This window comes from Sceloporus occidentalis, unplaced genomic scaffold (assembly GCF_023333645.1).
Source record: "Sceloporus occidentalis isolate IW3139 unplaced genomic scaffold, rSceOcc1.0.p SCAF_11, whole genome shotgun sequence".
Lineage (NCBI taxonomy): Eukaryota > Metazoa > Chordata > Lepidosauria > Squamata > Phrynosomatidae > Sceloporus > Sceloporus occidentalis.
The window spans coordinates 21,466,376-21,527,323 of record NW_028316991.1 but is presented as its reverse complement, the minus strand read 5'-3'; the positions used below and the strand labels follow the sequence as shown (position 1 = coordinate 21,527,323).

Here is a 60,948-nt window from a genome sequence, read left to right as displayed (position 1 = left end):
ATAATGGAATTGTCTCAATCTTGTATCTGACCAGAGGGACCCTCTTACTAATGGAAGCCTGGGACTTCATCAGCAACGCCATAAAGCAATCAGCTCAGTGTGGTGTATGAGAAATTACCCAAAATACCACAAGACTGACAACAATGGCGGCCTTCAGATAGATCCATTATCGGAGCCAAATGAAATTAAGCCCATGGTACAATACTGTATGAGTGTTTAATACCTAAAGTAGGACACATACACACAAACTCACACTACTCTGATCTGCCGAGGACTGCTCATTTTGGCTCACAATCAGTAAAAATCTGTAATTCCTGATAACAACTAATCACTTACAGAGACTGGACCACCGTTTGCAAGCAGGGAGTAACGAGTAGGTAGCTTATAACCCCCACACAATCATTAGGTGAGTAACTGATGTCTTCTAAAGAAGCCAATCCCCCCCACCTTAGCAGCACGAGATCTGGTAACATCAAAGCAACTGTTCCAAGGTAAATACAAGAATCAAGTAGTAAATGAAATTAAAAAATTAAAATGCTGAATCTGCTAAAATAATTTGAAAGAATAAATGTGATATGTCGGGGTTGAAGACAATAATACAGATGAAGGCTGTAGCAATAATAGTTTTAATAAAACCATTTTACATACAGTATCATATATATACACAACAGTGTAAGATCAAATTTACACACACTTGAATGTACAAGGGCCCTGCACTTAATGCGAAATTTACATTCCTGGCTATCGTCTAAATAAAGTGGCCAAGGTCATGAAACACTTTTTTTTTTTTATGGATGCGGGGTTTAGGAACACAGAAAACATGAACACAAGATGAATACACTTGAGTTGAATATTGGTGTTTTTTTAGGTTTTAGAATAAAACATCCTGTGGGGAAAAAAATATATTTTTATTAATATTATTAAAGCATTGAAGTCTGGTAGCCAAGAAGAAAAAAAATAAAATATATATATATACTTTTCATGAAACATTTTCAGATATTCAGTTCTGGCTGGGATTAAGATGCCTTAATAAAGACTAGATTTTCAATACTTTATTTCAAATATTCATAGGCGCGCATTTTATATACAAAGTAGCCAACTTTGCAAATACTTTTATTATTTGGGTCTGGAAATAAAACCTCCTTCCTAAAATGTGGAAGTTTAAATGAAGCCAACAAAAAATGTTATTTAAGCAGATAAGTAAAAGCGTGATCCAAAACAAAAACCCGAATGTTAATAATTCTTTGAATTTTACCAAATGTCTTAAAAAACAACACTTTAAAAATTCTTGGCACTTCATTTCTGACCGTAGGTTGCAGAATAGTTGAAACAAAGAATAAATCATCATGTTTTATACACGTACTGGTGTTAATTATTTTGTTAGATCGTAAAACTCCAAAGAATAAAACTAAGTTTTTGCTGCAAGGCATCGATAAATAAAATAGTGGAAATCCCACCCCTCCAAAAAAAAACTAAAAAAAAAAAGTGAACAAATACTGTATATATGTAAAAATAAAATAAAAATTAAAAAAAATTATGTAACAAAGAGGCACACACTGAATATTTAATGTTTTGGGGAAGGTTAACCCCTTAAGGACAATGGGCGGTTCCTAAACCCATTGAAAACAATGGGGCTGTCATTAAGGGGTTAAAACAAAAAAAGCTTTTGTTTTCCAATATATGTAACTGTATGTTATAGGTTACTTTATTCAAAATACAAATTTCAGGAATTGTCTTTTGAAAACATGCCTACCCCCCCCCCAATTTCTAATTATTTTACAATTAGAGTGTACGTGTTAAACCAGCACCATTTCTTTTTTTGCATTTCAATGCCGTGCCTTTGGTTATTGACAGTTTATTTGAGATAATTATATACCAATAGGGAAATTACAAGGAAAAGTACAAAAAAAAAAATCAATAAACAATCAAAACTCTATTTTCATGGCTAAAAGGTTAGTGGTTGCACGGTTAGAATGTCCGTCTTCCTCATACCTGCTGAGGTTGCTACATGCGCACATGAAAAGTGAGGATCCGTGCTGAATTACTGTGGGCAAATTAACAAACACATATATACACACACATCTATTTAAACACTGCAAAGTGGCTATAAAAACAAAAATATATATATATATATTTTTAAAGATCAGCCAGTATTTTGGGTGCACTGAAAGCACCGTAGCAGGGGATATTTCGGTTGCCTACAGTAGTCCATTTGGCACATTTATTTTCTATACCACATGCCTCCATATTAAAATATAGCAGTTTTATTTCAGCTGCATCGAGTCTACAATATTTATATATTTCTTTAAGTTTGTGTCCTTTTGTGCAGTAGAGACAATATGCATTTTTTGGTGCTTGCAGGTAAAATACTCAGGAATAAGCCGACTTCAGGAATACGGAGAACACTTTTTTTTGTTGCATCAATTGAATGAAAAAAGAAAAAAAAAAAATACCTTGTGTTGCCCGGCTTTTTTAAAAAGCTGGTAATCAGAATATAATTAATGTCACCTCTTTCTGTTTTATAAAACGTACTTATTTTTATTGGTTGAAAAAGAATTCTAGAAACATTAACAGGGTTTCTCTGCAGTGTCGCTTTAATATGGTTTCATTAGCATATGGTTTGTTACAAAGGGAAGCTGGTGTGTTCTGGAGAGAGTATCAGCGTCAGTAGATGTGTTTAGGGAGTTGCTTCAGGAATCGCGGCTGTCTTCTGTCAGGAGCGTGTGTACTTCTACCAGCTAAAAGGTCACGATCTACTAAACCTGGCTTCACCAAGTAACAGAGCCTCATATTCTCTTCAATGGTTTGAAGGATTTATTAATAATCCTTTCAAAGGATCAATGCTAATAATATATATATTATATATATATATATATATATATATACACATAAAACCTGTACATATGTTCTTTTCTTTGCATCCTAAGTAACAAAATATTGCTGCCAGTCTTCTTTTTTGTCATACGGAGCACAGGGTAGCTATTTGCTGCACTTTGCCCATGTCCACTAAAAGCTGTTTGATCCGTCTCTTAAGTTGGGGCAATCGCGCAAGGGGGTCTGGGGGCTCCAGTTCTCCTGTGAAATCCAGCCAGCTCTCTAGGACTTGGGAAGAGACAAATAAAAAAAAAAATATTAGAAGAAAAAAAAATATATATAATATTTCAATAAAATGAACAGATTTACAATAACGTGGGACTAAGGAAGCCAATAATTAATCATCAAGCGTATAGGTCCCTTAGGTCTGTGTGGCAAAATAGAATAAGTCGGTAAAACCTTAAATATAGATTTACATGTTACCCACTTTTTGGTCTCTTCTGATCTCACCAGTGCGTATCGTAGCTTTAATTACACTCTGTTACAAATGTCTCAATTTTCCTTCAAATAAGGGTAAAAAAATAATAAGATTAAAAAGAAAACCCAATTTGAGTTACTTTCTTGTGTCCTGAACCTGCAGTATTTTAGTAGGAGGTAACAAAATTGATATTGGCACATTGTAAGCTTGCGAGCAGGGCTCTCTCCACCTAATGTATCGGTTTGTCTTAGTCTGTCAATTCTCGTCTCGTCATACCCCTTGAATATATGTATTGTAAGAAGCGCTGCATACATTGTTGGCGCTATATAAATAAAAGATAATAATAATAATGAAATTGTAAAGTAAGAGCACTGAAACAGCTTCTGCTGGCGTCAAGAGTTTTCGGAACCCAACAACAGGTTACATGATTGGATAATGTTGCCGTACCATCGACTTCCTTTTCGATGAGGTCCATCCTGCTGGTCACTTCGTTTTGGACATTCTCTACGTGGGTCAGGAGATTTAGCTGCCATTGTAGATGAGGCTCCATCTGCTCTTCTGTCCCAATTTTCTCGTGGATTGGATTCTCTTCCACTGGATTCTAAGACAAAAGACAAAATATATAATAAAAAAAGTACAAGGGCAGTGTTAGGCATAATACAAGGAGAACTTATGGACAGAAAATCATTTAAAGTTCTATCGTAAGCCACCAATCACTTAAGCTTTTCTTAAAAAAAGTGAAAATATATGTCACTTGTAGGCATCCTGAAAATCTCTGAGGAGTCCAGTTCGTTAAGAAATCTTTGTCTAACAGATTAGAAGTATCACAGAAACCCGATGATAGCTGTCTTATGTTTTCCAACACAAAAAACGTACTTGAACATTGGTATTTCACCTATATTCTAGACATTTGAGATGCTCCTTCAATATATTTAAGGTATAGCTGAGTGCATGCCATGTACTTTACTGTACAAGAACAGAAATCATTAGTCCTTATTCATACACTTTATATAAAAATGAAGTATGACACTGGAAATGAAGGTTTGAAGGGATGAAGTCTACTCTGTCCACTAACTAGTTGCTTTGTACAGTAATAATGAAGCCATACAGTAATTCGGCTCACCTGCTCGTTCCTCCGAACCATGCTTGCTGGATCCAATGCGCTTTTCCTACTGACCGTCTGTGGTTCATGTTTCCCAGTCTCGACGCACATGCCATCGTCGTCGTCTGAGACGGCGGCGTTGTTTAACAACCTGCATCCGCTTTCGTAGGCCTGGGGTTTCTGGTAACTGTGCTCACTTGTTATGTACGTGTCTTCTGTCTTACCAGGGACATTAGGAGGAGCTTTGGTTTTCACACATGGTCTCTCGGATGGATTCACAGAGTCGCCCGAAGGCAGTGCTCGCTTGTCCACTTCTTTTGGCATCCCTGAACGCGCCCACAGAGGAAGGTCTGCGTGGTCTTTGTTCCTTCAAATTGCAGAAAAACAGCATTAAAAATAAATAAAAAGGTGTAAGTAGGAACTCATGGGGTTCACATGTCTGTCCATAATCAGTTGGTGGACCGTCATAATTGTATTATAATCAAGTGCTGTGTAAGCAAAATAAATAGTATGGCTAAGCTGAAATAGTAAAGGTCTATATAGCTATTTAAAAGATCTGAAACAAGAAGCATCCCCCCTAAAGCATCTCTTAGCTTATCAAGCATTCAGATTTTTTTTAACGCACACTTTAGTAAATAAATTACTAACTGGAAATAACGGCTTACTTTAAAATGCCGATCTTGAGCTGAAGTCCGTGCAGAATTTCCATCACCCCGTACACATCGGCTAGTAGATGGTGAGTGGATACAATCTTTTTGGCGTTAATATAAGAGTAGTTTTCGTTTATAAAGGACAGACCACACAAGTGGCCCTTATTAAACCAATCTTTATCATATCTGTACTTTGCGCTCCACCTCTGACCTGTAAAAGGTAAACCAGTACATTAACAACAATGGAGCAGACCCTGGTGTAATAAGTAAAATAAACTGGCTGGGCGAACCCTTCCCAATTGTAGTGTGAGAGGTCGGCATCCGTTCCAAGCCGGAAAACGAACTAAAGCTGAGGAAAACCTCAGATGACCAGAATCACACGTGCCAGGGTTTAAATCCATTCCAAGAGTCCTCCTTCATTCATTCATGAGTAAGAGCTAAGGCTCGAGATGCCTACTTCTATACTATTTCCCCAAACTTAGCATGGAGTTATTACACAATAAATGGAATTAATGAAGGTCTCGTGGATTTGATTTAAACACTGGGAAGTGTGAGTAAAAACGGATGCTTACACACACTTTGAAATCCGGTTTGGACTACATCACCCATAGTGCTTACCGGTTTGCAGCTAGTGTGCCAGATATTGGCCAGCTCTGTGTTCCATTCTCATTAAAAATATATATACCGTATTTCCCCATGAGTAAATTAATATGTGTGTGTGATATAGAATGGATGTGTAAGTAGTGGGGGGGCAGGGCACAGGGAGGCTGAAAGTGATGTGCATGTACTGGCTGCCTGGGCATGATATGAGTGTGATTGATGTTAGCTGCTAGCAATTGTTAGCAATCACACTCCTGTCATGCTCAGGCAGCCAGTACATGCTGGACTCTGGGCATGATAGGAGCGTTCTGTTCATGAACCTTTATTGGAAGCTCTCGATTGTTTCTGGGATAGGATCACCCTCCTATCACGCCCAGGTTGCGGCATGTACTGATTACTTGAGCATGATAGGAGTGTAATTGCCAACACCAATCACACTCATATCATGCCCAGGCAGCCAGTACAATAACTTTATGCAATACAAATTTGGGGCGTCTTATACATGGGAGCATCTTATACATGGGGGAATACGGTATATCATAGCGCACCACCTTCTGTGTTGCAAGGTATGACATCTTAACACTTTGTGTCATTGATTTCTAAAAAAACATGACGGCTGTCCCTTTAATTCACTTATTTTGCAATTTTAACATTGTATTTTACAGATCTGCCAATTAACATATCAGCCTCAGCCCCCTAATGAAAGTCCTGTCATTCTCTTGCCAGAAAGACAAGAGTTTAAGCACTAAGAGGACCTTTAAGATACCTGCTCATGGTAAGTACACATAACGCAGCTTCATTCTGCAGTCTGTGCTCACCTGGTGGGTTGCTGCAGACATAGCAGATATACTGCTCGGGGATACTGTCTTCCACAAGGCCCATACACGCACTGTGTTGCCAGCACAGACACTCTTCACACTGAAATACCACAGAATTCAGCATCAGTATACACCATGGAAGCGAAAAGATGGAAAACACATTGACAAAACCTGGTTTTATCTCATTTTGTTCCAATAAACTCCCTTTATCTGCAGACCTGGAGGCCGCCATCGTTGTCAGTCATGTGATATTTTGGGTGACTTTCCCGGCTCAAACACCACACTGAGCTGATGTTTTACGGCAATGCTAATGAAGTCCATTCCTTCATAGACTTTCATTAGTCCATCTGGGATTAAGACTGAGTCATTCTATTGTTTCCCACAGGCAGTATGATAAGGAGTCGGGGTGTTTGTCTAGTAGATTGAGGATCAGATAACTCATACAAATGGCTACTACGCAGCTGCCTGAAAACATCATATTATTGGGCAAAAACTAAAGCTCCAGAACATTTTTGAAAACTACCAATAAACAAATGCAGACATTCCCCTTTAAAGCATCATATATTGATACACAAAGATAGTTTCTGGGCTACATTCTGAAGAGAATTCTTCAGGGAACAATAAAAAAAACCCCAAAACCAAATATAAAACTTTGTGTGACATCAACAATATGATGCATTAGTACTTATATTACTACAAGAGAGAATGAACATTCAAAACCCAAACTCGTGTCCCTCACCTGAATCATGAAACCATTCTCCTCATCCATTTCACAAATACATCTCACAATTTCATTGATGGCTTCTTCCTCATCCTGAGAGTCGCCAAAATTAATCGAATCAAAGTCCTGATGGTACTCATCGCCGCTAAGGATCAAACTTTCGGTTGAAGAGTCGCCTAGAAACTCCATGTCGGAAAGATCTAGACAAATCAGGAACAGTAATAGGTTAGAGAAACCTGCCTTTTACTCACCCATCATGTTCCCTTCTGATCACTAAAGCTCTTAAACTGGCAAATACAGCTCCCACTGTGTTGCCATGGTTACTTACGTCCCACAACTAACGCACGTTATAGAGGGACAGGTTTACTAAACACAATTCATTCATCACAACAACATCTGAGAAGTCCACCCGTAAACCCTGCGACTTGTAAAGCTCTAGAAGGGCGAGTCCATCAGGAGCCGTCTTGTGTCCTCAAACCAAACGGACGACTCGAGACAAATCCAGAGCTTAAAGCCTTATGTAAAGAGGCGACATGACACCTTTAAGTAGGGCTGAGCTCGTCCTGTTTAACGCATAGTAAATATGGGGAGATTTCTTGAATTGGGTAATGCTTAATGAAGCCAAGGAAGCTCCCGCTGCTTTAGTGAATAAACTGGTTGGTATATTCTTAGTGTAGAAAAAAGACGTAGAATCACACTTACTTTCTCCAGTCAAATCGATGGACAGGATGGCGCAGGGGAATTGAAACGAGCTATTTTTTACAGTTAGCGGATTCCGCAGAGATAAAGCGCCAGAGGACGACCGCGTCGACGGAGAGGTCCCATGATCCAGAAAGTCCAATGAGCTGTCTTCGTAATCTGAATAGTCTACAAGCCACATAAAGAAAGGATATTTGCAAAAGTTAATCAAAAAAGATCATCCCTGCATTATTTATTTTGGTGGATTAACCCTTTAGCATTTAATCCATGCTACCAAGCTGACCGGAGGGGAGTATTGGATGCAGGGAGAAGCACTCGGCCAGACACATCTCCTGCAAGGCATTTAGCTAAGGGGTGCGGAAAAGGACAAATGCATATGGAGCGCTTGCGCAGAACCCCCCTACGTGTTTGGTCCCTTGAAATGTTCATGTTATCCGGTTACACACAGCTATCATGTGTGTTAAAGATCATGTGATGACCTGAGAGTCCCTTTAAGGCTATGAACATGTGTGCAAATTTCTACCAGAGCGCATCTAATGAAATACCCTGGGTTGTCTGTTATACACAAATTATATATATATATATGCACACTTTCGATAATTTTTTTTTTTTTATGATTTTTTATTTTTACAGCGTTTTGTATGTTCTTGCAACGTTGCAGGTATTTTTAAAGTTCTATCGGTGGGTACAAAATTTACTGATAGAGTCTGATTAAGTGAATGGGGAGATTTAGTAAGCCGTGAAAGACTGGAGAAGGTATTACTTTGGTCTGTTATTGCATGGAGCTCACAGCACTTAGAAATGGAACTCTTTAAGCTCATCTGAGCACAGAGAAGGAAATGGGCCACATTGGGCCCTCTATTTTATTTCTGTTGGTCCAAATTGTTGTGTCCCAGTTACCCATTGCACAGCACTGACGAATATGATGGTGCTATACGAACCAAGAAAATTGAGGGTCGATACAAATAACATTCTGCTCTATTCTCAAGCCAGACACGTACGAGAAAGCCAACAACTTATGAAAACATTACCATGCTGTCTGCTCTTCTTTTTTTTCTTCTTCTTCTTTTTTTGCTTGGCTTTGGAGTGGTCTTTCTCTTTTCGATCTTTATCCCGTTCTTTCTTCTTCCCTAGGAATAAATCGGACGCTTTCATTTTTGCTCCCAGTAAAAATAAAAGTAGCTATTCTTATTTAATAAAGTCTTAGCGCCAGATAAAGACATTACAATATGGTTTACTTTACAACATAGGTAGTGTTCCTAGAGTGACCTTAGAATGTATGCCACGTTGCCTTGCGGTTAATTCTAGTACAGCAATCAGGTGTTAGGGGGGATAAATATACTTGCGCTTCCCAAAGACACTTGCCTAAACACCCCCCCCAAAAAAACCCCACCACAACACAAAAAGTGAACTCCACTTCTCAGGAATTTCTTTCCATACCCAAAGATGATGTTTTCTCTTCCTTTATTTTCTTTTCTGGTTTTACAACTCCTGTTAATTATAAAGAACAATAAAAAAGAAACAGTAAATCTTTTAGCACAGAGATATCATGGCTCCCAAACACTACACCAGCTACTGTTAATACCACATGTGCTCGATTATAAGACGACCCCCCCCAAAATGTGAACATTAATTTAGGAAAAAAAGAAAAAGCCTGAATATAAGAATACTCTATAGGAAAAAAGGTTTATCAGTAAATATGAATTCACATGTAAACAATTTTTTTATATTTAATAAAAACTATGATTGACAAACTTATTTTTGTTTTGATTTCCATCTTGCCCCCAGTTATGCACATCTGCCCCCCAGATATACCTTATACCCTCCTATACACCACCCCGCCTCTCTGATATGCCTTTTAACCCCCTATATGCCACTCTGCCTCCAGAAATCCCTTATATCCCCCATATGCCACTCTTACCACCTCCCCCAGACTTATTTTTTGTCTCTACCTCACATGGCTTTATTATCCCGTTGAGCACAACACTGAAGGGCATGCTAGACTTTATACTTTACTAAGAACCCAACTTCTAAGCAGTTTTATTTCGAAGGGTAATACACCCAGTGCAGCCAGCATGGCCCCTGTTGGGGTGGTACAGCACAGAAACATGGAATTTGCCAGCAGATAAGACCCATTCGACCCGCTTCTCCTGCTGTAAAGACTCAAAGCTTAATCAGTCATTGGTCGCGTGTTTAGATGCCTTCACTGTAGGCTTTACCACTTCCGCGGGGAGGCTGTTCCACTTACCTGCCACCCCCGGAAGCTGGGTTGTTATGCGAGATGGCACCCTGCCGGTGCGTAATGAAAAGCATGCACAACAAAACAGTGAACGGAAGCTGGGCCAAGCGAGCACCAATGTGAGAAGCTGGGAAAGCATACAGATTGCTAGGACTGGGCGAGAAACACACTGCCATCGGCAGCTGCTGGTCGGGAGTCACAAACAGCAGAGAAAGGAAAAAAAAAAGCAAGGTAGTTTACCAACTTCTGAATGCTTGTCCTTCTCATTGACTTTCTGTATTATTTTTTCCTGAACATTATCAGAGAGTCTGTCTATTCCTAATACAGGAGGCAACGTCTCTGTCCCTTCTGAACTTAAAGAAACAGAAGATTTCTTCTTTTTACTCCCCTTGGCCATCTTCTGGCTGTTTGGCAGCGCCATGTCCACGGGTAAGGCATGGGTCAATGGAGCTGTAACGAGAAGGCAAAGAAGCCATTAACACATTACAGGAAATCGTGTTAAGATAACTAGTTCTTTTTTATTTTTTTATTTCAATACAATCAATGTTAAATCAATTGTTAGTTTGTATTAAAAAAAAAAAAAAAAAGTAATCAATCTGTATGATTTTTGTTTTTGCCACATCCAAAACCGTTGAAGCAGCACACTCCCTCAAAACATTTTTTTTTTTTTGGAACACAAAAAAAAATAAATCAAAAAAATATCAGATACGACCCAGAAAAAAATAAATAAAAAATATTGTTTCATCATAAGCATCCACATAACAGATAAAGAAACCCAAACGATTTACATTAGGAATTACATCATTTCTTGTTTCTAATGGTGTAACTCGGTCCTGGAGAAGCACACAGATTTGTACCTGAAGAAGCAATGCCCTGTGATTTGGGGCGGGTGATCTCCAGAAATACTCCATGGGGATACTTTGACGCACTTGCTACTCAAAAGACTGCCTGGATTGGCAGGGTCTATGAAGCCCGAGGTACCCCCCACATACTCCCCATGCTCCTAATGGTTTTCACTTTGCCTGGTATAAGAACACCGCAGCGATCGCTTGTATTCCTCCTCCGCTCCGGCATATCCAGGCAACAGCCGACTGCAGTCATCGCCCCTCCTCACCATTTGCTATGAAGCTCAGTTGGAATAAGAGCTATGATTTTAAACGGTCACCGACAAATCATAAAAGGACATTATGTTTCCCTTCGATAACCATTTGTTTGGAAATCTTTGCATTACACGGAATATATCTGCTGCGAAACTACAACTCCCATCACTCCCTAGTTTGATCCAACAAGATAACGCGTGAGGATAGGGCTAGCCAGGCTTCATGGGGGTTTTCACAATAACAGATAGCGGGCCGACGTGGCTCTGAAAGAGGTTCAGTGGAACCCCAGCGCTAAGAAATCGCCGCACAGCCCTTTCCACACGGACTTCGTGTATGAAGTCAGAAATGCCTTTCGAACGTCCCTTTGGAGCCTCGGGTGCTCCGACTTCAATCTGATGGCAAAGATCAAAAGCTTAGCAGAGCTAGCCCAAATCACACAAACTGCCCCCAAAAAATAAAGGCCTTATTACCGACATCACGTAGCCAGCCTGTACCATGAATAAACCTACGTGGGGGAAACCGGTCATTATTTAGTAGACCTCCCATTTTACTCCATGAAGGCCCTGCGTCTGATATGTTTAAGAATAAACGATTGCAGCGCTGTACAAACACAGCCCTAAACAATTTTGTGACTTTCGTCATACGCTTTCATATGGTTGACCCTTTAAAAGCACTCTTGGCACATGAAACATGTGGGGGGGGGCAGCAGTGACATCACTACAGGGGAAGAATGGGCACATTTACAATACCAATGGAACTGTGGGTGTTGGAAGAGCAAAGTAAACTTGTCAGACACATAACGAGTTAACCATCTGGCCACCAATCACTTGTTGCTAAGCTATTTGTTTCCAAGCAGCCAATAAGATTTCTGGGAGCTGCGCGTCTCATAATTCCATGAACACCCTAGCAACCGGCAGGTAAGGACATTACTTTCTTTCTCTGCATGGGGGTGGGGGGGGGATTAATAATAATAAATACACAGGAAAATAATATAATATATTAAATGAGGGAGGGGGGCAACATGAAATACTATATTTGAATGTATATCAAAATAAATTCAGCTAAGGGATCACAACTAATGAATTGGCAGCGAGACGTGTTACAGCAGGGCACATTTATAAGGCCCTAAAGAGGAACTTGTCCCATACTTTCACGTCCTTTTGTTATTTCTCTATTGTTGTAAAGAATATATAAATGTCATATGGTGCTGTGGAAAAAGTATTTGCACTGATTTCTTCTATTTTTGCACACTTGCCACATTTAAATATTTCAACTCATTTTAAAAAATAGGACAACAAAAACACAAAATTAACTTTTTAAACGTAGAGAGAACCCCCCCCCCCAAAAAAACCCACTATCCAACCCTACCTGGAAAAAAATATTGCCCCCTTAGTTTATAAGTCAACAAATTAACCAAATGTAATTGATCATCAGGGTAAATTTCAGTAGAAACAGGCCAAAAGGTCTCAAAAAGCAGAGCATGATACCGCGATCTAAAGAAATTCAAGAACAGACGAGAAACAGTCATTAATATCTATCAGTCTGGAAAGGGTTACAGAGACATTTCTACGGCTCTGGGGCACCAGCGAGCCGCAGTTATCTACAAATAGAGAAGACGTGGAACAGGGGAGACCCTTCCGAGGGGGAACCAAAATTCCTCCAAGAGCGAATTGACGAGTCATCCAGGAGGTCACAAAAGAATCCAGACCAACATGTAAAGAGCTGTAAAAAACTCACTCGCCTTGCTTCAGGTCACTGTTAAGATGAGAAAGAGACTGCGCAAAAATGGCATCCATGGGAGAGCCGCAAAACAAATACCACTTTTGGGATAATATTCTATGAACTGATGAGCCAGAAGCAGAACCTTATGGAAGACATGGGTCCCGTTTCATCTGGCATAAAACCAACACAGCATTCCACAATAAGAACATCATACCAAGAGTCACACACGGCGGTGCTGCTCGCGGGATGGTCTGGGGCTGTTTTGCTGCTTCAGGATCCGGGCGATTTGCCATAATTGACGGAACCATAAAGTCCGTAATGGTTGAAAACTAACAGGAATCACAGGGGAAGAAACTGCTCCAATGCCAGAAGCACATGGGTTGTAGCGGCCTAATGGAAGGAAAGAGGGTGTCCCATGACTTATTTCTCCTGTTCCTTTGGCCTTGTACTATAGAAGCGACTGAGGATGTCATCATACCCCGAGGATGACTTCATATCCTGGAATATTTAACAGCCTCAAGGATGAGAAGGAGACAGATCTCCTTGCTACCTTCTTATCCAAGGAGTCGCAGCCAGTCCCACAGCGAGCTAACCAGCAGCCTAATGGATGCAACCCTCACGCAATGAATGTTACTGTCTGGAAGAAGACAAAATGACCACTTACAGCGCTCACCTTGCTACGGAAGCATTAAGTAACTACATTTAATTTGTGAGACCTGAGACAAGAGTCAAACTGGGTACCAAAGCAAAACCACAGCTTATGGTTTTTTTTTTTACCTGCAGACGTTGAAGCCGTTCTGCCGTCAGCTATGGCTTTGGAAGAATAGGTTATCGTTTGTATGTTTTCCTTCTCTTTACTGGGACAGTCGACGGGGACTGAGGGTTCTGGGATTAAAGGTACTGGACGTTCCGCGCCGTGACTTAGGTCAAGAGGTTCAGGCTTCTCTGGAGACGTATAGGCAACAGCGGGTACTAAACAAGCAAAACAGGAGAAACATTACAACGTCACGTTCAGGAGACCAGACACAGAAGACATTTAACTATTTATGCAGCAAGGTTAGGTCAACTAACCAGGGTTTCCTCCGAACCAAAAGGTCAGTCCCTGCTTAACTAAAATCAACAAAATAACCAGATATTTACAAACTTCTAAGTACACTCATTGGGTGCAACAGTTTTTATCTCTAAAATTTTAAATAAAATTCTGTCTATAAACAAACCTTTAAGTATGTTTTTTTCCCCTTAAATAGTTAAAATACAGAGATTAATAATATCGTGAATAATCATGTAAACATGATTGTTTTGAGCTTCTAAGGAGATTGAATACAGGCCGTGGGTGTTGGGTCTATGGTGTACAGTTAAAACATTAGCAGGATTCTTGTTTATGGGGGGGGGTAACTTCTAGCTGTAACATAATTGCAAAATGGTTTTCTAACCATCAATTAGCCTTTTAAACTTAAACTTGGATCAGCGAACACAACGTGCCATTGGAAACACAGGAGTGATGGGAGTGATAGAGGGCCTCTGTACGCCTATGAAGAGATTCCATTAAAAATCAGCAGTTTCCAGCTACAATAGTCATTTACAGCATTAACCCCGTGTACGCTGGATTTCGGATCCATTTCATGTTATTTTAATGGACAAAACGTGCCTTTCTTTCAAAAAACGAATTCCCAAGTGACCCTAAACTTTTGAACTGTTAATGCGCGATGCAGCTAGCCATTAGGGTTTGGGTTTATAAGGTGAAACTAGTCGATAGAATATTAATGTGGTCACTGCACAATATCCAATTGCATCGAGCTCACATCTGGAAGTATTTGGGTTAAGCGGAGACTCCTCCATGTGCCAGACAGGAAGCTCATTTACCTACCCTTGGCTACTGTTACGTCTTGCTCCGGATAGATCTGCATTCCTTTCCCATCACTCGGCGAAGAACAAGGGATCTCGAGACGTTGGGATCTTCTTCGGCGATGATTACGCCCAACAGATCTAGAGAGATTATCGAGGGGCGGCGTACCTATAAAAGAAGATCTTTCAATGATTAAAAAAAAAAAAAAAAAGCGCAGCACGCGATTGGCTAAAACGTTAAACCCTTATAGAACGCAAGGGATCGAGTATGAGGAGACAAAATACCTTTTAATGTGTAAATAAACGCAGAACTAGTTGTGTAATTCAGAACCCGTGTAGGTAAAAATCACATTGAACCACCCCCCCCCGGCCTACATTACATTAGATATGGAACCATTCCAAGGTAACTAAATTGTCGTTAAAGTTAAATAAAACTGGCAGGATATGGCACTCGGACTGAAGTTGATGTTTTCTAGTAAAACCAGCAAATTACATTCAGACAGATCTTCATTAGGTCGGTGATACTATGGCAACGGGGCCGATTGGAAGTAATATAGTAGGTCTAATGAGCCTGGAAGAACCAAGCGACCCCATTATACATTGATCATTCATTATTATCGCTTGAAAAGTCCTCGTTATACATTATTATTATTATACTTGATTGAAATGGTTCAAAGGTTTTTAGATAGGGACCCACTTACCAGCATTGGAGTATTAATGTTACTACCAACACCACTTAATCCTAGCTGGTCGCTCAACTCTAATACGAATGTGTCTAACAGATTAAGGGGGAAAAGTGGAGTACTAGAATTAAGAATAAGATGTTGAACTAAAAAGGCATAACGTTTAAAATGTATTAATCAAATTATCTTTAAAAACTAGTTAAATTAATTCTAGGATTTCAGCCCACAAAAAAGAAAATTTGTTTTCCAAGATAATTAATCAATCTTCTTACAGACATCGCATAAAAAGAAAGAAAAAAAGAAAAGAAAAAGAATGGTTCGCGTTGATTGGTTAATCAGTTTCTCACTCTCGCTAAAATTATTTTTTGATTGGTGTTAAATCCAGGAAGATTGGAGCGGGAAGGGTGAATATCCAGAAAGTCAGAACACGTGTTTACAAGATTATGAATATTTTGCTGAGCCATTCGTAAAATCACATAAAATACAGAACATTGTATGAAGTGTAACCCCCCCCTCCCCCGACAGAAGATAGGATCTCAAATTGTGTCGTTCTGAAATTAATTTGGATTTGTTTTGGGTTTCATTTTGGTAATATTACAGATTATAATACATATCTCAAAGCCTCACTATATCTACTGATCAGAGGAGAAATAAAACTGGGCACAAGCGTCCGATCCTCGCCTTGCATTAAGTCTGGAGACACACGGGGTATGGGGGTTTTTTTACACCCTGGGACGTCTCCAGGTTCGCGTCTGTCTTTCTTGCTGCGAGCCTTCCCTGACGAGGGCAGCGCTGTCGGGAACAGCGTGGGTTTCAGTGTGATGCCAGAACGGCACATGTCAGCTTCATTGTGTTTCTGACTCTGAGGTTTGGGAGAAATCGCCTGAATGAAAGAAAATAATTTTATTGGCATTATTCCGCTTTTCTGCAAAAAAACAAAAAAAAAACAGAACATGATTTCCTTTGAAGCACACAGATTAAATTTAAGGGGGTCAACATGGTTCATGTCAGGACACTTAAATTCGGATCTTAAAGAAAAGACCCCCGTTTGTATTTGTATAGTGTATTGGTACAGGAATGGTAAAACAATGAATGTAACCATCTGAGAAGGAAGGGTCATCAATTTGAACTCTGAATTAAATCGCTGGAACATAAAAAAAAATATTTCTATATTAAATATTCACAATTTAAACAGTTGAAAATGCACATTACATATATATATATAGATGCACAAAGTGGATGCTGTATTTCAGTGGTAAATCTATCAGTGAAATAATCAAATTTTGAACTAACGAAACAAAAAATCCTAATAGTAAGGGTTGGTGTTGTTGGAAATCCATCAATAATGCCGTAGTAGCTAATAAAAGAAGAAAAAAATGCATTCTGGCTTTTTAAGGACAATTTGGCGGTATGAAGTAGCAACGGCTAAAAGAAAGGAGTTCAGGCATCCTGGCACTAAAATTAAATGCAGATACATATGGTGCACACGTTCCGTACACATGCCGACATGCTTTTATATTCTGAATGTCCACAGATACTTGTAGTCTATATGTTCGTGATGTATACTATTACTTTAACTAAAAAAAAATTAGTAGTGGAACACCAAAATTTAAAGGGGGGGATTTTTTTTTTTATATTTAGAATATGCTGATCTTTTTAGGTTTTTTTTTTTGTACAATGAATTGCCTAAAAAGATCAGCATATTCTAAATATTTAAAAAAAAAATAAAATATGCCTTTGTTTAAAAAAAAAAAAAAATCCATTTTTTTTTTCCATTTAAATGAGAATATAGAAATATATAATAAAATAGAATTTTATGTTATAATCACATTCTAAATATGGAAAGTTGGCCAAACCTCTGAATTATAGGTAACTATACTGATAACAAAGTAATATAAGTTGAAATGGTACAGCATTTTATAAAAAAAAATAAAAAAAAAATCCCCCAAGTATTTCACCCCGAAAAAACTCTGGTGTATTATGCGCGTGAGTGATCTAGATCTTCAGTACAGATAAGTTTGGAAACTTGGCACGTAACTTTCTGGCCTCCTCCAAGTAAGACATTCTTCAATACACAGCACAGCAAGTCTGTTCCCATTCCATGACTTCCAGCCGGCCATAAAGTTTATCGATTTCCCAAGGAAACATCCGGCACGTTGATTATCGACTTTCTTAAGTATCGTCAAAAACGAATGCACTCGCGAGACGGATTTAAAGCTATAAGCTCACAAAAATTATAGCCACAACTCTTATATAAATTCATTTTATTGCACGTTTTCACACTAGTGAAAGGCATCAACTACAACAACGCAATCGCTGCTTACATTTTCAGTTCCATTATTGTTTCAGACAGAAAAACAGAACCAAAAGTAATTTTTTTTCCTTACGTCAGACGACACTCACAAAAAATATCCACCAGTTAACCACATATGCAGGTTATCTCCCTCCAACCCCCCCAATAAAAAAAACAACACAGAATGCACATTGAGTGACCCTGTTTACAGTATGTTACAAATTTGTATTAAATGGGAAACAATAACCACAATAGAATAGTGATTGCGGTCTCTAAAAAGGAATTTAAAAAATGTGATTTTTAAAATTAGTTTTTTCTCCATCCCATCACAAAATGTATTAACTTCATTTTTTTTTTTTTTTTTTTTTTTTAAATAATAAAAAAAATGAACGAGTCGTAACGGAGTCAGCGGCAAAGTGATTTCTCGCAGGAACCCGTGTCCCGTTTTTCAAAATAAAAATAGGAAAAGTGCAGTTTTGTTTAAAAATCAGTAAAAAGCGATAGAAATGGCTTGAGTCGTTGGTTTGTACACATTGTGTTTGGATTACTGGCCCACAGGTTTCTCTGTAAAGCACGAAAGCCGTGTCAAGTCCTTCCACGACTTGAAAGCTGAGGTTTGTGTTGTAAAGTTTGTTTTTTTTTGTAAGAAACAAATTTTTTTTAATTTTTTATTTTTATTTTTTAGCCCTACACGAGTTCCCATGTAAAACAATCACAATACTAATCAGCACATACAGAAACATTACATATGGCTCAAACGGCACAGCAGGATTGGGATCCCCTGCCGGTAGATACCCGATGTTTCTTTTTTTTTTTTTTTCTTCCGCAAATTTGTTTTAAAAACTCACATAAAACGTCTCCGCTTATACAGTCAGGAAACCAAAAATATAGGGGCGGGGACACACGGAAAAATCCCAGGGTTAGCAGACGGAGAGCACCTTGTAAGAGAGGCAAAACAAAAAAACGAGGCAAAATGTTGGGATTCTAGCAGATGTAATAACCTAAAGGAACCCAGTGATATAAAAACGACACAGTCCCAACAGAACGATTTCCCAAATATACACCGTGCAAGAATAGAATAACGGAAAACGGGAATGGGCATGGACTCTAGTTTATACAGGAGACCATATAATATGTTCATGTAAACATCAGTATATGTCACTGGCATGACACGAAAAAAAAAACACTGGATGTCCTGAACGCTTGTGTGATTTTACATTGTCCCCAAATAAAAACGCATCAACTGCGAAGACTCCATCCTCTATATCAGATAGATTGACAAATACCGGGGAGCAGAAATCACTCCCCAGTGCCCAGGAGGTGCTCTGCCAGGTACCCAATAACCAAGGCGGCCAGCGAGGTCACGTAACCGGCCTCATGTGACCCCATGATAGGGAGGCAGCGGTAGCTGGAGACAGGTCTCTGAGGTAAGAGGGATGGGGGTGTGGTGTGTGTAATTTAGTGTTAGAGCCAGTGTGCGTGTGTATGGTGTTAGAGTCAGTGTGTGTGTGTATGTATGTACAGTGTTAGAGTTAATGTGTATGTGTGTGTAAATGTATGTTTGATAGCGAGCGCATAAGTGTGGTGGAAATGTGTGACTAAGGTGTTCGTGTGTTACTGTATGGTGTTAGAGTGTTAAATTTAACACATGCTTATTATAAGTTAACTTTTTAATTTATTTACCAATTTATTAAATAGCTGATATATACCGTATTTGCTCGATTATAAGACGACCCCCCAAAATCTGAATATTAACTTAGGAAAAAAAGAAAAAGCCTGAATATAAGACGACCCTAAAGGAAAAAAGTTTTACCAGTAAATGTTAATTCATGTAAACTATTTTTTTTAATAAAAGCTATGATTGAGAAAAATATTTTTTTTGTTTTTATTTCTTGTATTTTCCAACCTGTCCCCCAGTTACGCACATCTGCCCCCAGGCTTGCCACTCCAATATGGCACTGTGGCCCATGATATGCCTTTTAACCCTCTATATGCCACTGTGCCCCATGGTATGCCTTTTGACCCCCTATGTGCCACTCTGCCTCCAGAAATGCCTTATACCCCTATATCCCATTCTGGCATTTAGGGGGTTAAAATGCATATTATGGGGCAGAGTGGCATATAGGGAGGTATAAGGCATTTCAGGAGGCAGAGTGGCATTAAGGGAGTTAAAAGGCATTGTACAGAGCACTCTGCCTCCAGAAATGCCTTATACCACTATATGCCACTCTGCCATTTAGGGGGTTAAAAGGCATATTATGGGGCAGAGTGGCATATAGGGAGGTATAAGGCATTTCAGGAGGCAGAGTGCTCTATTAAATGCCCCCTTAACGCCACTCCAGAAATGCCCTATGCCCCCATTTAACACACACACACACCCTATACCCCCATTTAACTAACTAACACACACACACACTCTCTCCCCCCCCCTTCCCCCCTCTCTTACCGGTGCTTCCAGCCGGGGCAGCGGGTTGACGTCGCCTTCTGCTGCAGCCAGAAGGAGGTGTGGCTAGCAGCGGGGGTTTGTATGCGTCCGTCGCGTATACTTTCCCCGGCTGTCAGAGATCAGAGTTCCCCGCACCGGTGCGGGGAACTCTGATCTCTGACAGTCGGGGAAGGTCTATGCGACGGACGCAGACAACCCCCGCTGCTAGCCACACCTCCTTCCGGCTGCAGCGGACGTTGTCTACGCGGATTGCGTAGACGTCAACCCGCTGTCCCGGCAACACAGCAGGAAGCACCGGTAAGTGTGTATGATGGGGGGGGGGGGGGGGGAGTCGGGTGAGACAGGAGGATCCAGGTCCCCTGCAGCGGTGCGGGGGATCTGGATCTTAGTCTCCTAATCAGACCTCTATTTGAGGTCTGATTAGAAGACGACCCCGATTAGAAGACGAGGGGTATTTTTCAGAGCATTTGCTCTGAAAAAAACCTCGTCTTATAATCGAGCAAATACGGTATATATATATGCCAAATATTGAATCTCGTGATCAATATTTAATGAAAAAACATATGATAGGACATATTTAATATATATAATTTATTTATAGGGACATAGGATGTTGGAGCATCAATTTGAAGAGAGAGGGGAGATGTGAGCAAAATATTAAAATATGAAAGTAAGCATGAATGTGGGAAAGGAAAAAAAATGTCCCACACTTTTGAAGCTGGGCTCCTGAACCCAAACCAAATTTGTCAATCCCTGGCAGAGGCCATCCTAGTCATGCCAGTGTGCTCTTTGAGGGTAGAAGAGGAAAAGGTACTTCATATACACTATACATCACATACATACAAAACATCCTACCTACTTAAGCACAATGCAGACCATTGTAGGAAATCATCTGTATAGGACTATGTCTTCTTCGCATTACAGAGCACCTAATTCAGGTTCCTACTGCTCCTGTATGAATCCCAGACGCAACCAAGCTCTAGAATTAGTAAGACTGGAGTATGTCGAACATTGTTTGTCCAACAATTAAACATGGAAAGAGCTATATTTCGATAAGTAGCTTGACCCTAAAGATCAAGGATTTAAATTAGTTGTTGGATCTTGGGCAATGATTTGGCCATCTATATACCAGCGAGCTTCTGCCGGTGGAAGAGAAGGCCGTGTATAATGTATAATTAAAATCAGTGAGATTTCTTCAGTCTCCTCATAAATTGAACTTTACTTAATACAGGACCAGCTCAGTTTTTCTTTGCTGGAGAAACCTGCTAGCATTGGTCCTTCATAGTGAATAGCGAAGCGAAGGAGTTAAAGCACAACTCTCCAGTTGCAATAGTTTTATACAGTAGGATGTAAAAAGTTCCGCTGGCCATTGGGTTTGCTCCCAATGCCAGCACTAAACATGTCTACCTTCTAAGTGGTGCAAAATAAAAGGTATTGAGAACCACTGTATACGATACTTTCATACCAAACCCGGTGGGCTAAAATGAGTCTAGCCGTGTACAATGCCCTTTGCCTTGAAAGCGAGGGGCATTGGGAGCGACACCTCAGCAACCTATAGCATCAATCTGTTGATCAAATACAGACGTTATGGTCTATCGGTGGAGTCCACATCCCCACCAAGACTAATAATTTAGAGACTGTCTGTCGTTACTTCCGCAACAGGTCTAGTTTTAGAGACCATTTTACCAGAGGAAAGACTGTTACTAATTTGTATTATGTAGAAGCCATAAGAGGAAAGGAGTTTTAAGCGTGAATCTGATGAAGGGAAAAAACAGTTTTTTTCCCCCTGAGCTAGCCACAGAATAAATAAGATTTAAATTGTGTTCTTCTACACAGTGATTTATTCTGGCACAGGCTTGGGGCGGCTGCTCAATGGACCTTTAACAGGGGAGATCTTTGATCTTCTCAACCGGCTCAATTACACTACGGAGGCCGTGCCGGCTCACCACAGCCTCATAGTCTGGATCCTTTAAGAAACTGAGCGCCTGGATGAGGTCATATCCCTGCGCTGTGTCTTAAAGGCACGGCGTGGCTTTTAAGGCAGTACCGACTCAGACGAGGAGGGGGCAGCTGGGGACACTGTCCTAGAGCAGGGCAGAGGGGTAAATGCATCGCTGCTCCTACGTATTCTGATAAATATAGAATCATAGAAAGTGCTGTCAGAGAAGACCCATTCCGCCCCATCTAGTCTGCCTGTTTCTCCAGATATAAATACTGTATTAACCTCTACCATTTTCTTGGGGGCAGTTTCGTTTATTTACCTCCCTCTCGGTAATGTATATCGTCCATACATCAAAACGACCCTCTAAACTAAACAAAGAGTTAAAAGGAACAGATAAGTAATTCTTCCATCTCTGCCTAGACTGAATCAAACAGAACTCCCCCTCCACCAGAGTCGCAATGTAGAGCAAAGGGATGATAGAATTGGGTGCTTGGCTTGGCCACCTTAGACTTGATGCCGTGTTAGCCTGCTTAATAAGCAGCAGGGATCAGAATGAGTGCGTGTGCACGTGCATGTGCATGTGCATGTCCACCTTCATGCCGACACGGTCAGTACCCTGAATTTACAAAGCTTGTTGTATCCTACATTGTGCAGGTAGGTTTACTGAAGTCTATTCTGTAAGTTCTGTACAGCAGCACGCGTCTTCTAGAGATATGTGAAAGTTATTAGTACATTAAACAATTTTTAATATTGTTAATAGGGATTTCAATGAATCCGACCCCGGAAAGGGGAGAGCTTGGAGACGTCCAGGCTCCATATGGGAGCATAAGCCATAAATTAAAGTCTGGCATCCCGCATTCACTAAGATCTGTCACAGATAAGAGGACAGAGCAATTATCCAAATAAATCACACCACCACCCCAATAAACCAGCATCTTACCCACGCTACACAGAATTCACTGGACACACCGGTTACTCTACAATGCAAACCTAAAGAGATCAAACACGTTTTTGCCTTTGCATGATGTCAGACACGTTGGGTTTTAAAAATCCAATTCAATCATTTTTCACATTCACATTTCAAGCATAAAAGGTATAGGATGGAGAGCACAGATAAAGGTGACAGTGTTAAACAGACTCATAAAGGCCTGCTCAGAAGAGCTTACAATCTAATTTTGGTGCCAAGAGCATATCACAATAAAAACTTGTCAAAGTTCACAAGAGGACACTCACCGACAATGGGTTTTTCCCCCAGACCCTGAAGCTACTCATCAAAAGAAGCCGTTTGCTTAAAACATATTATACCTCTGATATTCTCATTGTTTTATTATTAGTAGTATTATACTAATATGGGTTTAACCCCCGAGTCCCTGCCACAGTGAGTTTGACAGCATGATCCCAATGGGTTAAAAAAAACCCCCAGATAATGTCAAAACTCATCAACAGGCACTACAATGGTAAGAAACTAGCTGGAGGATTACAGGATGAGTAACCTGCCTCCATGTTGCTGGAGACTAAATCCACTCCGTGTTTTCCCACTGCTGGTCCATGGCGTGTACCAAGTTCCAGCAGCTTGGAAAACCAGGAGCGGATTCCAGTCCCGACAAGATGGAGGGCGGTCGGCAACAGCAAAAGTGTAAACCAGGCTTACGACATCTGCAGCTTGAAAGCTTTGCACCAGAATCAGGCACTGACTTTAGGGATCTGCGATTAGGTGGAGTAAGTTACAGCCCTGTCCAGGGTCCCTGCTGAGATCTTGCAAAAGAATCACACCCCATTTCATACCTCCTCCTGCCTCGATGCCTTTTCAGTGGGGTGTTCCTTCTTTTCTGTGTCATCCAACACAACTGCTTTAGATGCCAACAAACCTTAAACAGAAGAAAAAAAAGAGGCAACTACGTAAAGAGGAAAAAAAAAAAAAAGAAAAAGCCTCCAGGCTAAAAGGACATTTGAATTCAGTTTTAAATAAAAATATAGGACCATCACATAAAATTTATAAAGCACCATAATACTTCAGAAGCTCTGTTCGAGAGAGTAGAAATTTTTATTAAAAAGCGACAATACTCAAATTATATGTAAATTATGAAAATTAAAAGGGACAATACTTAATTAAATGATAAATTGTATAGCATAATTAAAAAAGCATTAAGACAAATTAAGATATGGAGTACAGAAGAAGATGGTTCTAAATAAACCAGTATTTGGGAACACATTTAAAGATGAATACAAAAAAAAATAAAAATAAAATGGTCTCACAGTTAAACCAGTCTATAAAGTTAAGCAATTATTTAGAATGCTAATAAAGCCAAGTTAAAGAGGAAATGGTTAAAACAAGTATGAAGTGAGAAAACGGGTTCTTATCTGCTGACTGTTTCAATCATTATATAGGTTTAGGGAAAAACATACCAGCTTATTGTATTAACCTTTAAATGTGTCTTAAGAGTCCAATCGGACCCGTTCATATCAAAGCTGCGCAACTCTGGCCCTCAAGGGCCCCAAACAGGCCACACATTTTGGATACCCCAGCTGAAACATCTCAATTCAAAGTCAGTCCGGGATACACAGAATTCCTGTTTGTTGCCCCCGAAGGCTAGAGTTGTTTCAAGCGCTTTAATTGGAAAAGCCATATATTGCAGGGATGCACTGAGGCATTGAGAATGGCATTAAACACGAAGCACTACGTCTGAAGACGGAACCAAGTGCCTGGGTTCTGTCATTTCGGAAGTATTAAAATACAGAAATTATTTTTAATACAAATTTAATATTGCTTAATTCCATGGCTAGTACTCAACTAGTAGCGGTAAAAGCCCTTTTATTCTTATTTATTTTCTACTATAAACTGCAAGGACGTCTTGAATTTGTAGATTTAACCCTTAATATGCCGTTTGCGGGTTTTTTGTTTTTTTTTTAAATTAACTATGTATCTGCTGGTAATGCAAGTTTATATTTTAAGAGAATGAGTCAACATAAATTCTAGATGCCTGGAGCTGATGGCATCAAATATCCTAACAAAGTAACGGAAAGCCTATAGGATTAAATGTACATACGGTGTTCGTAAAGCGTGACCAAGTATCCGTAATAGGGGCACTCAGTCATGGTTGTAATACTTGCTGTGTTCCAGCCACAAAATAAAGTTCTAAGATTCAATTCACGAATGCTTTAAGATATTATACTTTTTATAGCACTTTCTTGCTCTGTAACTAGAATTTTCCGGGGATTTTTCTCCTCTCGGGAGACGCTCCTGACTCTCCTTGCAACAGCATCTACATACAACATATATATTATTATTGCTTATTGTTTTATATAGCACCATCTAATTCCATAGTGCTGTACTACATATAAGCATGCAGAGAGAAGCACTTGAAAGTAATGCGCTCTTAATGCTTTAAACTACGTGTAGGTGCCGTTGTACCGGAGGCAGAACGCAGTGACAGACCAGGCCGGATGGATTTCCCGTTACCTGTAATTTTGTTCAGACGGGCCCGCTTTGCTTGGAAAGAACTTGCTTGACTAATTTTCCTCTTTAATAAAATTTCATCGTCTTGCTGCTGTTGAGGAGTCATTGGAACTTCATCCACCGCAATTTCTAGTTTGAACAAAAAAAAATAAATAAAAAAAAAAATAATTATATATCATATATAAAATTAAATTCACAAAACTGAATCACATCAGTTTGACGATTTAGTCAACAACAATTTGGATTTCTCTACTTCCACTAATAAAGCACGCATTCTGCACATGCTCAGTAGCGCCCCAATCACAGGTAATCACGTTAGCGGAAAAATGATACGAGTATAAGTAGAATGCATAGGATTGGCTGCTGATACTCCCACTTCCTGGTTCCAGCAGAGGCAGCTGGGGAGGAGGAAAACCAGAAAAAAAGTCTAATTTTCATTCTCCAACAAGTAAAGAACACCTGCACCAATATCCACTGAAATCCCTTCAAAATGAACTCCAGTATGCATTAAAAACTGACTTTTGGAGACCTTACTGTCCCTTTAGGAGTGATATAAATTGCCTCTGTTGTGAGCCGCTCTATCATGTTTTACTAGGCTTGCCCCAAGATACTGTACAGGTATTTACAGGGATGCTAATATCCCCGGTACTAGACAATCATGTGCAAGTAGAACTGATAAAGGGGTTATATCAACAGTGGGATCGTGGGAAAGAATTGTGCATTAAAAACGCCCTGGCTAGGTCTTTGATGGTTGTCAGGGCAACAAAACGGAACTTTGAATAACTTGATCGCTAACCATTAAATAAAGAGAAAAATTCCGTAACCGATATATTTAAGCAGACCCAGAGCTGTGTGTATCGGATAGTACAATTATTTCAAAGGGCTATAATCCACAGACCATGCACGTGGCAGCAGCTACCTGAACCAAAGAGATGGGAGAAGGATTTTATACCGAGGTTTCTACTGGAGGTTGGTTCTTCCTCGTGGAAAAGGTCGATGGATTTACTTGGGTAAGGCTCTTCTTTCTTGGATGACATTCTACTCCACTTTCTTTCCTCCTTGTCTTTATTGCTGTTTGCGCTTGTCCTGGGTTTGTTGGCAGGTTTATTCTTCGCAGCAGCCGCTGCAGCTTTTACCAGCGCTATCCAATCCTTAAAAAAAAACCATGTATGTAGAACTAAACAACATTTCTCACCAAGGTTAACTATTTGGGCAAAAAAAATAAAATGCATTCTTTGTTAGGATAAGTGGTCATAACGTAAAAAAACAAAACAAACAAAAAAAACAGGGTCAGAGACTAAGACATAATAGCAAGGAAGTTTTACTTTGCTGAGAGACTGCTAGATAAGTAGAACAGCCTCCCAGCAGAAGTGGTATCAGAGTGAGGGGAAGTTAAACATGCATGATATCAACGTTTGACTCCTGAATCTAAGACGAGACAAACGACTGATTAAGGTCCAAGTCTTTCACGGCAAAATAAAATGATGCTTCTTATCTGCCATGAAATTCTGTCATACACACAGATATCTGTGTGAATGTATGTGTGTGAATGTATGTGTGTGAATGTATATATATGCTTGCCTTTCCGCATCAATACTAACCCAGCAAAGTCAAGCTTAAAACCGATTTTGGAATATTTTGCCCGTTGTATCGAACATTTACCACCTTATGGTTTTCGTTGTCGCATTAACGGGGTTATGCATCGGAATGAATTTCATGGACATGTCAGCCAGCAAGACTTATGAATTGCGCCCCTTGTCTTTTCTTACCTGGCCTTTTGCATCTTCCGGCATGTATTTGATGTGCGTTTTTTTCAGGCACCTTATGACTCCGTCGTAAAACTGCACAGTGTACGTTCCTGAAAGGGACCGATGCACGAACACTGAATAAATAATACACAGGTGGTACGGAGGAGACATGTCATGGGTTAAACACCGATGGTTTTATGTATAATTGTTAACTAAATTAAGATTGTTAATCACTTTAACGTGAAAATGTTAACCGTCCTCAATACACAATGCGAAACACATATGACCTAAAAAGTCAAATCAACCATGTATATATAGCCAGCAAGTCGCCTTACAACTAAAAAAAGAGTTGATTATTTGCACTGCTGTCCTGGTAAAAAGAAACCTTTTTTTTTTCTTTACCAAATGTTCTCTTTTTAAGGCTCACCAATTACCGTTCTGACACATGGTGGCCTTAAAAGTCATCACTATGTTGTTTTAAAAAATCTTGTAGTCGTACTGTCATACGCACCTTGTCTACCATCATCACCACCGATAAGAGGAAATACCAGTTGTACAGCGTTACTGCGTACGACCCGACTGGTTTTGCTACGTCTGTATAGTAATTCTGCTGTCTGTGATTGGATTTAAACTATTGAAAACATAGCATTTCATCTTCTATGGGTTTTTATGCTTACGTGTGATTCCGTCACCTAAAATAGGCTTTCAGAGTTTCTGTGGAATATTGTGCCCCCCCAACTGTCCCGCTTTGTGCAGGACAGTCCTAACTTTGCCACTTTATCCTCTGAGCTCCGTGGGACAGCCGTATTTGGGACCAATCTCATGCATAATTGTGCCATCTACCCCCGACACCACTGGTGCTTGGGTGGAAGCGCATTTCCTCCCCGAGACGTGTTGGATGGATATATATATCTATATGTTGTATATTGTTCTTCTTCTTCTCTCTTTTGTTGAATCACACTTTTCAACCCCAAATATGCAGAGCTTGAAAACTGAACAGCTTAGGGGCTCTATTCACTTAGACTGAAGCTGGCCAAAGTGAACCCAAAAGGGTATCGTTTGGGCACAGACTAGATGGGCTACAAAAAAAACCAAAAAACTTTTTATAGGCTGACAAATTCTGTTTCTATAGGAACTGCATAAAATTTAAGAGCAAGAAACATAAAGCTCAGACTTTTCCCAGGAAATGAAACGACCGAGCAGACACAAACCTTCATTGTTTATAGCCTCTATCTTAGCAGGATAATACCGGCAGTCAGTCCAACGAGCCAGCACCTCCTCTCCTTCCTTGAAATCCTGTTCCCCAAAAAAAAGATTCAAAAAAATATATATATATATATTGAAACCGATTAATAAATAATAATACATACATAATAATAAATACATAAATATCTACGTATATGGCAAAGTTTGATTCATTTTGCGGCATTACCGATACCATTAAAAACAATACATGGATGTAGATGGTGTCGCCTATTGACCTTTTAATCTCTATTTGTAAAAAGTCAGGTATCAACAAATTGTTGGTTTATTGACCTCGATAAAAAAAAATGATTTTCAGCAAAAAAAAAAAAGTTTATTAAATAGATAAATATTAATAACAGTCTGTTCCCAAGAACATTTATACTGGCGCCCCAGGTAATCTTCAGCTATTTCTGGGTTCATAATTCAACATGTTGAGAAAGCAAGGAGATGAAATGGTCGAAGTGGACCACAGACCATACGAGCAGATACCGAGGTATCTCAGGAGGAACTTGACCCGAACCTGTTCCAGTGAGGATCGCCCTGCTCTGACACAGGTGAGTTTACTCAATCCCGTGATCATTCGTATCACAAAGTGTGTGCAAGTAGCATCAGTTTAGCCACAAAGTTATACAAATGTATCATTATGTATCTCCTCCCAAGAAATACAATTTGAATATAACCGTGTAAAAGTGTAATTGGAAGAAAAACAAAACAAAAAAACAAACAAAAACACTTTATCGAATTATAGACTGACGAAGAAACTAATGATATCGCACTTAGAAACCCAGAGATGTGAATGGCGTCAAGTCCTTTTTAACATAGCAGCCGGTGTTCTGGGTCAGCGGATGTAAGCAGTATATAAGATTGTAAATATGCTATATAATCAAAATGCCGACTAAACGTCCTCTCCTGCTTGCCTAAGAAGTTAATATCTAAAAGAAAAAAAGCTTAATTATACTAGGAAAATGTTTGTTAGCAACCAGGTGACCTCATTTATTATGCAAGATCCATTAAATTTACATACAGGAACTGCTAATGACTTTAATCCAAAGACGTTCCACCAGCCAATGGGTTTCTTTAGACACCATAGCGGTCTTGCGCATCCCAACTGAGGACTTTGCTCACACGCTAAGTAATAACTGATTTGGTAACAGACTCACATATATTTCTTCGTCTTCATTCGGGGCTTCTTTCCTTAACGCAGGCTTCTCTAAAGGACGGATCCGGGTGCTGTCCCAGGGTATCCACTCATCGTAACGACTACTCCACCGCTCAAAATGGATTAGTATTTTCCCTTCTTCATAATCAATCTTCTCTATCTTTGATGGATACCTGCATTCAAAAACCACAGAGACGATTAGAACGCACATTCAGCCATCGCGTGGGTCCAACATTCAAAACATAAAACATTATTCGCTGACCGGGGAGAACGGTTTTAAGGATAAAACATACTATAATAAAACACTTAAAGGTGCTGTTCCATCTACTCAGCTGAATTTACCATTTTAATAACTAAATGCATTATAAGTAACATAATTCTTCATTTATGATTTCTGCTGTGGATTTTTCACACAAAGTTGGGTACTACCAGGCCCCTGCCATAGAAACCAAAGGTTAGATCAGTGCTCTTTTAACAAACATTTAAGAGAGAGAAAAAATGGTTTTGTTTGCATGTCTATTTATCAAGCGCTTTTTAAAATGTATTTATTTTAAACCACATTAAGGATCACGGCTAAAAACACTTTTTGATTACTGGAATTACCCTGAAAACCACCAAAAAAATATTACTTGTAAAACATGACCAGAGATATTACCAGGAACAAAAGAAAGGCACAGAGTCAGTGTTTTGCGTAGAAGGATGTTTAAATTAATTGCATTAAGCGCCGGGCTTTCTGGACCGAACCATTACAGCGACTTCATGGAAGCAGAAACTTAGAACCGTTCCACAGTCCTTCATTTTAATAGAGGGTCACATAATTCATTTTGTAGGACCAAAGAAAATCTGTCACGTTAATGAGCAATTTCTACTAATGAATTACTTCTAAAGATTAAAGTGTATTTAGCCACCGGTTCTAGCTAAAGAAGCGGACGAGTTAATTGTTAGGCCACGCTGCACGTTTATTTGAAATAAGCAATCATGTAAAAAGAGTAAATGTCTTTAGATGTCTTTACATTTACAGGAGGACTAATTTCTCTACAATCTATAAGAAGTAGAGCAATGTTTGACATCTCCCTGGTCTGCTGCTCCTAACCTCTATACTGTGCCCAATAGTTACTGCGCTTCAGTCTGTCACAAGGAAAACATCATCAATTAGCCTTATAAATGTAAACTTGGATCAGCGAACACCACGTGCCATTGGAACACAGGAGTGATGGGAGTGATAAAGGGCCATTGGAACACAGGAGTGATGGGAGTGATAAAGGGCCATTGGAACACAGGAGTGATGGGAGTGATAAAGGGCCATTGGAACACCGGAGTGATGGGAGTGATAAAGGGCCTCTGTACGCCTATGAAGAGATTCCATTAAAAATGCTACAATAGTCACTTACAACATTAACCCCGTCTGCCCTGTATTCCGGATCCATTCCATGGCATCTTAATAGACAAAATGTGCTTTTCCTTTTAAAAACCAGACAAACCAGTCACCCTAGATGTTTGAACAGTATATATATATATATATATATATATATATATATATATTCTTTCCATCAAGAAAAAACAAATACAATACAGTACTGTGGCGGTTGTAGTCTACGAAAGCTGCGACGGAACACACACATGGAACACAATGCACACGGATCATGTATAACTCAATGATCAAAACACCCAGTGCATGGGATAGCAGGGAGTGGGAATTATTATTTTTCTATCACACGGTGACGGGATATATGGGTTTCGGACTGCGCCGCCTTAGTGTTAGGGTTGCCTCATTTTTACGTTAAATAGAAATGACCTGCAGACCCGAGATTTGGCGAAAGCAACGTTAAAATCCAGGTACAAGTAGATTTTTGTGATCTTGCTTCTAGGTTTGGTGAAGCTGAGCTGTCGTGGCTAACCTAAAACCCATTATTGGACCCAGCACTGAATACTATGTTATCAGTCTAATGTCCCAGCTTTAGGTTATTCATAATGTATATTTCTGAGCTATGACAGTACATCGGACATCCTCCGAAGGCATAGCTAAGAAATATGATGCAAGGATTGCTTAATTTCCTTAGATCATTCAGTAAAAGTTGGACTGGAAGTTCAAGTACGATGGTGTAACTCGGCTTGCATGACTGGAAGAGTAACTGGTGATAATCACATAACATCTTAGGACAAGGCAGCAGTTAAAAATGTGATGTAGCACCCCCCACGAGTTGATGTTTTAGCTCAAACTTCACTAAGAAAATAAAAAATGTAGTCCAGGGTAACAAGTTGGGGGGGAATTAGGAACGCAGCAACCCAAGAATAAAGCGAGGATGAGATAGGGGTAGACTCGCGGTATTAATGAGCTTCGCCTATAGTGTTATGAGGCATATGCTCAGAAACGAAAACGGTGTTTTCTCCAGTTTTCTAGCGTTTCTCCTACGGGATGCATGTAATATAGCTGCATTCTAACATGGTTAACAGAAGGCCAAAACTAGTCATGCTAACTGTCCTGCGTCGTCATCGCGGAACTCTACTGGCCTAATATAAAAAGTGGAAAGGTATGAGCAGACCTAGAGCGTAAATAAAAATAACAGCATAAACGAAAGGAAAAAAGCGAGAGAAAGAGGTAGTACAAAATAAAACAAAAAAAACCAAGGAAACATATTATTGATACCAAATGTTTGGTCCTTTTTAGGCGTATATTGAATTCCAATACCAAAATTGTATTAATGAGCAATGAAAGTGAAAATATAATTGCTTTTTAAACTTCTGCTGAAAATCTAATGACCATTATTAACCCCTTAAGGACAATGGGCGGTGCCAAAACCCATTGAAAACCATGCATTTTGAGCCCGTACATGTACAGGCTTTGTCATTAAGGGGTTAATTTTCTTTTGGATATTCAGGATAATAGCCACATGTTTACTGCTAAATGCAAGTACTTAAATAAAAATGACCCTTGCTATTTGTTGTTGCTGCTGTTTCAGTCTGCTGTCTCGGTCTTAGGTATTTGTGATAGTAGCTTTATAGATAAAATGCAGAGTTGCAGATGATCTTTAGCACTACAGATTCACGTACATTCGGCTAAAAGAATGCATATAGAGCTTAGAAGGTAGGTTACGTCTTGTGCCGAGTAGGATTCTTATAAGGGGGGGCATTAACATTAAACATCCTGGCTGTGCTTCTGGAGTAAGTCTGAACTGAAAAATATCAATCAGATGGGTTTAAAATGAAAGAAAACAGATGTGACAGCTGGTTCTCAGTGCTGGTTCAGTTGCGCTTTTGTCTTAGGACAGAAGCATGAAATCCAGTAGTATGTAAACGGTTTATTTAATGTGACACGTAAAAAAAAAATTAATTGATTAACATGAATACCATTTCTGTAAGTAATCTTGTGCTTCCAACCGTGCGCCAATCTCAAAAGCAATTCCAGGGCGATTCGGAGGCTTCTTACTCATCGTAGCCCCTTTCTCTAGGATTCAACTTCCTAGGGCATAAAAACACAAGTATTTACATGTTTGTAATGTAGGGAACACAATAAACATGACACATAATGGTAACATTTTGAGGAGCATGTGCTCTACCAGCTCATTAATAAAAATGCACACAAAAAAAAAAAAGGGTCAGAATAAACCTTTCATCACAAATGTTCTAGATGTTATTGGAAAGGTTTTCGCCTCCAGACAAGGACGCTCAATGGACGGAAACCTCTTTTGCACTGAAATCACGGTGTGCCGGGTACTCATCTGAGTGTTTACAGAGCCTACTGCACACTCCTTTCCAAGGTCGCTCGGTCACGGCGTTCTATGTAGACGTAGCAGCGGTCTGAGCCCTTTTCTAGCCCAGACATCCACGGCCCACAAATTCAGCAGTCTTCACGTTGCAATACAAGCCTTTGGTCAACATCGTTTTGGGGGAGGGGGGGTCACTCGCCACACAATAACTATGAATAGCTGCTCCCAACCGACCAATAAACATCCAAGCGGGACCAAAGGCCGGTAGAGCCAACGCTAAAGCAGCCTTTTTGGATTCCCCCAAATACAGACACTTACTCGTGGAAGATGAGTCGCCCCCTAGAATCACAAATTACAGAAGGCTGAACTTGTAACAGCGCAGATCAGACAGCCTCCCTTAACGTTCCAGGATATTACCAGGTGTAACTATTGTATTTTATGAATGGGCAGAGGTTGCCTGCCAGACACCTTGGGAATAGGTTCTTGCTGTCATCATTATCCTTGGTGACAGTTATATCACGATATATTCACCGTTTAATACTTTAAGACTCTCTGCTTGGAGAGAAGCACTGGCACCTGCAAATTAACCCTTTGCTTATTGCCTTGTATTTAATATTGATGTTACTTGTTTTGTGTCAAAGTACTTAATGATCCCAGTAAACAATCGGAGCTCAGACTGGACATATATACTTAACAGCCATCAATGGTTCTATACATAGAGATATAGGAAGCACTGAAGGGTATGGAAGTGCGTTATAAGTGAGTTAGTGCCGGGGCTGGACTTCCCAAACTAACACAGAGAGACCCCCAACTCATCCTCCCAGTCCAGATGCCAGAGACCCCTCCCTTCTGCGCTCATCGCCCGAGTTGCCCCAGCCTCTCCAGTAAAGGCCACAGATAAATGTGCCCCTGCGGCCCTGTCATATCTTATTACCAGTTCAAGCCAACTGCGGACCCGTGCTGTCCCTAGCAAAACCTGCACTTTTCCCACGTCTCCCGTTACAGGCTCCGTGTCCCGTTTCTCGCTCGCAAAGCCCCTTCTACTTGTTCTCACCCCGGCTCTGCTGTGCTCCCGACACCGGGACTGCTTGCTCCCCGCAGGGTACTCTTTGGTCCCCAGTCTCGGTTCGGGGGGGACGGCTTAATCTCCAGAGAACCTCATCCTTCCAGGAGCGCCTCAGTCTTACCCCCGTAGCTCCCAGAGATCCCTCTGACCACCCGCTAGCCAATCACATACTGAAACGTCACTGCGCGGGGACCCAAAACTTCCGGGTTAGCGAGTCAAATACAGACACACATCGCCGTCGCCTAGGTGAGTGTCACGTGACTTCCTGATGACACAGCCCCGCCCACATAGGGGCGGAATGTCGGTCATGTGACGCATTACGTATGGTGGGGAAGTTTTATAGGCGGCTTGTACCAGTCGGGGCGAGTAACGGTCTGTGGAGGCTCGCGGACTGTGTGCAATTCCTGCGCTTGTGGGGTTTCAAAAAAGTTTTCGTGATTCAAAATATACGGATTTAGATTTAACAGGCCTGGCTTTAGGCTGATTTCTAAACTGTAACTGGGGTCTGACCCGGGAAATCTATCGGGTTACTTCACGGTGCTGACGCCTTCGTTCTCAGTAGTAAATATTACGGAATATGCACTATAGAATAGTTTTGTGAGAGAAACTCCGCAGTTCTGCCTTAAACGCCACTCGAAGGGTAGCAGTGCTATGGAATATGCTGGCGCTATGAAAAGCAATCGATTTGTGAGGCGAACATTGTGTACTTCAGAAAGGGAGGTTACTAACGAGAAGTTAACCCTTCCTCTACCCTAATGCCATGCCTAGAATATCCCCTGAATCTTTAAAAGGGAGAATATCGTATGGACTCAGCTAAACCAATTTCAGAATACAATGATGCTATATAAGTCAATAAAATGTGAGGTAAACAGTAACTACCCCCCAAAGGGGTAAAACTAAGATGAAGTAGTTCCTTGTTGCTCTATCCAAAGCTTGTTTCTAAGTTGTTGGGGCTTCTGCTGTCTAAAATTAAGTTTAGACATACTAGAAAAGACTTAAAGGCAGGTGTTTAATCTTCTGAAAGCCAATATATGAGAACTTTATAACCTGAAGGCTAGCCTGCTACGTTACCCCACTGCGAAAAATGACAATAAAACAAACTGCAGATTTGAAAACAGAATTTTGTATAAATGTAATTTTTTAAATTGCAAATAAATGACCGAGAAATGTGAGGAAAATTGTAGGGAAGATAATTCTGTGAAAAATGAGGCATCGAAAATAGTGCTAAAAACGCAAAAAAATTCACGGTAAAAAATTCAACAAAATCAAATCACTGCAGTGCAAAGCATGAAACTTAACCCCCAAATAATAGTCTCAACGTTATTAGTTATTCGCACACAATGAAGAATTCCCCGACTCTTAGAGATGCTAAACTAATTACAGAATATGGTGGTGCTATATAAATCTACAATCTGTGCGGTATAATGGTAATTACCCCAAAAAGGGGTATATCCAAGCTGTTTCAATTACCGATACTATTCCCTTAGATTGTAAACTCACGACTGGGGCCCTCAAAAGCCAGGACCTTTAGGTAAAAGCACCATACGGCTAGCTGGTAGCTTATGGGCAGGCTTCTCAACTCCTGATGTCTGTATAGATTAGTGTATATTTGTAAAATTTTGTACAGTGCTGAGTAATTTGTTGGTGCTTAATAAATAATAATGAAGTAGTTTCTTGTTGTTTATGCCGTGCTTGGCATATTTTCACGAAAATAAGTCCTTATTAGGAACCGATTGCTACGATGCTAGTTTTAAAAAGAAAATAAGATGTAGAGGCTTGTGTTTTAATGTTAAGAGTCTACTTTTTTACTCATTATACTTAAGCTTCAAATGATGTACAAAAACACTAGCCTGCAGAAACAGAATTGTGCAAAACATATTTAACTATGTATTAAGTTATAAATTTCAAATGGACAATGACCCTGTGGGACAGACTATAGGCCTGTTGTTGGATTGCATGGAACACGGAATAGGTCCCTAGAATATGGGACTTTTCCGGGCAATATTAAAGGGAAACTCACCGGGACTGACACCCGTAATACATAATGAAATCATGAAATGTTCACCTCCCCTTGAAACTTTAGCATGCACACTGGAATAGTAGCTGTATACATAATAGGCATAAATAAAAAGTATAAGGTCCCAAACCCCATTACCATTTGTCCCCTTGGAGTGAGTTAAGGGATCTTAAAGTGAGTTCTTTCCCTCGTAAACCCAGAGTGAAAGTGTCCCCTGTGTAACTTTCACAATGCTTGGAAAGTTTATACTGCCTAAAAATTAGCCTTCATTTGTGCTTCATAGCATCGCCCACTGATGCAGTTATTCTACTGTAGGGGGTAGACCTCCCTGAATGTTAGTAAGTTCGTCTATTTTATTAAGCCTTTCATATGAATGGTCAGGTCTATCAGAGCACACGTTTTGAGAGAAATGGGGAAAAAACCGTTCAAAATTAAAAAATCTATCGCTATTCATTACTGCAGGCAACATAGAGGTGGCTAGTGTGTAGGTTTTACTCCTTATCAGGAAGTTCAAAACGAAAAATCTATTACTATTCATTATTGCCGGGAAAAAATATTGGTGGTCAAGAATATGAAAAGAATATAATGCAAAGTACGTTTTTTTTTTTGGAGGGGGGGCACATTTTTATACCCTTCTGGACTTTTGGTAACAATGTTTTCACTACCTGTAAAATGTGTTGTTTTTTTTTAAGAATTGTATCTTGTAAAAGTCTGAACAATAGCTTGTCACAAACATCTATTCCTGGGCCTGTTTCTAATGACATGGTGAGGGTGATTGCCATTGGCATGTAAAATTGTGCTGCCAGCAATTTACTTATGAAACCGTTACTATGGATTTATTGTCTAATACAATTCTTAAGGATAACTCAAGAAAGGTAATAGTCTAACATTGTACCTCATGTGAACCATCAAGTCATTAATGTTAATATATGAAAAAAATGCGATCAAGCCTTTGGCTACTGATATTAGAGAGAATCAAGTTAGAGGGTTTGAGAATTAACTCACTGGAATGTAAGATTTGCTTACACGCGGACGATGTCTTTATGTTCCTAGAACAACCCAAGTCCAAGAAGATATGAGGTATATAAAAACTAATTTTGCCTCGGCTAAGGAAGATATATTTTTTACCTTTATTAAAATCTCTGAGAGACTGGGAAAGAAGAGATCTTTTGGACTGGCTGGATAAACACTGTTAGGATGATGTTACCCAAGTGGAATTACCTGTTCCAAATGATACCTATGCAAGTCCCCAAAGTGTGGCTGCGCATGATCCCGACGGCTACCAATTAGTGATGGGAAGTTCGGATCATTAAAGTGAATCGGATCATTTCGATTCGTTCACTGAAATGATCCGATTCATGATCCGAATCTTCGGGTAATTCAGTGTGACTCACAGGAGTTACTGTTTTCCAGTAACTCCGTCCAGGCACATTAACGATTGGCCCCGCCCCTTTCATTATGAATCCTCCCCCCTGCCTCCAGTGATGTCAATGAAGGCAGAGAGTCGTTCAAAGATTCGGATCTTACAGTGATCTTTGAACGACTCTGCCTTCATTGGGATTCAAATCAGTCAGATAATATTACCATACTGTTATAAATAATACATTAATAATCACTGCCCCCAGGATTTACATTCCCCTTTACCTGCAACTGCACCTTAAGCTAACTTTATTAAATTAATTAAATTAACCCTAAACACCCCATCAACCATGTCTGCCCCTAAATTAACACTAAAGACCCCATTAAGCATAACTGCCCCCAATTAACCCTAAACACCTCATTAAGCATAACTGCCCCCAAATTAACCCTAAACACCCCATTAAGCATAACTGCCCCCAATTAACCCTAAACACCTCATTAAGCATAACTACCCCTAAATTAACACTAAAGACCCCATTAAGCATAACTGCCCCTAAATTAACCCCAAACACCCCATTAAGCATAACTGCCCCTAAATTAACACTAAAGACCCCATCAACCATACCAATTTATTAGGTAATTTATCTGGAGTACATGCAATTAATTTAGGGGCAGTTATGGTTAATGGAGTATTTAGGGTTAATTTCAGGGGCCGTTATGGTTAATGGGATCTTTACGGTTAATTTCAGGGGCCGTTATGGTTGATGGGGTATAAGGGTTAATTTTATGCTGATGACTGTGGGTTAATTTAATTAATTTAATAAAGTTAACTGTAGGTGCAGTTATAGGTAAAGGGGGGCAAACTCAGGAGAATCTAAATCCTGGGGGCAGTGTGAACATTATTAATGTATTTATTTATAAAAGTATGGTATCAGTAATATTCTCTGAATGATTCGAATCTCTGTAAGATTCGGATCCTTGTAAGATTCGAATCATTTGAATCTTCGGATCATTCGACTCTTCGGATCATTCGAATCTTTGAACGACTCTCTGACTCTGAGTCATCGTTCCTCTGTGAATTAATGAGCTGTAACCTGACCCCAGAGTCTGTGTCTGAGTGCTCTGCAGATGATTCACGCTAGGATTAGGTTACAGCTGCATGATTCACACACTGAACCGCTACAAATGAATCGTTCAGTCTACTGAACCGATTCATCCGGATCACTAAAAAGAATCGGATCAAATGAACGATTCGTTCATGATCCGGACATCACTACTACCAATAAGTTTATCTGGCAGTGAAAGAAACCAAGGATAAGCTTGACTCTCCTATCTATGAAAACCAGAGAAAGGGGTCTTGGGGTTCCAAGTATAATTGAGTATCACAATGCATGCTTGCACATGTAATGGCTTCCCAGACAAAGGAAGCAAGGAAAGAATTATGGTTTCGGAGGGAAAAATTATTGGATGTGCAGACTTGGCATCCCTACTATGGCTTATACGAGGTGGGAGCAGGGATTGGGCTGGTAAAGATGGATCTCTGGTGTTGAGTATTTTGGGGGCATGGGATAAGGCCAGGAAAAGGCTGGGTATATATAATAGGATGTGATTTTCTCCCATTGGAAGTAATTCAATTTAATATAGATAATTTGAATTTAAAGCCCTGGAAATTCAAACTATACAAGATTTTTTTTTGTTGACACGGAACTTAAGCCTTTTCTCCAGTTGCAGGAAGAATTTTTACTCCCTTCTAAAGAGATGTTTTCCTATTTAAGCATTAAATGGTTTCTGTCGAAATACCAATTATTGAGTGAGGGTGAAGGGCTGAAACAACTCAAAACCGTACATAGTATGGGAAATACTAAGGGAATGATTACTAGATGCTTGGCCTGTATAAGAAATGACAATGGCCATATGCCTTTTCGGGTGATCGAGACTTGGGGGAGCTAAAGAGGACTTATTTTTTTTTTATTTTTTTTTGAAAATTGGATTGCAGATTTGTTTGGGTCAGCCATCTCCAGACTCATCCCGAGGTGTGTAAATGTTTGCACTGTAATTTGAGTTGTTTATTTGTATTTTATGCAACAATATGTTTGAAATATTGATATAAAAAAACAGACCACCGGCAAATCATCAATATAACCAAAATAAACTTTTTTTTAAAGGAATTAGATTCCATAAATATAATGTTATTGCCAAAAGGCCCATATACAAATTTGCATTCCCCATGGCAGTCCAACAGATTTGCAGGTAAATTCACTTCCTCAAACGTAAACTACATCAGTCAGTAAAAGGTCTATGACTAAAACCAAAAATTGTGCTAGTGTGCAATTACTAGACTTGTGCATTCATATTTGGAAGAACATGAAAACGAACACAATTTTAGCCTAGTAGTAGAAGAGACTGATAGATCAGTCTTGCTCTTAGGCCCGTGTAAATTTTATATATAAAATGCTATTATAGTTATATTTTTAAAGGTATATACTACTTACCCTGGTAACCTACTTTTAAACGCAACACACACGATAAAATGTGTAATGGATCCTGCTTTTGGAACTTAGAAAAAGGAAGGAGGGGATAGGCTCCATCTACCACCACTACCAACATTTCTTCTACGGTGCAGCCTTTGAGACAGTCTAGTTGGGCAAGAAGGCCAAGCTTTCAGATGTTGAGGAATCTTTGAAGGATCACTGTCATCCAATAGAGCAGTGGTTCTCAACCCGTGTATCCTCAGGACCCACATTTGTCTTTGGTCATTAAGTCGCGACCCAAAAATAATTTCATTTCCGAAACATATTTTATTCCATAAAACTTTTTATATATATATTTGCACCTTTTAAACAGTAAACAAACAGATACTTTGCACAATGAATAATGCAGTAATCACAGCACTAGTGAAAATTAATTGTGCAATAATCAGTGCTAGTGAAAATTAATTGTGCAATAATCACAGCGCTGGTGAATTGAGTGCCATTTAGGCAAAAACCCAATAAATAAACAAGCAGTCATTGAAACATATGAGGTAGAACTAATGGGATGCTTTTTGGTTTTGAGGAGTGTCTCAAAGTCTGGGGTGATGGTAGACAAAGCAACTCTGAGGTCATGTTCAATGTCCATTCTGTTTCAATGCTTTGTCTTTAACTGAACCAGAGTTGAGAAGCCACTCTCACGAAGATAAATTGTGCTGAATGGTAGTAAAACTTGGATGGCATGGGTTGAGATGGAAGGCTATTCAGCCATAACATTACACCAAAACTGGGAGAGGGTTAGCTCATTAAAAAAAAAAAAAAAATTAGCATCTAATCGCATGAAAGCTCTACAAGCTGACTCTTCCTTGCTTGGCAACATGACGCTTTCCAAATCAGTTCCAAATGGATCGCGTATCCAGCTGTCATCCCTGTGCTGCTCTGGGAAGTAGTCTTTAAAACGTTCCTGCAGCTTTGTGAGATGTGCTACTATAGTGTTCTTCAGTTCATTTCTGCTTGTGAAGTCCAGGTGTGTAGGCTCATGACTAGCATTGGGGAACATATCAAATATCTCTTTGGAAACATGACTTGTCCACAATGCCATTTTCTTTTTAAAAGCCTTCATTTTTTTCTGTGCAAAAATATTGTCCCTTTCCTTGCATAGACACATTTTGAATTCTCTTCACCACCCCTGAGTGTTTTCCAGTCATGCAGGCGGCACCATCGGTTGCGATTCCGACACGCATATCCCATATCAGGCACACACAGAACCCAAGTATGAATCCAAAGTGTGGCCTTTCTTGCATTTTACAATACGATGAGCTATGTGGTAAGATGCTTGGAGTGCCTGTTCTTGCTTTGAGCAAGAAGATGTTAGGCACTTTTGTGATGCCCTCAGCTCTTGTAGCTTTCGTTGAAAATACTCAACAGGTTTTTCTGCAAAGGCCGGGTGTTTTGTGTCTAAATGGCACTTTAGCTTTGATGGCTTCATGCTTTCGTTAGCCAATGTTTCGCTACACAAAGTATGGTTTCTGTTCATCACGTCTATCTTCAATATATGAAAAGCTAAATTTAATATAATTTGTATCATATTTATGTTTTGAAGCCATGTTGACTGAGGAGCAATGCTTTCGGTGTACTTCAGCAAACTTAGATAAAATCCTGTAAGGATATCCAATTTACTCCTCCAGAGATGATGGTGTATTCTCCATAGCGTTCGAATTCCTGAATGTAATGGGAAGTATCCAGTGACAGTGAGGGGATAGGGGAAGTAGTGAGGGCAGTGGTGGGGTATATGGGCTGTAATGGGGGGTAAGATTTATGATGAGGGGATATGGGCAGTGGTGGGGAACAGTGGCTGTGGTGATGGAAACAAAGGCTCTAGTGAGGGAAACTAGCTGCAATGCTGGACAGGAGCTGTGGTGGGGATAGTGGTTGTGATGGAGAATAGGGGCTGTAATAGAGTTTAGTGGCTGTAATGGGGGGAGCAGGGATTATGGTGGGGGATAGGGGCTGTAGTGGGGAGACAGGGGTTGTGGTGGGGGTAACTGGCGCTGTGGTGGGGAATAGGGCTGAGAGGGTGCATAAGGGCTGAAGTGGGGTAACGGGCTGTGGTGGGGGACGGGTTGTGTCTGGGTAACGGGCTGAGATGGTGCATAGGGGCTGTGGTGGGGAGTAGGGGACGGGGACTGGTGGTGGTAACTGGGGCTGTAGTGGGGGTAATAAGGGATTTGGTGGGGTAACGGGCTGTGTCCTAGTGGGGGACGGGCAATAGGGACAGCAGGGCAGGATATATATATATATTATATTTAATCGCGACCCATGAGTTGAGAACCACTGCAATAAAGGAAGGGCACTAATAGCAAACAGTAGTATTGCTAGACCCAACAGCACTATGGTTTTCTACAGAAAGCTTGAAAGCATAAGAACCAGCTTCAAAGTTAAAGGATAACACAACTAGTACTGCTACTAGTGCTAGCCCAGTGAGTAAAAAGTACCTGTTGCCCCCAGCAGCATCTTCTTCTTCCACAAGCAGCAATGCAAGGTGCAAAGCATGTTAGGCCAAATGTTTAGCAGAGAGTCTAGAGACGGAGAGTGTAACTAACGTCCCAGCGTTCGCAGCACTAGTACCGCTGCTGCTCATCCACCCAGAGCAGTAGAAGCAGCACCCAAAAGGGAAGTCCAAGGCTCTCTACACACCAATTTGGGAAGACTTTGAAAGTGTAGAAGGGCGCTATGGAAAGTACAAACATGAAAGCAAATCAACACAGGGAAACCGTCCAGACATTTTACCGGTGCTGTGTTGAATGACCGCATCACAATGCTGTGTTATTGGGGAAAGAGGAAATCGTAGAGCACGCACATAGCCGATGGTACTATAACAACTAGTACCATCTCCAAAGAGTGGGAAAAAAAAACCCAACAGCTGTTTCGGAGCCAATAGGAGCCACAGCTACTCCTGGCAGCCAAAGAACAAGGCAGGCTGAGGCACTGCAATACGTCCAGCCAATGCAAAATGAAGATGTGGAGAAAATAATCCAACGCTGCAAAACAGAGACCCCAAAACAAATTCATATTAAAATAACTCCACCAAAATCTATACTTAAGCGCCTTTATTAGGTAGCTATAAACATGGGGGGGGGGCAAGAGTCAAGGAATAGGAAATTAGAATGTGTTTCAAGCCTTATGGCTTTTAATCATAGGCCTGGAAGAATTTTGGGCATACCACTCCAGGAGGTCAATGTCCAAAGAGCAGGCCAATAAAATAACCTGACTTATTGTGCAATTCATTGCTGTTGGAGGTACATCCTTTTCCATGATTGAAGGGGGGAGCCTTTCAAACAATTTATGGCGGCTGTGGCCTCACAATACACCTAACGGGCAGCATGCCTTTCTTTCCTTGACAGCACACTGGTGGCAGCTGCTGCAGCAGGCTTTCGATCATTCCTTTACCATGCAAAAGTGATAAATGATAAGCACACTTCACAAAATATACTGCATGCAATAAGGAAAATGTTGCCTTTGGGTGGAAGCAGAGGCAGGCACCAATGTGGAAGTGTGGTTTGTGGTAACTGACGGAGGTGCAAACATGGTGAAAGCGCTGCGAGATGTTTATATTTGTCCGCTGTGCAGAACATCCAACTTTTATTAAAGGCAGCAGTGGCAGGAGGAAATAATTTAGTGGCAATAGTTCTGTCACGTTACAGGATGATTGTTGGGTACGTCCACCACAGTGTGAAGGCTAACCAACTTTTGAGGGAGGAGCAAGACGGGAGCTCTTCCCATACACTGTTACATCTTACAAGATGTGAGTACGCGGTAGAACTCCACTTTAGAAATGCTTGAGAGGATTTTGGAGCAACAGAAAGCAAACCATAATCTTGCATCAGATCACAATATTGGGTTTACATCTCTCGTGAAAAGGGAGGATTGGACAGGGATTGCTAAAACATTTAGGGATGCCACTGAAAATGTAAGATCGAACACTGCCAGTCTGAGCCAGGTAATCCCAGTTTCTCCCCCCCATCCAGGCAGCAAGATGGATGTTTTCCTTGAAAACCGTGACGCTGTTCAAGGTGACATTCTACATCCTTACATAGCAGCTGTAGTCAGGAAGTTGAAGTATTTGTTAAAATTTTTTACCTTCGCAAACGAATGGGGGGAAAATCATGAAATTATACTAGCGTGCCTTTGTGATCCAAGGATTAAGGGAAAGCTGGCACTTACATTGAATGTTCTTGGCTACTGTGAGCAATTGATACAAAGTGTAACTGGCAGCAGAAAAGGGGAATGCTGTCCGAGGAAGAAGTGATGTCTGCTACTCCTAGCATCACCAACAGTGCCTCAAGCAGCACCAGACATCTGAGTGAAGGAGCTGCATTTTGGGAAAAGGCGCTTCAGAGTATAGTTGGACCCACTGATAGAGCCAGCAGTATGGTGCTGCTGAAATGGCCTGCCCCCTGCTGGCAACTAATAGTCGCACTCTTCATGTTCGCTTTCATGTTTGCCTGAAGACGAAGGCAAAACCAGTAAATACCAATACACTAACCGTAATCAGTTTATTTTTGAATTTAAAAAGACTACAGAAAATTAATCATTTAACCCCTTAAGGACCGGGCTTTTTTATTTTTGTACCCTGTGGGACTGAGGCTGTTAACACTTTAGCGGTGCTTGTGTTAAGCTGTAATTTTCTCCTCACCCATTTGGTGTACCCACACGTTATTTATTTATTTTTTCAGCACAAGATGGACTTTCTTCAGATACCATTATTTTGATCATATCTTATTTACTATAAAAATAATATGAAAAATTGAAGAAAAAATCTTTTACTTGCCTACAAAAGCAAGTAAAACAAAAAACTAGCAAAATAGATCCTACTATTTGTCCTGAGTTTAGAAATACCCAATGTTTTTGTTTTTTTGCTGTTTTTTTTTGTTATAGAGCAATAAGTACAAGCAGCGTTTTATGATGTCCAAACCTTTTTTTCCGAATCTGGTCATTCTGCCTCCATCTCCTCTTTTTGGAATATCTTTGAAGCCGGTTAACTCAATTTAACCCATTCAAACCATATATTTTGGAAAATTAGACACCCCAGGGTATTTCAAATGCTGTTATTTTAACCCTTTCCATGCACCAATTATACAACCACACTTTGTCAAACTAGTAATAGTAAAACTAAATTGTACTTTAGTTATAAATATACAGGTCCTGGTATGTCACTGTCAAACACCCCAATATGCATGGGTTTGGCAGGTTGTGTGGGGGCTAAACTGTAACATTTGGGACATACGTAAGGCACTGTTTCAATTTGGAATTTTGACATCCAGTCAGATGGGGCAGGATACGGGAGAGCCTGGCCTTTCTCCAAGAAGGGTTTTGATATAGCACTGTTAAGCGAACCCTTAGCCACAGAATAGACACCGGGGACACTTTAGTGCAAATAAGGGCTTATAAAAATGGTGCAGCAAAAAACATCTAAAAATAAGTAAATGGAAAAAAAAATACAAAAGTGGAGCAGGAAAAAAAAAGTACCCTGTATGTTTTGGGGGGGATTCTGCTTCTTCTCTGTAGGAGGAATTTTAAAAATAAAATGGGTAGACCCAATTCTGCTAGACTCCATCACAGCCAGGGACCAGGTGCATCTTGGTACAAGATATCCGAAATTACTTGAAGCTGAAATTGCAAAAAAGACATTCCAGGGTTTGCTTTTTCGTTCAACAAAAAAGCATTGTAGGTTGCAATTTACATCTGATACATTTCAACCTTCTTGTACCAGGCCTTTGTCTAACTCAAAATGAGGTAGGGCTGTAGGAGTTGATCTGACAGACTTCACCCATGTTCTTGTTAAGGCCCTGATGCACACTGGCTTTCTTACAACCTCAGCTCTGCCACAGACAGAAACCTCCACAGTACTCTCATAGTAGATGATGCTCAGCATGCACACCTCTCTTCTGTCCATGAACTTTAATGCCAAATGCTCCTCTTGATGTAGCCGGGTTTGTGCTAGATGTTGGGGGGGACCCAGACCCACGCGGTTCTTTTTAATAGTACCGTAAGCTACCGTGTCGAAACAATACAGCACCTTGAACAAAGGGACGCTTGTATAAAAGTTGTCAACATACACGTGGTAGCCTTTGTTCATAAGTGGGAATGTTAGTAACATAGTAACATAGTTCATAAGGTTGAAAAAAGACCAAAGTCCATCAAGTTCAACCTATATACATATTGTGTCCCTACTGTGTTGATCCAGAGGAAGGCAAAAAACCCTTATGAAGCAGATGCCAATTGCCCCATACCAGGGGGAAAATTCCTTCCCGACTCCAAATATGGCAATCAGAATAAATCCCTGGATCAACGTTCTGTCCCTATTAATCTAATATCCATAACTTGTAATATTATTGCTTTCAAGAAACACGTCCAGGCTCCTTTTGAACTTTTATTGAGTTTACCATCACCACTTCCTCTGGCAGAGAGTTCCATAATCTCACCGCTCTTACTGTAAAGAACCCCCGTCTGTGCTGGTGTAGAAACCTTCTTTCCTCCAGCCGTAGAGGATGTCCCCTTGTTATAGATACAGTCCTGGGTATAAATAGGTCCTGGGAGTGATCTCTGTACTGCCCCCTTATATATTTATACATAGTTATTAAGTCCCCCCTAAGCCGTCTTTTTTCCAAACTAAATAACCCCAATTCTGATAATCTTTCTGGGTACTGTAGTCCTCCCATTCCCCTTATTACTCTGGTTGCCCGTCTTTGAACCCTCTCCAGCTCCACTATATCTTTCTTGTACACTGGTGCCCAGTACTGTACACAGTATTCCATGTGTGGTCTGACTAGTGACTTGTACAGGGGTAGAATTATTTCCTTGTCGTGGGCATCTATGCCCCTTTTGATGCACCCCATGATTTTATTTGCCTTAGCAGCAGCTGCCTGACACTGGTCGCTACAGGTAAATTTACTGTTAACTAAAACTCCTAAGTCCTTTTCCATGTCAGTCGTCCCCAGTGTTTTCCCATTTAATACATATTCCCAGCCTGGATTTTTCTTCCCCATGTGCATAACCTTACATTTATCTGTGTTGAACCTCATCTGCCACATCCCAGCCCAAGCCTCCAACCTATGCAGATCCATTTGTAATCGTGCGCTGTCCTCTATTGTGTTAACCACGTTACAGAGCTTAGTATCGTCTGCAAAGATTGATACTTTACTATGCAATCCCTCTACAAGGTCATTAATAAATATATTAAAAAGAATAGGACCCAAAACTGACCCCTGTGGTACCCCACTAAGGTCCCAAACAATCTTGGCACTGCACTGGTGCCCAGATGTTTTGGGCAACCTGGAGGGTCAAGGTGGCTATCCCTACCCTTGTATACCCGGAAGGCCTGAGTATACCTAGTCTCGCTCTCGCAGAGCTTATACAATTTTATTCCATACCTGGAACGCTTGGAAGGAATATACTGCTTTAATCCCAACCTTCCTTTATACTTCATCAGGGATTCATCCACACAAATAATACCTGCAGCCTGTCAAACTGTGGGTGCTCCTTAGGGGGGGAACAGGCTGTTATCGCAAAAATGCATGAAATTAAGTCATTTCATACCTTCTACTGCGCATTGACTGTAAATGGGGCTACTAAAGATGGGGCTGGTGCTCCAGTAGGAGCGGATGGAGGTTTTTTTTTTATAATTCCCATTAGCATAGTTAATGCCCAGAATTTAAGAAATTCTGGCACGTCTATGGGGGTCCATGGCTGCTTTGCAAAATAGGAGTCAGGGCTAGCAGCACGGCAATGTCTCCCAAGACATCTTCTCCCAAAAAAAATCTGCACAAACGGCAATGGGGTAAATCCTGTAACATCAATACTGATGCCAGGAATTGCAGTAAAATGAGGGATAGCTGGTTTATACCTATTAGGCGCTACCCACTCCTCGGGTGCAATGCCACTATTTGTGGCAGCAGACCCAACAGCCACAGGTGTATCTGTGTACTGACCAACATCAAAATCTGATGCTGTGTAAGTGGCCTCAGAATCTGAGGACAAAAATTCATACGCTTCCTCAGCAGTATAGATGCGTTGCATCATAAAATTAACCCCTAGCGGGGGGGGGATCCGTAAGATAAAAGGTGCTGCTGCTATGGGATCAATCCGTAAGGACTGATCAGATTCTGAGGCCACTCCCAGGACCTATTTATACCCAGGACTGTATCTATAACAAGGGGACATCCTCTACGGTTGGAGGAAAGAAGGTTTCTACACCAGCACAGACGGGGGTTCTTTACAGTAAGAGCGGTGAGATTATGGAACTCTCTGCCAGAGGAAGTGGTAATGGTAAACTCAATAAAAGAGTTCAAAAGGAGCCTGGACGTGTTTCTTGAAAGCAATAATATTACAAGTTATGGATATTAGATTAATAGGGACAGAACGTTGATCCAGGGATTTATTCTGATTGCCATATTTGGAGTCGGGAAGGAATTTTCCCCCTGGTATGGGGCAATTGGCATCTGCTTCATAAGGTTTTTTTTTGCCTTCCTCTGGATCAACACAGTAGGGACACAATATGTATATAGGTTGAACTTGATGGACTTTGGTCTTTTTTCAACCTTATGAACTATGTTACAGCAAAGGAGGGGTTAATGGTACCTAAAAATATGAAATAATTTAAAATATAAAGTGTGAACGTGGATAAAAAGTGCTGAGGTGCAATATCACTGCCTATGCAGTGATCAACCGTAAGGAAGGGGTTAACATAAAAAGGGTCTCTTATAAGAGCCTTTGTGGATTTTTATTTTTTTTTATATTTTGTAAAAGTATACCTTTCTCATGATCTGTCTCTCTCCCTCACTAAAAGCAAGTGATGGAGGAAGGGAGATCTTTACCAGGCAAATGTTTATAAACATTGCCTTTGACTGGGCAAATCAAGATCACTCTCCTGATCGCTTCCTAAACGCTTTTACCGGCAGCATGGCACTGCCATATTTTAAAGACCTGCTGTCCCCGATGTTGAGGCATTACAGCAACACAATCTGCGCGAAGAAAGCAATCTTTCATTGCTTTCTGAACTGATTTAACCCCATGACGGTTCAGGACCGTCAAAGGTCGTTAAGGGGTTAAGAGTGAAATATTGATTAGCATAATTCCCTAAGACTAAAGTATAAAATAAGGGTTTTTGTTTTTACAAAAATGTTTTTGTGACTAAAAATACAGAAATGTGCAAATATTGAACCATTTCCAAATTTTTTAAATTTTAATATTTGAGTGCTCAACAATTGAAATTTACCATTTATATTGTGATTCGAGAGAAAATAATTTGAGTGGGGGAAAAAAAATCAGACGCTTTAATTATCATCAATACCATGATAAATCCCTTGATCAAGAATAGGTATGTTGAAAAATCTTAATGGGATTTGCATTTAATTTCTTATGTGTCAGTATCAGGTAAGACGCATCACTTCCTGTACTTAAAGACATCTTCTATTACAATAAGCCAGTCTTTCAGCATTTAGAATAACAATATTCAAATTCATGAAGGTAACATTCAGGATGCCTTTCCTCCCGCTGAAGCTCAGTAGAAATTGGGTGATGCAGCAGGATAATACCCTTAATATCAAGGCAAATCTACAGAATGTCTTAAAGAAATAAGGCACTCCAGCAACACCAACTGATCTAACCCCATGACGAGCCAGGACATTGATTACAAATTACAAATACTTATATAAATATATATATTACATTTATTTATATAGCGCCAGCAGATTCTGTAGCACTATTACAATCGTTGGGATAATTTAAAGTCACACAAATAAACTGGTACAAAGGAAGAGAGCCTTGCTGTTGCAAGCTTACAATCTAGTCACTTGACAAATGTCACTTGTGACATGCATCATAGATTTATTAGTTTTCAATATCTGTTTAATACATCTAATGATCATCTAAAAGATAACAAAAATGGATGTGGCTGTATTAGTCCAAGAAAAATCCAAAAAATTAAATGATACCTTTTTAGGCCAACATAGAAAAAATGTTAAATTACATAAATTCTCTGGTCCTGAAAGCGAATAATTTTTTTTTCTCAGTCCTTGGAAAGAATAACAGAAGCAGGAATTTGACAGAAGATATATATGAAGAATTGGTAAATAATCCCATTCATTAGGTCTTTAGTTTGGTGCTTGATGATGTCATGAATCCCATATGGATGTCAGGTGCAGGAGGCAGCATTTTATGGTTGACCTGGAAGTGGAAACAAAATGTATTCACGGGCATAATTCTTCTTTCTATAGCATCTGTTAAATGCCGGGAATACACTTACATTTTGGTTAATTTGAGATGGCCTTTTATGTCCTGGATGTGGAAATGCAAAACCTATAAAAAAAAATAAAAAAAAATGCCAACATTGTGTAGATAGTAGTATTTCTGGGACACAATGATATAAAAGGTAACAGAGGCAGTGCTATTTATTTTTTTAGTTAAAACAATGAGGATCAATCTGGTACCCAATATTGAAAATGAATGTATACATTAATGTTAAGATAACCATGCCCTTAGCATAGCTTTTTTTATTATCCAAAAAAATAAGTGGGTGCAATATGGTTTGCAATATTATGATAGTAGTATCGTTTTACATATCTTATGTGTTAATATGGCAACATCTGTTGGAGGTGTGGTTTGCCGGGTGGGTCCGTCCTCCATATTTGATGGGACTGTCCCCTTAATGGTTTGTAATGTGAGATGATCATCATCAACTGTGACTGGTCGAACCTATGCAAGAACCCGGATGTTCCCTGCAAAGATGACACGATCGCATGTCAGCTCCACCAGGCGGGAGGGTTTTCTGCACCTACAGCGTGCATTCGGTTTATCTTCGCCTACCTTGGAGCCGCGACAGCTGGTTGTGACACTCTTTGCTCAGTTGCAGTTCTCTGCGGTATTTACATAAGTTTGTTTGGCGAAAGCTTTGACATGCCCCCGAGAACCAAACAGGCCCGGGGCATCACAAAACTCACACGGCCAATAAGACGCCAAATAGTGTGCGATTCACTTAATGATCACACCATTAATTACGGCCACCTGTAACATTCAGGAACAGTGATCGTAGCGCCTGATGCGCTTCGGACAGGGTGTCCTGCAGCAGGCTGGGAAAATCGCCCCATATATATTATGTTTTGCATGCATGGACGTCCATAATCAATACAACACCTTAAGAGTGTTAAGACACACTGCTGCCATTCCGTGTGCGTGTTTAGCTTCTATAGGTCTATAATCAATACAACACCTTAAGAGTGTTAAGACACACCGTGTGTGTGTAGCTTCTATAGTTCTATAAGTCTTAATGGCCCTCAAATATGTGATGCTACTGATACAATAAATATTACTTACAGATAATACTGAGGACCATAACAGACGTCAGCAGATTAGCAAGTAGTTTAGTCAACCAGGACCTAAAATAATGGACACGCACATACGTTATTTGCGAGACAGTAATTGTGGGAAATGCCTCTAATACTTATCTTATAAATATGTCACAGAATGATAACCGGAAACCATGTTATTACAAATACTTAGTAACCCACTGAACGTAACAGTTTATATTTTATATTCCGGTGTATTTGGTCTTTAAAACGTTCCTAGTATTGTGTATCTGCTGTGCTAGGGAGGATGAAACATGCCAGCCTCTTCAACTTCAAATAATAAATGGCTTTTTTAATCTCGGAGATTTGTTTAAATACCTGGCCCACATGGAGATCGAGAAGCACAAGAAAAATAATGTCACCGTTTGGATATAACTCTTCCAACTGCTAGGTTCTAAGAAGAAGAAAAAACGGAAAATACAGATCAACGTTTGGAATACAATCTGGACTATACACAAATGACATACATGTATGTTTGTTTTAGTGATCTATCTTTCAATTCAAAAACCTTAATGCCTGTATTACCTAACTAATCCCAATCCAACCATAATTCCTGTGAGATTAGTTTTTAATAGATATACCCTTAATTTTCCAAACAATAATTCCTGTCCAAAATGCAGGTTTCCCAAGCTTACTCTTTGATCCCCTCCACAGACGGTCCTACTATGCGTGCTACACAATTTCTTATTCCTAGATATAATCCACATCTTTTCCCCCAAAAGGTATTACCCATTCCTTAACTATTCTTACCTAGCCATCATCCCACTCGCTTGTCACAGTTCCTTGTTTCCTTATGTCATCTCACTTCCAACTTTACCCCCCTTAACTGCTTACACAAATCTGTTTTGTGTTCTTACCTTTGTTTCCACAAAGAGCATCTGCAGCTGAGAAGTGCACAGGTGGTCCTTGGGATTGGTTGTCTTTCTCAACATTGTCAGCTGTATATTTTAAACAGCATGGTTTTGCAATTTCTAAATAATGGAAACAAAAAATGCACATCCTGAATGTGGAAATACAAAACCTATAAAAACCTATTACTTACATACAGAGGTTATCTACCTGTACCAGAGTTCTTGTGTTCAGAGTCATCTTCTTGCTGTAGATCCACACATTGCAAAGATTTCTCTGCTTCTTGGGTGTCATAAAACCTCAAGTCCATTCTTCTCCTCTTCGGAAAAATTCTATATTAAGATGTATTTGTGATTGGCATTAATTTTGAAATTCACACCAAAAGTTTTTTGATCATTTCATTATTTCATGTTTTTGGTTATGTTACAAAATAGAAAATGTTTAAAATTATGGCTACAGAATCATGAAAACTTGGGGAATATTTATTTCATGGCTCACCATTTTGTATTGATAATGGATCAATGTCTCAAGAAGGGGGCTACAGTTTAAAAAACCAGACATTAATTTGGGATTTCAAACCTCCATATTAATGTTTCTCTTCCAAATAGGAGAAAAGTATAGTTAAAATTATACCATTTATTGGCCAACAGTTTAATTGCAAGATTTCACGACCAAGTTGTTAGGTCCTTTCCTCAGGCATTAATGAAGCTAAAACAGAATTTTCTAAATATAAAAGCACAGTTCACAGGTTAAAGTTAAAATAATCACAAATCTATTGGAGTTTGCTCAGCAGTAAATTAGCCTAGCGGAAATCTAATAGATATGGTTCAGTCAGAGCATCTTTGGTCAGTTTACTCCCTGGTTAGAGGGGCTATAAAACCATTTGACACATACCAGATCTGCAAATGTTTGAGCAGATTAATGGTTTGTAATGTGAGATGACTTCTATGTCTCTATTGAGGCCAGTGAGTAGGGTATTAAATCGGCTGATTAGTTTGACCTCCCATATTTTTCTCTCCCTTTGGGTGCGGAACGATCCCATCAGTACTGACCGCTTCACATCCTGAATGCTGTGTCCAGGCTGACAGAAATGCCCTCCAACAGGTGTATCTATTTTTTTCTGGTTGATGGTCTGTGAGAATTGAACTATTTGTGCAATGCTTGGCCTGTTTCCCCCACATACATCGGTGTTGGACGTTTAGCACACGTGATGAGGTACACCACGTTGGAGGATTTGCATGTGAAACAACCATTGATGTTGTGGTGTAAGTGTGAGCCTGGTATTGGTATTTTATCTGTGGTGTGGATATGTACACAGGTCTCGCATCTCTTGTTGGCAGGGAGAGGTACCGTTTGCCGTTTGCCTGTGAAGGGTACTCTTCACCATCTATTGTTTGAGGTCGGAAAGCTTTTTGAATGCAAGTAGTAGGGGATGTGAGAATATTGTCTGTCTTTAAGTGTGCAAGATTGCTTGTTCCTTAAAGATCTTGCGTAGGGCTTCCATTTGTGGATTGTAGGTTACCACTGATGGTACTCCTTTTTTTGTGGCTGCTGGTATCTCAGGAGGTTTTCTCTGGGGATATTGATGGCTTTCTGTATTTGGAAGTATGCGATTTTTTTTCTTATACTGAACCCATGGTTGTTGAATTCCTTCCTGAGATTCTGGAGATGTTTATCTCGGTCCATAGAATCAAACCAGGCTGGTTGGAGAATGAAAGGCATTAAGGTAAAATGTTTCTGTACCCATATAGAGAGAAAAGTATGGCTTCTAATGGTCTGACCTCTGAAGAATTTTTATCACATTCCGCAAGAATCTAGGCAACCGTCATACACTCGTTCTGCCAGAAGTGTGGCACATTTTGGGACCTTTCATTTGGCGTATTTGTCGATCACTCTTATAAATGTCTGATCAAACACCTGGACTGTACAGATCTTCTGTCCCAATGCAATTGCAATGTTTTTTGTAAGGAAAATTTTCAATTTCAGCTTTATTTTGGAACAAGCATAATAAAGAGCCTTCCGTCGACCAACAAAAATATCATGCAACTTCTCCAAATATGAACATGCAAGTTTACATACAGTCGGGTCACCTAAGATATTTTGTATTACACTGTATTTAGAGAATTTAGGGGTCCAGTTTCCCTTTGGACTTTTTTAGGAATTGCTTATTACATTAAAAAAACGAAAAACAGATTCCTACAGCCCGCTGAAAAAAAAAAATAGAAATCTGCATGTACTTTTGTTTCAAGTTTCTCTAAGCAGAAAAGACATTGTAACTAGGACATTCCTTTAACCAAATATTTATATATATTTTTTTTTTAAAATGCTAAATAGTAAAAAAATAAATAAACTTAAATGCATTTCTTTTCTTATGTATAACCAGAATAAGGAATCTGCACACCCCAAGGGAACCCAGGTTCTTAACTGAGCCAGAAAGGGCCAACTCACCAGTAAATCCAGAAGGTAAATAAAGGCTCCAGACACTCAAGAGTTCCAGTGTCAGGCAGATTTATTGAGACAAAAAAAAAACATTTTGACCTCACAATGAGGTCTTTTTCTTATGTGTCAAGTCAGAAAACATCTGCATTAATTTACCTTACTAATGTTTCTTTATAAGGCACCTTCAGCTTTGCAGGGCTGATGGAGACGTTGGCATCTGTATTATACAAGCAGCTACCTTCGTTCCAAATATAATAGCCATTGGTGAGTAACCGTGGACTGTGCCGACACTCCGAGAAGAGTTCACATGAAGTGCTTCTGTTGGTGGTCTCACGAGAAACATCCATATCCAAAAACTGACAGAAGTTGCTAAAAATAGGCAATTTTTTTATTGTTAAATAAGTAGATGAGTTATTAATACCTTAACTTTCTACATCAACACCTACTTTCAAGTTATATTTATTTCCAATGGACACAGCGTGGGGTCATGTGGTTGTATGGTGTAATGCTTGTAACCAATGGTATCAAGATAATAAATGACAACTGAAACAACTTTTGGATGAACAAAGGCCGTGGTCTTTTATTTAGCGCATAACAAATTTATTTAACAATAACTAATCAAAACAAGTTTGCATCAACAACTTGTGACTAAATATCAAATACAGAACTCTTGGCCCAAACCACAGTTATCAAATAATTTAATCAAGGTCAGCCTGACACCTAACAAAAACCCCAATTGTTCCCTTTCTTTACAGAGAGCAACTTAATCCCAATAAAAGCCACGACAGAAATATAAAATTCACTTTAAAAAATAAAAATAAAAAAAAAATTATGCCAGTAACTAAACTACTTCTAATTCCCAAGAAAATCTATTGGCCAGGGGAATAAAAATCCCAAATTTATGCATTTAAGCCAGCAATTCAAAGTTTGAATTAGAGTGAAGACGACTCTCAGCCAGTTGAAATCCCAATATAGTTTCACTAACTGTAATAGGAAACCTAGAGATAGCAAATGGGAAAAAAAATACAAAAATAAGTGTTTACCTGGTGGAATCATCAAATTTAGATTGCGGATGTGTAAATTCCCAGAAAAATTTCAAATCTGCTAAGAAAAGAGAGGAAATCAGTTTATAATTTTTTTCAAAACTTCATTACTATTATTACGTGTGCATTATATTTTTTGACATATACAATGTAACATCTACTGTACAAGGAAATTATGCCAGTTTTATCAGGACAAACAAACTACTATTTTTACGAAATTTTATTTCTGATTATCTATGCTTCCCTAATCAGTCCTGAAGAATTGTGTGCTGAACAGCACTATGTATTTTCAAATTTATATTCAATTTGTGTACTAATCTTACACCCACTGTGAATTTTGGATTATTCAAATATAGATTCACATATGATTACTAAGTAAGGGACATTCAAGTTGTGGATGTATCAGCTCATGTGATATAATAAACTAGGACACTTTCTATGCACATTTAGAGAAGACACACAATATGGATACAGCCTTAAATAATGACCATGCAATAAAAACTGTGGTCTTGACACGCCCCTTCCTTTCCGTTCCTGGCCTGCTACCGCTCGTCCCGTTTTGCATCTTCTGGAGTTTCTAGCTCTGCTCAAGGATGATGCAGAAGTCTGAGTGGGATGTCGGGAACCCGAAAGGAGTTGGCCACTCATCCGTGAAAACCCATCCGTTGCACCCGATCGTTATTTCTCCTGCTGCAGGTTTTGGGAGAGCTCGTGATACAAAAGGAAGAGATTATGGAAGCCATCCAGTGAGGGCAGACTTTCATCCTTTTGAACCCGCTGTTAGTGATCTCTCAAAGCATCAGGAAACCGAAAAGAAAATATTTTTATGCGATTTACAAAAGTCGGGCATAAGGAAAGGGACAGAGATTCAGGGCTATGTTGTGGAATTCTCAAACCCAAGTAATTTCTTTATACATCCCTATATCAAGAAATCTTTGTTCAAGTTGACAACCACTCTACAGGAGATATACTCAAAACCTGAGAACCTAAAGAAGGGATATACCCCTGTCATAGGGGAAATCTGTGTGGCCAGATATTCCCAAGACCAGCAGTGGTACAGGGTGCTGGTGCAGAACGTTGATGCCGCCACGAGAAAAGCGCATGTCCTGTACATCGACTTCGGGAATCAGGAGGCGCTGACGCTCGACAACTTGCAAAACATGCATCAAGACCTGGAGCTGCTTTCACCTCTCGCGATGAAGTGTTTCTTGGTCTCCATCGCTCCCCCTCCGGGCGGGTGGTCCCCAGAATGCATCACAGAAGCCCGGAAACTGATGGATCAGCAGGAAGTTTCCATTAGCATTGTTGAGGTGCTGCATGAAGAGGTGCCCTGTTACGCTGTGGATGTATGTGTGCAAGCCTCAGGGATACACGTGGCCAAACTACTTCTGGAGAAAGGATTTGCTTCCGCTCATGACGGAGGACGTATCTTAAAAGAAAAGAACTCAGAGATTGAATCTTGCATCCCTTGCCAGTGGAAATCTGTAGAAGTGCGACTTAATGAGCCCATAGAATCGCGCGTGCTGAGCGTGATCAGTCCCGACCTGTTCTACGCCTTTCCAAAAGAAAACAGAGTTGACATAGAGAAGTTGACTATTGCCGTGTATTGCAAAGAAGAGAAGGCAAAGTTGAGCTACAGACCGTCAGTGGGGGATATGTGCTTTGCCAAATATACAGATGATGGCTGCTGGTACCGAGTGATCGTGTTGGACACCTCTTTGTCTACTGCTAAAGTTGCTTATGCAGACTATGGGAACACCGAGGATCTGCCCTTCTCGTCCTTTCTCCCCATTACCGAGAATTTCCTGGACCTCCCTGTACCGATTGTAAAATGTGCTCTGGCAGGGTTAACACCGCTCTCAGAGGAGTGGTCACCGGCAGCTACCAAACTGCTAAGAGTGCTAGTTCAGGAGCAGAACATCATCTTCACTGCACTGTCCGTGAATGCGGGAATCTATTCTGTGTCTGTGGAAAAGCGTCAGGACACCGGCGTGGTAAATGTGGCTGAAAAGCTTGTCGGTGAAGGCTTGGCCCGCGACTCGCTCTCTACAGGAGGTCAGTGGGTAAAGATGGATGCTGTTGTTGTTCACGAGACCTGCTCAAGAGGGTAGAAAAGTTGGAGGAAACACTTCGCCTTTTACTTAATGTGGAACATGTTTAACGATCACAGGGTGATGATCTGTTTCCTAAAGTTCCAGAGACCACCAGTTCACCAGGAGCGAGTTGCCGGTGTCCTTGTAGTAGTTCTAGACTGCAGCGGATTGCATCCGAAATCCGAGTTCTAGTAATGTCAAGCGGGGAGGGGGGGAGATGAAATCTCTGAGCAGAATGTTATGATTGTATTCACAGTTCACTAATGTCAGGATAGGAGTAAAATACTCCGAGGTGGTGTGTAAATCCTCATGTTTATTTGCAGCGAATTTAGGAATGTTTAGTGTTTTAATTAACCAATCTGAGGACTTTCTGTTTAAAAAAAAAAAAAGTTGAGCCAACGCAATAAAAACTGTATAATTGCAAACACTTTACTAAAATTCAAAAAAGCCATGTGTTCAGTTCCACCATTATCTGTTTTTGTAACAATGCAGATAAACTCCAAAAGCATTTGGTCTGACGCTGAAGTCCATGCTACGTCTTAAGCGGTTATTTTTTTCTTGGTGTACAGATTTTATTTCCCCCCACCAACCTTTACCATGAAACTAATGACTTTTTAATAACTGCTGATCACTCCTAATATACTCATACTTATTCACTGAAGACAGAGTTTGCACTCTCGCTTTACTGTTCATAATGAAGGCCCAACACTGGCATGTTTCTCTAGCAACAAGAGTTGGTCTTTCATAATAATTAATTGTGTAATTTGACAAAATCTCACTGATTTCATTACATTATACATGACCAGCAAAGGTTTTTCCGCAGCAGAATCTCACTGAGGTAGGGCCTTCTTTATATAGTGACGTCAAGGAGCTGATATGCAACCCTCCTTCAAACTGTCCTTTCAAGTCTCTTGTAACAAATGAAGCCCAAGAACACTGAAGATGCCTACTGACTACCAAATGCTTCCTACAGGCTAATGTGCAGTCGTCACCATAATAACGGTCACAATAACACACATACATCTCTCTGATTTGGGTGTTGACATCATGAGTGACACAGGATCCATCTTGAAACTTGGCTTCTGTCGAGGCTGTAAAATATTGTGAATCTGTAAAAAAAAAAAAAGCATCTCACAAATTTGGGTGTTTGAAAGAAAAAAAAAAAATCGCAATTTGCATTCAATAATATCCCTCAGTCATATATTAGAAAAGGTCTCTTTTTCAGATGCAAAAGTCTGCAACAGCATAGACCATTCCTGGGGGGTGAAGCCAAATGATTTAAGTAAAAAGAAGAATGATCGAAAGAGCAAAAGCTGTAGTTGAAAAATGTAAAAGAATGCACTTGAGATGTAAAGGGATCTACAAGAGGGAAGTTTATTTTAAAGGGGGATAAGTGCTAGACAAAGAGTTCATGATCTTAATGTAGAGGGTCAGAGGCTAAGATGTAATATACAGAAATTTTACTTTAAAAAGAGGAACAGTAGAATTAGTAGAGGTTAATACAGTGAGGGAATTTAAACATGCATGGGATAGGCATACGGCTCGCTCCTGAATCTAAGATAAAACCAAGGACTGATGAGCACCACCTCCGGTCACACAGGGGCCTCATTAATGGTGTCCAGAGAAGGCTTTGCTTTAGAGTCTCGGTGGTTAAAGGGCAGTGCAGTCTGCTTATTCAGCTCCTTGGTAAGCAATATGGCCATGAAAAAAGATGGGACTTGCCAAACTTGGGTTACTTTGAAGTAGCGGCATGCTAACTAGACTTGGGCACCAGGGGGCTCTTCGTGTTCGTCTTCGTGCTCGTCTTCGGGGAAAAAAAAATCTTCGTATTCCGCGAATATTCGCCCGTTCCTGTCTTCTCTTCGGGCGAATATTCGCGGACATTCTTCGTGCTCGTTTAATCTTCGTTTTCCTCCTGGTTGCCTAGCAGGGGTTAATACGGGGTTAATAACACATCACAGCAGCAGCAGCTGCCGTGAAGGTACGTGTGTGCAGCTCTATTGGTCGTTTCGGCAGGGGGCTGGTCTGGCATCAACGAGTGAATTGCAGAACTGCAGAATGCACTTCATTCGTTGATGGCAGGCGAGCCCCCTGCCGAAACGACCAATAGAGTTGCACACACATACCGAGGTGTACTGTCCATAGATGTTTAATAAAAGAATAGGGAATATTTTACATTTTTAAATTGATTTTGGACCACTTTACATGCCTAACATTTGCTACCTATTTACAATGGCATACTTTGCAACAACCCAACTTACTTATTGGACAGGACTGGAAAATAGCAGGACTGTCCACCAAAATCTTGGGTGTGTTGGCAGGTATGCTGATGGAAAAATGTTGGACAAGAACTAAAAAATAGCTTAGGGTTAATGTACGGTTATGTTTAAGATTAGTAGCAGTGCACTGGTTTGGTTAAAGATGGATTATGTCTAAATAATAATAATTTAATTTTAATGTTTTTTTTTAAAAAAAAATAGGGGTTTATTTAAATGTATTTTAAAGTTAGATTTATTATTTAGTACTTGATTATATTTATTAAATGTTTATAGTAGCGTTACCTACCGAGCTATAACTACCTATGTGTATTTGCATTTTGCATACCTAGTTTAGCTAAATTAGATGGGACAGGACTGGAAAAAAGCAGGACTGTCCCTGAAAAAGTTGGGTCTGTTGGCAGGTATGTGGATGGAAAAATGTTATAGGGTGAAGTGTGAGTTATAGTGTTAATGTAATGCTAT

The 60,948-nt window shown here is 40.0% G+C and overlaps 1 protein-coding gene and 1 pseudogene across 1 annotated transcript; one reads left to right on the top strand and one right to left on the bottom strand.

Moving 5' to 3' along the window:
- Positions 1-2,959: 2,959 nt before the first annotated feature.
- LOC149305692 (PHD finger protein 20-like protein 1) lies at positions 2,960-33,192 on the bottom strand (annotated as a pseudogene).
- A 23,515-nt stretch (positions 33,193-56,707) lies between these two features.
- On the top strand, positions 56,708-58,225 carry LOC149305691 (tudor domain-containing protein 1-like). The gene has a single exon (XM_089477294.1). It carries the CDS (start codon positions 56,708-56,710, stop codon positions 58,223-58,225), a length of 1,518 nt encoding a protein of 505 aa, XP_089333420.1.
- Positions 58,226-60,948: the final 2,723 nt, after the last annotated feature.

Excerpts from the sequence above, each read along its gene's own strand:
- LOC149305691 (XM_089477294.1), top strand. The coding sequence starts at position 56,708 with ATGATGCAGAAGTCTGAGTGGGATGTCGGGAACCCGAAAGGAGTTGGC.